At 36.8% G+C, this 71926-nt stretch overlaps 8 protein-coding genes across 10 annotated transcripts in view; 6 read left to right on the top strand and 2 right to left on the bottom strand.

The window, feature by feature from the left end:
• Positions 1 to 923: 923 nt before the first annotated feature.
• Positions 924 to 4144, top strand: LOC110450778. The gene is made up of 4 exons (XM_021498484.1): positions 924 to 999; positions 1423 to 1684; positions 2219 to 2493; positions 4079 to 4144. Exons 1-4 carry the CDS (start codon positions 940 to 942, stop codon positions 4142 to 4144), a joined length of 663 nt encoding a protein of 220 aa, XP_021354159.1. The 5' UTR covers positions 924 to 939.
• Positions 4145 to 5504: 1360 nt separating this feature from the next.
• LOC110450854 lies at positions 5505 to 7273 on the top strand. The gene is made up of 3 exons (XM_021498626.1): positions 5505 to 5617; positions 6016 to 6277; positions 6489 to 7273. The coding sequence occupies exons 1-3, from the start codon at positions 5561 to 5563 to the stop codon at positions 6965 to 6967; spliced, it is 798 nt and encodes a 265-aa protein (XP_021354301.1). The 5' UTR covers positions 5505 to 5560; the 3' UTR covers positions 6968 to 7273.
• A 4842-nt stretch (positions 7274 to 12115) lies between these two features.
• LOC110450855 lies at positions 12116 to 14276 on the top strand. The gene is made up of 2 exons (XM_021498627.1): positions 12116 to 12247; positions 13664 to 14276. Exons 1-2 carry the CDS (start codon positions 12190 to 12192, stop codon positions 14140 to 14142), a joined length of 537 nt encoding a protein of 178 aa, XP_021354302.1. The 5' UTR covers positions 12116 to 12189; the 3' UTR covers positions 14143 to 14276.
• Positions 14277 to 19297: 5021 nt separating this feature from the next.
• On the top strand, positions 19298 to 21041 carry LOC110450869. The gene is made up of 3 exons (XM_021498642.1): positions 19298 to 19410; positions 19809 to 20070; positions 20282 to 21041. The coding sequence occupies exons 1-3, from the start codon at positions 19354 to 19356 to the stop codon at positions 20758 to 20760; spliced, it is 798 nt and encodes a 265-aa protein (XP_021354317.1). The 5' UTR covers positions 19298 to 19353; the 3' UTR covers positions 20761 to 21041.
• A 2538-nt stretch (positions 21042 to 23579) lies between these two features.
• LOC110450857 lies at positions 23580 to 26235 on the top strand. 2 transcript variants are annotated; one of them, XM_021498628.1, is made up of 3 exons: positions 23580 to 23752; positions 24971 to 25229; positions 25462 to 26235. In XM_021498628.1, exons 1-3 carry the CDS (start codon positions 23696 to 23698, stop codon positions 25929 to 25931), a joined length of 786 nt encoding a protein of 261 aa, XP_021354303.1. In that variant the 5' UTR covers positions 23580 to 23695; the 3' UTR covers positions 25932 to 26235. The 2 variants fall into 2 exon arrangements, with proteins under 2 accessions (XP_021354303.1, XP_021354304.1); XM_021498629.1 differs by having other exon boundaries at positions 25442 to 26235.
• A 2390-nt stretch (positions 26236 to 28625) lies between these two features.
• Positions 28626 to 43332, bottom strand: LOC110450798 (magnesium-dependent phosphatase 1-like). The gene is made up of 6 exons (XM_021498507.1): positions 43187 to 43332; positions 39893 to 39953; positions 36741 to 36851; positions 35391 to 35498; positions 34044 to 34129; positions 28626 to 32221 (listed from the first exon to the last, which is right to left on the bottom strand). The coding sequence occupies exons 1-6, from the start codon at positions 43254 to 43256 to the stop codon at positions 32133 to 32135; spliced, it is 525 nt and encodes a 174-aa protein (XP_021354182.1). The 5' UTR covers positions 43257 to 43332; the 3' UTR covers positions 28626 to 32132.
• A 249-nt stretch (positions 43333 to 43581) lies between these two features.
• Positions 43582 to 60881, top strand: LOC110450797 (metallophosphoesterase 1-like). 2 transcript variants are annotated; one of them, XM_021498506.1, is made up of 9 exons: positions 43582 to 43642; positions 45789 to 46180; positions 49040 to 49110; positions 49461 to 49602; positions 50501 to 50687; positions 56745 to 56825; positions 57278 to 57400; positions 57788 to 57928; positions 58610 to 60881. In XM_021498506.1, exons 2-9 carry the CDS (start codon positions 45870 to 45872, stop codon positions 58778 to 58780), a joined length of 1227 nt encoding a protein of 408 aa, XP_021354181.1. In that variant the 5' UTR covers positions 43582 to 43642; positions 45789 to 45869; the 3' UTR covers positions 58781 to 60881. The 2 variants fall into 2 exon arrangements, with proteins under 2 accessions (XP_021354181.1, XP_021354180.1); XM_021498505.1 differs by having other exon boundaries at positions 45786 to 46180.
• A 6459-nt stretch (positions 60882 to 67340) lies between these two features.
• The window catches only part of LOC110450796, a 5076-nt gene continuing 490 nt past the window's right edge, over positions 67341 to 71926 (bottom strand). Inside the window, exons 2-6 of the mRNA XM_021498504.1 lie at positions 71450 to 71873; positions 70959 to 71068; positions 70393 to 70529; positions 69328 to 69499; positions 67341 to 68997 (exon numbers count right to left, since the gene is read on the bottom strand). Of these exons, the coding sequence (XP_021354179.1) occupies positions 67900 to 68997; positions 69328 to 69499; positions 70393 to 70529; positions 70959 to 71068; positions 71450 to 71855 (1923 nt within the window). The 5' untranslated portion in view covers positions 71856 to 71873 and the 3' untranslated portion in view covers positions 67341 to 67899. The remainder of the gene's footprint in view (positions 68998 to 69327; positions 69500 to 70392; positions 70530 to 70958; positions 71069 to 71449; positions 71874 to 71926) is intronic.

Here is a 71926-nt window from a genome sequence, read left to right as displayed (position 1 = left end):
AATCAGGAATGGCTCTGTTTAGATCCGTTCTCCGCAAAACTAGCAGTCGCTGACAAAGCGATAATCTAAATATAAATCTGACAACATGTATATAGACTTGCGTATACCGTGTATGCAGGCCGTTTCGTGGCCGAAGTTGGAATGTTGTTTAAGAAACTAAAATAGATCTAGACTAAACGTAACTATAGTTTAGAATCATTAATATGTATTAATTCACATTGATAAGATTAAAATGTGTACAAAATAACTTTTTTCGTGACGTTTGTTATTTCCTTTATAACGTAAATCATCTTGTAAACTTGCACGACAGATCATGACATATCAAATCCATGACGTCAGGCAGGTAAAGGCCGTCTCTTAGCCTGATCAATAAGCTCGTAAAGGTGAAAACTATACATTTTTTTGAATATTGAGTTAAGAAATAATAGAAATATAATGTCTATGATTTTAGATTTGGCTTTAAAAAAATCTAGATCTGAAGGGTTTACTCTAATAAAATCTTCAGAATTTCTTTACTATAATTCAGTCCTGCCGTACTGACTCGCGACTAACTATAAATCTATCATATGTGATGGGGTTCAAAGGTCACTTCGAAGCCTGATCGATAAGTTCGTACAGGTGACTAAGAAATAAAGAGTTTTCTTTATTGGGCTTATAAATAACATGTTCATACTTTCAGTGAGAACATCAAAATTTTCTTACATATATCCATTCAGTTAATTGTTGTAAGGGTTTCAGCCTTTTTCAATAAATTTGATCCTGGCCCACTTTGCAGGGTCTGAAACTAACAGCTGCTGACGAAGCGATAAACTAAATATAGATCTGACTATCGAAAAGGTATATTGATGTAATTATCACGTACTGAGTACGTATATAAACTGACTCACACAATCTTAATTCAAACAATACGAAGGTATCAAGATAGACGACAGTATCAACATGAAAATAACTATCATCCACTCTGATTCAAAGCGGCGAAGTCAAATACGGTTAAGTGAGGTACATATAGTTAAGTCATTTAACTGTTATGTTCATAATGTCAATAGCTATTAAATTACTGCTGATTGGCAAAGAGAGTGTATTATAAATTAAAAATGTTCATTTTTAATAAACACTGAGTCGTTGTAAATTGAAAATGAAGCGGCATATTATCCTGGCTTTGTGAATGCAGCTCTGTAATAAGTTTGTAAAATATTACAAGTAAGTAGTTTGAAAAGAAATAAAATCATGTATATCAAACGCTATTTCTACGGTATAGCTGTGATATATACACTGGGATAAGCATCGGATGGTTATACATGAAAACCAATCAATTGTTTTTAAAGCTGTTGTTTTACAATCAAATTATTGATGAATAGTTTTATCTCCTTCCACTCCTTCGGCAAATAATCTCAATTGTCATCCTACATTTAATCTTTACAGAGACAGACGACTGGGCTGTCGACATTGTTTAAACGATTTCCAAAGGGAACAGTTATAAAACGACGTGGCCGAACAATCGACGTCGGCAAGGAATGCCAGCTAAATAAGGTCTTTTCTGACGGCGACGTAGTCGAAGCTGTGTACACTCCCGTAGTCAGGACCAGGAGGCTATGGAATGGTGTAGACAAGTCAAGTAACTCGTGCATGATCACACTGGACACGGTTGAGCCAAGGGCCAAAATGGCGTGTGGACATGCTATAAGTAAGTACGGCAATCTCTCTCTCTCTCTCTCTCTCTCTCTCTCTCTCTCTCTCTCGCTCTCTCTCTCTCTCTCTGATAGGGACCATCATACATGTGTTGTCCCAGTTTCTCCGAGATGAATTATGTTTTAACTTCACCCTCGTGATGGTTTGGTTTGGTTTCATTTTGTTTAACGTCCTATTAACAGCTAAGGTCATTTAAGGACGTCCTCACCTGGGCGAACGCTTAATCTTCAAGCCAAACGTAAGGTGTTGCCTCATGAAACATGAATAATACAAAAGGAACAAAGAACTGTGTTTTCCTACCACAGGGGCAGTCACTATCGTATTGTGTCGAAATATAACAATAACAAAAGACCAACGATGATCAGTCGATGATAGTAAATATGATTGGCTGTTTTAATACATAGTCAGAGGTAACATAATCGGGGACTGAAGCCAGGCTCAAACAAAATATATGCGTATCTTATTGAGATAGTACAATATCATTGATCAGTGCATTCATTTGAATATCTGAATATTTGTTATATTGCAGCACCTCGGGCCCTTTATGACTATTGCTGGTATGAGCTAGAGAAAGGAAATTCCAAAATCACGTGTCCTTATGTCACAAACTTCAAGGGAGAAACATGCGGATACAAGTGGAATAGACAAGCTATCACACTTTCTGCTGCTATGTCCAAAACAGAAAAGATGTTATTTCAAACTAAGCTCGACAAAAATCGAATCAAGCAGCAAGAAACCGAGTCGAAAAATGTGTACCCTGATGACGTCATGATTTCGCTTCTCCATAATTCGCCAAAACTTTATGTACATGGACAAACGAACAGTTTAAAGCACCGGGCATGTCCTAAATGTTGGAGTATAATTGAACATGCGGACGGATGTTTGTCAATGACATGTCAGTACCCTTCTTGTGACTTCCGTTTCTGCTTTAGATGTCTAGATGAATACGGACCAGGGGTAGATCATCTTAAGTGCCTGCAGGCACCTTTACAATTTGCATCCGATTGAAAGAGGAGATTCGGTTCAAACAATTTCACATTCGGTGAACTAAATTTATCACATTACTTGATACCGGCTGATACTTGCGCACTTGTATCCTTAAAAGTGTCAGCTTTTCCTCTTTAACGCAATCAAATGTTTTGTAAACGATGTATATAACAGTCAAACGTTGGTAAACAAGTGTCTATCACAGACCATAGCGTCTGTTTCATGCCATTGTAGAACACTGTGTTGTGTTATATATTGAACATGCTTCTGTGTTGTTTCTTGTTGCCAATATAAGCATAAATGTCTTTATGAACAATTACTATTTCAATAATTCACTTAAATGTTTTTGCAGAACGTTATATACGTTGACCTTTACACTCATGAAACTGATTGTCACATGACATGATTTCGTACTTGGAGAATGTAGTCTCCTTCATTGATTATCTACAAACTTGCTTTAATATCATGGCTGACAACACGGTCATTCCATGCTAAATTAACTTCTTTTTGTTTGGATGTTTACACATTTTAAAGGTCCACTTACTGTTTAATTAAGTAGGCTTTTATGCTTTTCACAAATCTTTGCAAAATTACTTCCCCTTTTTATCTTTCATTTATTTTTAAGAAAGAAATTGGAAAGAAATAGCTCCCTGTCATGTATTTCCTCTTTTACTCATGATCATATGATCCACACAAGTATACAAATACACAGAATAAAACTGGTCATGTCCTTGTTTTTTGTTCTATTTAGTATGCCATCATGACAAAATAGCTGACACTATAAAGTGAGTCAACCTGTCGTGAGTTGTGATCAGTGTTCAGTATCATTAACAGTACGTAAAATGTCCTGGTTATATTGAAAGATATGACACTGAGGATCTTAGACCAAAATGATTTCCAAAAATGTTATAAACAGTTTGTTCAGTGCCCATGTACCTTAACATGTTTCCTAAACTTATAAACCATACTTATTGATGGCATAACATTTCATTTCAAATTATTTATACAATTCATATCTGTACTGAAATATTTTAAAATAAACTTGAAAAAAGTTGTTTGTAAAAATAAAATTTGAAAATGTATTCGTTTGTTTCTCTTATAAAATCAATTCATAACATTGTGAATCCGAATCAATATGCAGTGTGATGTATTTAGAAGAAACTTGAAGCCTAGTATTCATCTTAGACCTATCCAATCTGATTAAAATCATATGTTACATGGCTTCGTTAACTTCGTTCTACGCCTGAACCATGTAACAGATGATTTTAATCTGATTGAGACCTAACCGGCATTACTATCATAACAGTATCTTTTAAAAAACGTCAACAACTGCATCCGATGTCCAAACACTAACTCGGTCACCAAGAATATATTGTGACCTAATTTCTTTTTAATCCCTAAGCCATTGAATACTCCCAACAAGGCTCCAGAAAAAGAGATTGTCAAGCGAGAACCGTATGTGAGGTGAAGCCTGGATATTAAAATCAAGAAGTCTAGGTTAACATCAAGGTCACAGCAACAGGTTGTATCTGGACTAAGACCACAATTAATTTTACTATATGTTTCATTGTAACATTTAATTTCATAACAAATTCCCAATATCCGATAGCCAACTTTCCCTCTAACCTGGTCAAGAGCAACATCTTGGGAGTAAAATATCAAAATTTCAGCATAGCATGTTGGCCTTTTTCTTGAGCTAGTCGTCTGCATGTGTCACCAATGTCAAAAATAAACATCCGGGTCAGGGGTAGAGGTAAACACATGACTTTTCACACAGCACCCTGCACCAAAAAATAAATGCAAAATAAAAAAAAATGACATAGAAATTGTTAGATTGATATCTCCACAGTATTTTAACACCAAACTTTTACACAAACACCAAGTTCTAAGAGGCATAGTATAGTTTTTACTAAAGTACCTATATTTCTAAGGGACTTCATTCGTATGTACTGAACCCGAAAGCATTAAATTGTGACCTCAGTCCATCTAATGAATGGTTGTGATGAAGGTCAAACATATATGCCCATAGTTTGAAATGGGCCTTAGTTACCTTTTTTAAGTTGTTAGTAAAATAAAATTTTAGATAAATACGTTTGTCTCTTTCATTCTGTCATAAAACCAATTCACAACAAATCTGAACCCGAATCAATATGTAGTGTGATGTGTTAAAAACAAAGTTTACGCCTAGTTTTCATCATGAATTAAAGAAATTTTCAAATGGATACCCTGAAAAAACCTTCAAGGTGAATACGAACAGGTGTTCTGGAGTGTTAGGTATGTTCTGCTATATCAGTGCTGACCGCAATGTAAATATAGGTGAAATCAGTAATGGCGCGTCTACAAAGTCAAACCTGGGTAATATCAACAAAACCAAAACACAAATCGGGTGGTCGGATGGCGCAGTGGATTTTAATTACATAATTTATCATAATTTATCATAATTTATATGTTCCACTGTGGATCATTTACTGTACGTACTGCACTCATTTAATTTACTACAACTCACTAGATGTACTTAAATCCCCTTAATGAGATGTCATTATGAATTTTCCAAACAAAATCTTCTTTTCGTATATTTGGCAATGTAATATTAAAACTGAATGGAATATTACAGGAAGTTACTTATAAGACTGTAACTATAATCAGAACATATATAATTGCATTCCTCCATTCAAACACCGCCTACTATCCGTCTACTCGTATTGATAACGACTGAATTGCTAGGTTATACACAGACCTACCTGTTCGGACCAGTAAGCTAAAAAATGTTGACGAAGCGACAATCTAAATATAGGTCTGACTGAAACATTTAGCTGTATAAAAGCTGTCCACCGCTCACGTATTCACACAACACGTACGGTAAAGGAGAGAGAAAGTCATAAGCATGAAAATAACTGTCATCCACCCTGATTTAAAGCGCAGTCATATTCGATTTAGTGAGGTAAATATACCTGGTTTCGTTATTCAAATTTGGTGTTAACAATATCTACAGCTAGTTTGATAACTGTCGGTTGTCAAACAATATGCAATCATGCTGCAATAATTCAATACTTTTTTCCGATTAACTCATTTAATATGTTCAGAAAGAATACCGTTAAATATCTGAAAAGGATAGCAACTAGTCAATTCAACTTTTCAAATTATGCCCGAAAGAAAATAATATCTTTGTTTACACACCCCAATTATGCAGTAAATATGTGCGGTTTATAATTTGAATCATAGAAATGTTCATTGAGGTCCACAACAATGAATCTTTAGGATGTTACCATAAAAATACTGACAAAAGGTGGTATCTTTTCAACATATATCCTTATCTGTTTATATTTTGTGTTTTTATAGAGACAGAAGACCAAGTTGTCGGCCTTATTTAAGCAATTTCCACAAGGGACAGTTATAAAACGGCTTGGACGAACGGTCGACGCCGACAGAGAATGCTTGATAAGTAAGGTTTTCACTCACGGCGACGTTGCTGAAGCATTCTACACACAGCTGGTCGAAACAAGGAAGCTATGGAGGTGCATGAAAAAGTCAGCTGACCAGTGCATGATAACACTGGACACAGATGTGCAAAGGGCAGAAATGCCGTGCGGACATGCTATCAGTAAGTATTAAACCCCCGCCCAAAAAAACTATCATTTTACACTAACTGCAGTTGTTCACTTATGTTGGTGAGTTGTTTAAATATGGATAATTGATTTGTGTTGGCAGTTAAAAGCATGTATCCTTCATCAGCAAAAACAAAGTTTTACGTCATTTAAATGTTAGATGTGCTGAAACATATTTTAATTGTTGCAATATTTGTTATATTGCAGCACCTCAGGCCCTGTATGACTATTGCTGGTGTGAGCTGGAGAAAGGAAGTTCCAAAATCACGTGTCCTTATATCACAAACATTAAGGGAGAAACCTGCGGATACATGTGGAAAAGACAAGCTATCACACTTTCTGCTGCTATGTCCAAAACAGAAAAGATGTTATTTCAAACTAAGCTCGACAAAAATCGAATCAAGCAGCAAGAAACGGAATCGAAAAATGTGTACCCTGATGACATCATGATTTCGCTTCTCCATAATTCGCCAAAACTATTAGGATATGGACGTACGAACGCTTTAAAACACCGGGCATGTCCTAAGTGTTGGAGTATAATTGAACATGCGGACGGATGTTTGTCAATGACATGTCAGTACCCTTCTTGTGGCTTCCGTTTCTGCTTTAGATGTCTAGATGAATACGGACCAGGGATAGATCATTGTAAGTGCCTGCAAGCACCTTTACAATTTGCATCCGATTGAAAAAGGAGATTTGGTTCAAACCATTTCACATTCGGTGAACTAAATTTATCACATTACTTGATACCGACTGATACTTGCCCACGATGTATATAACAGTCAAATGTTGGTAAACAAGTGTCTCTCACAGATCTTAGCGTCTGTTTAATACCACTGTAGTACACTGTGTTGCGTTATACATTTGAACATGCTTCTGTGTTGTTAAGTGTTGTCCATATATGCATAAATGTTATAATGTACCATTATTATTTTGATAATAAACTGAAATGTTTTGACAGAGTGTTATATAATCATGATTGTGTGATTTATTAGATAACAAAATACCTTGACTAGCAAATATGAAATCCAAGGCCGGTCTTGTTTTCATTGTTTATATAATGGTGCTCTAACGTATTGTCAACATGACATGAGTATTATGTTTGTGTGGTTGTGAATGGAGGACACGCATTATCTCGTTTTCCGCAGTTATGACCTATAGAGAAAAGAGGTTATTTCAGACTAAACACCACATAAACAGAATCAATTAAGAAGCGAGAAATAGAATCGATAAATGTGTACTCGACGACGCCATGATCTCCCTTCTTCATAACTCACCAAACACACTATTTAGAACTGGGATATTTCTTACGCACCGGGCATGTCCTAAATGTTGAAGATTAAACATGCGGACTGATGTTTGTCAATGACTTGTCAGTACCCTTCTTGCGTCATATACATGTGCCATTAAATTCTTTGCCAAAGGCAAACCCTGATGTTAATATCGATTATTATTATTTTGTTGATACAGAAACCTATTCTGACAGAAAGTTTACATGTGTTGATTCACAGTCAGAATTTCTAAATTGCCCAGAGTGAGAAAGAATAACTTAATATATTCAGGAGCAAAAGCATAGTAATACTGTCTTAAAAGCCGGCTACACTCCCGTAGAAGCGCCAAACAACATTGAGGATATTACATTGTCGTCATTTTTTGTTGTTTAAAGAACACATTTGGAGATAATTAAATTTTAGTGACGATTTTCAACTGTTCAGTCAACGTGACAGCATGACAAACACGTGTAAAAATCACGACAGAAACACAAATGACGAAGGAGGACTATTTTTTGAATAGTACCCTGTCTAGCCTATAAATATCTGCAGCTTCTAACACTGCGACTGAGGGGCTGTGGAGAATTCTAGTCTAGGCAATTAGATGCCGTAGGTCGTGACTTCGAGACCCGGACAGAGTGAGATTGATAAATTTGCGTGTGTGGGAGGGGATAGGGGATAGGTTTATAATAACGATGGTCTTCGTAATCTGTATCAATCAAATTAGCCAGGAGTCTTTACCATAGGTAAGGCATTTTATTATATCTTAAATAATAATTCATTCGTTGCATGTGAATTAATTATTATTACAACGTTTCGTCTGTACCTGGTCTGATCCATAAAGGTGTAAAATCTTAACATGCTATTTTAATTTCCACTCCTCATCAAATTAAAGAATGACTCTCACATTGTAACATTTAGATAAATTAATAAGTCTCCGTGTTGGTCGGCACACCCTGACATTGTCACTAGATCAAGGAAGGGTCTTGCAAAACAAAACCCAAGTAAGTTCTGACTAATAGCTAGGTTTGACACCTTGGGACACAGGGTAGGCATGAAAATTGCTACCCAACTCCCTCCCTCCAACCTCCTCTTTTCCCCTTCCACAAGCAACTGATTCAGAGTAAACCATTGGGGGATGGCATCGGGCTCCTGTTTCTGCCAATGTCCGTTAATAACACGCTAAAATGATACTTGCAGTGTGAAATACTAACTATAATTTTATATATTACAAGTCAATAGTTCTGCAGGAATGAGTCAAAGGACCGACCCAAGTTTACGTAAGCTTTCAGAAATATGAAATATGAGGTATCCCATGTGTAGTGGAATAACATTTTAAAATGTGATTGGTAATGCAATATTTTTGATTATATAGTATTTTTCGTGATTTACTGGGGAAAAAGCTGCAAAAACATTCCATTTTGGGGACATATAATAGACAAGAGTTTAACATATTTAACCATTGAAAATCACAGACCACATCAATACAAAAATACAACATCAACTCTTAAATAATATATTTCAAGTTCAATTCCTTAACTGAAAAGTGTAAATTTTCATGTGATAAAACAGTACAAATGTGAAAATATCATCCCTGATGATGTGTGCGAGTTAATGTGGGTGTCTTTGTCCCCTTATCTGTAACTGCCATAAGTTGTAAAACTAGAGCAAATAAAGAACTGAAGTGATGTATTAGTATATATAATGTAGGTGATGGTAAAAATTTTACTGTCTCGTCACACACAGCTAGTACAGCCTATATGGTAACCTGGTACAACTGAGAAATCGGTAGCCGAGTCGGGCAGCCGCTGTATCTTTGTCGGCTTATCTTAAAAAAGTTATATACTAAACTACTTAACACGTCTGTGTAATGTATCAGAATATGACTGATAGTATGAATGCTGTAGAAAAGAAAATAGTACAAAAATGAAACATTTGCCTCCTTGCTTTCATAATAATGCAGCATTCGTATTTAAGCTGGAAACAGGTTTAAAAATAACCTAACATTCCTTTGATTTACACCGCTTTTTAAATCGTCACGTGGCGACTTTGAACACTGTTAAAAAATCTTTTTACAATAAACTTGAATATCTAATGATAATTTGTTTTTACAAAACTGCATATGTCCAATATGCATGCACTTAATGGAATTTGATAATGTCAATGTCAACTGGTTGACTTAAACAATTTGTTCGAAACATGTTTATACTCTTTTACTCTAGCAGAGTACAGACTCAATATCATGACATGACGCCATCTTTTCTTCCAATGAATATTTTGTCTTGTTTTCGTTTACTTTTTCGTTTCATCAGGTTAGGCTCTGCTCAGACTTGTTCAGACCTGACTAGCTGACGTAGCAGTGATCTAAATATAGATCTGACTGCTGCTTCAGTTTATATATAAAACATGGCTGGTGATGCCTTTATCGATACAACACGTAACGCTACAGTAACGAACAGCTGTAGACGAAAGCATCAACATGAAAATAACTATCGTCCACCCTGATTCAAAGCGGCGAAGTCAAATACGGTTAAGTGAGGTAAGTATGTTTGGTTTTGTTAATAGTATTGTTCATATTGTCTACGTCTATTTAATTACTGATTGATTGGCAAAACAAACATGATTTTTAATACGGACATTTTAATTAACAATGTGATTATCTCCTTTTGTATTTTAAACTAATGAAAATTTGTTTATGTTTACTTAGAAAAGGTTGTTATAACATTCTAAATAGTGTCTACAATAATTCTTTGTCCATCTGTATTTTGGTATTGTGTTATAATTGTATTGATACTTAACAAATCTTCCCGTACAAATATAATTGTATTGAGTGCACTATTTATTTGATATGTTCAAAGTATTAATTATTGGACTCATAAAGTATAAGGCAATGTAAAATGTGACTAGCAGGAGAGAACAGCAATCAATCCAAATGTTAAGAAATAACCTTTCCTAATTGGAAAACGTATGAAAAAAAAAGGTTTACGAATGAAGTTATGAAACAGATTTGAGTGATATTACAATATAAGTTGTTTCAAAGGACATACACATACATGTTTACACACTCTTCAGTTACTTAAATTATCATAATAAAAGGAAAAAAGATTTCAAAACAGCAAGGACTTTATTTATAGTATACCATACTCCTATAAATTATGTATATCAAACGTCCATTCTCGTTCCAATACAACACACTGATCAAATGGTACTTGTACAATTTATATCAAACACGCGTCTATTTCTGGTTAACTCCCTTTGCACTATATACAAGGTATCTTAGTATGTAAACTGGTATACAAGTAGATATCATATCAATATGACGCAAATCACGGTCGGGTGTTTGCCAAAAGGTACAAGAATAATTACAATATAGTAGTATTTATCACGTTTCTTTGATGTTGGAATGTCAAGTAAGATGTTGATAAATTAAGCTTATTTATCCATGGCCACAACCTACAGTTTGGCACATATTTGTAGTCATTGTGAATTATCAAGGCTTATTAAACGGTTCCTTGAAAAAACAATTCTTAAATTTTCGGTTATTCAGTCCTGCCGTACTGACTCGCGACTAACTATAAATCTATTATATGTGATGTGGTTCAAAGGTCACTTCGAAGCCTGATCGATAAGTTCGTACAGAAATAAAGAGTTTTCTTAATTGGGCTTATAAATAACATGTTCATACTTTCAGTGAGAACATCAAAATTTTCTTACATATATCCATTCAGTTAATTGTTGTTTATGTGTTTCAGCCTTTTTCAATAAAATTGATCTTGGCCCACTTTGCAGGGTCTGAAACTAACAGCCGCTGACGAAGAGATAAACTAAATATAGTTCTGACTATCGTAAATGTATATTGATTTAATTATCACGTACTGAGTACGTATATAAACTGACTCACACGATCTTAATTCAAACAATACGAAGCCATCAAGTTAGACGACAGTATCAACATGAAAATAACTATCATCCACCCTGATTCAAAGCGGCGAAGTCAAATACGGTTAAGTGAGGTACATATAGTTAAGTCATTTAACTGTTATGTTCATCATGTAAATTGCTATTTAATTACTGCTGATTGGCAAAGAGAGTGTATTATAACTTTAAAATGTTCATTTTTAATGAACACTGAGTCGTTGTAAATTGAAAATGAAGCGGCATATTATCCTGGCTTTGTGAATGCAGCTCTGTAATAAAGTAAAATATTACAATTAAGTAGTTTGAAAAGAAATAAAATCATGTATATCAAACGCTATTTCTACGGTATAGCTGTGATATATACACTGGGATAAGCATTGAATGGTTATACATGAAAATCAATCAATTGTTTTTAAAGCTGTTGTTTTACAATCAAATTACTGATGAATAGTTTTATCTCCTTCCACCCTTTCGGCAAATCATCTCCATTGTCATCCTACATTTAATCTTTACAGAGACAGACGACTGGGCTGTCGACATTGTTTAAACGATTTCCAAAGGGAACAGTTATAAAACGACGTGGCCGGATAATCGACGTCGGCAAGGAATGCCAGCTAAATAAGGTCTTTTCTGACGGCGACGTAGTCGAAGCAGTGTACACTCCCGTAGTCAGGACCAGGAGGCTATGGAATGGTGTAGTCAAGTCAAGTGACTCGTGCATGATCACACTGGACACGGTTGAGCCAAGGGCCAAAATGGCTTGTGGACATGCTATAAGTAAGTACGGCAATCTCTTTCATACTCTCTCTCTCTCTCTCTCTCTCTGGCTGGTTTCACCGTAAATATGGGGACATAGGTATCACACCCACATTATGGGGACATGCATATCTAGATAACACATCTTTGAAATAATTATGGCTTGTGCATACCATTCCATAGCAGAACGTTTTCTCTCCTAGATAATGAATAAAACTACTTCCGTTTCAAATTCGAGAGACGTAATTTCTAGGGACATATATATCTCTGTTATATGAGGACGCAAATGTTATGCCCCCACAAGAAATGAGACAGAATGTCCCCCCGTGGTGACTATCTCACCCCTGAAATCATAGGTTGTCCTCACAAAAATGAGATATTTCCCAACGGCGACTACATCGCCCGTGAGGTCATATAGTGCAGGCAATAATATCACACAACTCAATATATCCCAATATTTTCTAGTGACAACATATTGCATATATGAGTCACAAAAAATCGTTGAAACCTACATTCAATTTGTTTATGTTATAAATGTTCAGAAGTACATTTCGCTGGAATTATTGAGCTAGTGCTCACTTCTTTTCCGTTNGAAGTAAAATAATATAGGTATATCTTGAATCTTCCTAATATGAAAACCCAATCATGTGAAGGAGAGAGACTTTGTGGGGACAAACTACTCAGCCAATCAGCACAGAGCCTAGTGCAAAGTTATGCACAAGACTAAATTACGATTTGTGGCTACTTGTGAGATAAATGATCGATTCAAAAATTAGTGGGGACTTTTAAGAAAATATTTTTTCTATGCATTTTATGCAATTTCCTTGCGATTTAAGGGACCGTAATTGTAGGGACAGGCAAATGTCCCCACAGTGGAATGGGGGTCCCCACAACGTGGGTTTTAAACAGAAAAAATGTCCCCACACTTCCGGTATTTCACGACCTCTCTCTCTCTCTCTCTCTCTCTCTCTCTCTCTGATAGGGACCATCATACATGTGTTGTCCCAGTTTCTCCGAGATGAATTATGTTTTAACTTCACCCTCGTGATGGTTTGGTTTGGTTTAATTTTGTTTAACGTCCTATTAACAGCTAAGGTTATTTAAGGACGTCCTCACCTGGGCGAATGCTCAACCTTCAAGCCAAACGTAAGGTGTTGCCTCGTGAAACATGATTAATACAGAAGGAACAAAGAACTGTGTTTTCCTACCACAGGGGCAGTCGCTATCTTAGTGTGTCGAAATATAACAATAACACAAGACCAACGATGATCAGTAGATGATAATAAATATGATTGGCTGTTTTAATACATAGTCAGAGGTAACATAATCGGGGACTGAAGCCAGGCTCAAACAAAATATATGCGTATCTTATTGAGATAGTACAATATCATTGATCAGTGCATTCATTTGAATATCTGAATATTTGTTATATTGCAGCACCTCGGGCCCTTTATGACTATTGTTGGTGTGAGCTAGAGAAAGGAAGTTCCAAAATCACGTGTCCTTATGTCACAAACTTCAAGGGAGAAACATGCGGATACAAGTGGAATAGACAAGCTATCACACTTTCTGCTGCTATGTCCAAAACAGAAAAGATGATATTTCAAACTAAGCTCGACAAAAATCGAATCAAGCAGCAAGAAACAGAGTCGAAAAATGTGTACCCTGATGACATAATGATTTCGCTTCTCCATCATTCGCCAAAACTATATGTACATGGACAAACGAACGGTTTAAGGCACCGGGCATGTCCTAAGTGTTGGAGTATAATTGAACATGCGGACGGATGTTTGTCAATGACATGTCAGTACCCTTCTTGTGGCTTCCGTTTCTGCTTTAGATGTCTAGATGAATACGGACCAGGGGTAGATCATCGTAAGTGCCTGCAGGCACCTTTACAATTTGCATCCGATTGAAAGAGGAGATTTGGTTCAAACCATTTCACATTGGATGAACTAAATTTATTACAGTACTTGATACCGGCTGATACTAACCCACTTGTATACTTAAAAGTGTCAGCTTTTCCTCTTTAACGCAATCAAATGTTTTGTAAACGATGTATATAACAGTCAAACGTTGGTAAACAAGTGTCTCTCACAGACCTTAGCGTCTGTTTCATGCCATTGTAGTACACTGTGTTGTGTTATATATTGAACATGCTTCTGTGTTGTTTCTTGTTGCCAATATAAACATAAATGTCATTATGAACAATTACTATTTCAATATTACACTGAAATGTTTTGGCAGAACGTTATATAAGTTGACCTTAACACTCATGAAACTGATTGTCACATGACATGATTCCGTACGTGGAGAATGTAGTCTCCTTCATTGATTATCTGCAAACTTGCTTTAATATCATGGCTGACAACACGGTCATTTCATGCTAAATTAACTTCTTTTTGTTTGGATGTTTACACATTTTAAAGGTTCATTTACTGTTTAATTAAGTAGGCTTTTATGCTTTTCACAAATCTTTGCAAAATTACCTCCCCTTTTTATCTTTCTTTTTTCTAAGAAATAAATTGGAAAGAAATAGCTCCCTGTCATGTATTTCCTCTTTTACTCATGATCATATGATTCAACACAAGTATACAAATACACAGAATAAAACTGGTCATGTCCTCGTAGCTGACACTATGAAGTGAGTCAACCTGTCGTGAGTTGTGATCAGTGTTCAGTATCATTAACAGTACGTAAAATGTCCTGGTTATATTGAAAGATATGACACTGAGACTCTTAGACCAAAATGATTTCCAAAAATGTTATAAACAGTTTGTTCAGTGCCCATGTACCTTAACATGTTTCCCAAACTTATAAACCACACTTATTGATGGCATAACATTTCATTTCAAATTATTTATACAATTCATATCTGTACTGAAATATTTTAAAATAAACTTGAAAAAAGTTGTTTGTAAAAATAAAAATTTGAAAATGTATTCGTTTGTTTCTCTTATTCTCTCATAAAACCAATTCATAACATTGTGAATCCGAATCAATATGCAGTGTGATGTATTTAGAAGAAACCTGAAGCCTAGTATTCATCTTAGACCTATCCAATCTGATTAAAATCATATGTTACATGGCTTCGTTAACTTCGTTCTACGCCTGAACCATGTAACAGATGATTTTAATCAGATTGAGACCTATCCGGCATTATTATCATAACAATATCTTTTAAAAAACGTCAACAACTGCATCCGATGTCCAAACACTAACTCGGTCACCAAGAATATATTGTGACCTAATTTCTTTTTACTCCCTAAGCCATTGAATACTCCCAACAAGGCTCCAGAAAAAGAGATTGTCAAGCGAGAACCGTACGTGAGATGAAGCCTGGATATTGAAATCAAGAAGTGTAGGTTAACATCAAGGTCACATCAACAGGTTGTATCTGGACTAAGACCACAATTAATTTTACTATATGTTTCATTGTAACATTTAATTTCATAACAAATTCCCAATATCCGATAGCCAACTTTCCTTCTAACCTGGTCAAGACCAACATCTTGCGGGGCAGGGGTAGAGGTAAACACAGGACTTTTCACACAGCACCCTGCACCAAAAAAGAAATGTTCAATATAAAAATTTGACATAGAAATTGTTAGATTGATGTCTCCACAGTATTTTAACACCAAACTTTTACACAAACACCAAGTTCTAAGAGGCATAGTATAGTTTTTACTAAAGTACCTATATTTCTAAGGGACCTCATTCGTGGGTACTGAACCCGGAAGCATTTAATTGTGACCTCAGTCCTATTATAGGACTTTTTTATATTTTAAAGTAAAGTTTTCCTGTAACTGTAAGCAATTTTGAACTTGTTGGTGAAAACCGCATAATTTTAAGACATATAAAACAGAAGTTATGATGAATTTAAAAACCCCTATCCTACTGTGATTTTGTGCTGAGTTTGACAGACATTTTCTACATATATTTCTAACTACAAGGGTCAGGGAAAATATCATATCTTCTGAAAAAAATATGATATTTCAATTCTGTAAAGTGATTTATGAAGTAGAATAATATCTCCACTTACTCAAATAAAGTGTTTACATTATAATCTTCAAGTAAAGATTTTTTAAGAATTTAATTTAAATTTTTGCTTTAAATTTTTAATTATTTCATTAAATGAATATTTAAACAGTGCCATAACCATCATTCAGTCTCCATGTCTACACAAAATACTCTAGAGACAATTACAATTATCATAGATATAACTTGCACGCATGGACGCACCCACAGCCACCTGCATACACACACATAGACAGATAGCCAGTGCCAAAGACAGGGGGGGAAGGGACCTATCTCTTTGATGTTAAGGCTCTCCTGTTTTCTAAATCATCATCTTTAAAGTTGATAACAAACAAACTACATAAGAATGAGTAGACAAGTGGTCAGCGCAACTCTGATTTTGGATTCTCAACACAACCGACCACTGACCACCACTACTACTATTACTACTATGAAGGGAGATACTAAGAGGAGGAAAAATCACTTTCAACCTGGAAATATTCCCAAGAATAAGGACCAGACACTTATGCCTGTAGAAGATCAAGCTGGACACCCAAATGACCAGGCTGTATTTACCAGAAGGCTAACTACAGAGGAGTTCAAGCTGGTGATCAAGCCTAGGCATGATGGTCGATCACTTATAGCCTCGGACACTGAAGACAGACCATGTCCAGCTCGGATACTTCGTCCATCAACATTTTCTCATGAAGACTCAGACTCTGAACCGGACAATATCGAGGGAAACAGACATATTGATGTGCTCTTAATGGTAAAGATGTGGAATTCTGTATTCAGAATCCATACAGAAAAACACGAGACATGCAAAATTCCAGAGTTTGAACTTGACACCGAGAGGAAACGGGCACTGGGATGGAGTTGTTCCGTGCGGTGTGATAAGTGCAGCTACCGGTCTCCACTGTACAAGCTCTGCAGAGAAGCGGACACAAATAAGCCCGGACCAAAGACAGCACTTGTGAACAGGTACCTACCATCAGCTCTGTGTGGCCAATCTGTCAGCACCAAATGAGCCAGACTGCTTCTCGGACACCTCAACATACCTGCCGGAGCAAAAAGTTGGATGCAGCGACAAGCTAAGATGGTGTCCAAGGAGATAACAGCACTCAACAAAATAGACATGGCCGAGAAGACCAGACAGGTAGTGGAGGTTAATCACCTGAGAGGGGATGCTAATCCGAGCACTATCGGAATAGCACTGGACGGGCGATACAACAGCACATCATTTGGAAGTGCTAAGAAACCTGGCATGGATGCCTCACAGGGAATGAGTCTGGGCATTGAGACATCAACACCTAAGAAGTGGATAGTAGCACGCACACTTCAGACCAAGCTGTGCTGGACTGGTGCTTGGCTGAGGGGAAAAGGATATGATGTCAACTGTCCTGGAGGCCACCCTGACTGCACAGCCAACACTGACCGATACGACGGCCTGTCAGAGCAAGCCATGGGAAAAAACATTGGAGATCAGCTGACCAGTCAGGTATTTTGGTCAAGTACGCCACGACTGACGGGGACGGTACTGGAGCCAAAGGTATTGAGGAGGCCACACAAGCCCTAGATTCCATGTGGAAGGTCGAGAGACTGGCCGACCCAACACATTTAGGCAAGGCACAGTTCCGGAAGTCTAACAGTACCAAGTTCAGTGAGTCCATATTTCCTTGCCGAATCAGACTGATGAGAGCACATTCCCAGAAAATATTTTCTCAGGACCTGAAAGCCCGGAGCAGTCTGATCTTCAAGGACCTGATGAAACTACACAATGGAAACATGGACATTATATCAAAACGTGTATCAGCTGTGCTTGATGCGACTGTTTCATGCTACTCCGGTGACTGCTCCAAATGCAAACAACATTCTGTCGTGTGCTCTGGGGGTGACAGTAACAATTGGTGGACACGCTCAATGTTCCTGAGTGCCAACAAAGTTCACGGCCTACAGATGACATAAGATGATGAGATGTTAGTGCTGGAACTACTGAAGATGAAACTCAGCACCGAGACAGTCCAATCAATGCGACTCAACACATCTACCCAAAACAATGAGGGATGTCACCGAACGCTGAATGTTTCCTTGCCAAAGTACCAGAATTTCGGAAGAAATACTGAGGGTGTCTTTTTACTAAAGTACCTATATTTCTAAGGGACTTCATTCGTGGGTACTGAACTCGGAAGCATTAAATTGTGACCTCAGTCCATCTAATGGATGGTTGTGATGAGGGTCAAACATATGTGCCCATAATTTGAAATGGGCCTTAGTTATCTTTTTTAAGTTTTTTGTAAAATAAAATTTTAGATAAATACGTTTGTCTCTTTCATTCTGTCATAAAACCAATTCACAACAAATCTGAACCCGAATCAATATGTAGTGTGATGTGTTAAAACAAAGTTTACGCCTAGTTTTCATCATGAATTAAAGACATTTTCAAATGGATACCCTGAAAAAACCTTCAAGGTGAATACGAACAGGTGTTCTGGAGTGTTAGATATGTTCTGCTATATCAGTGCTGACCGCAATGTAAATATAGGTGAAATCAGTAATGGCGCGTCTACAAAGTCAAACCTGGGTAATATCAACAAAACCAAAACACAAATCGGGGGGTCGGATGGCGCAGTGGATTTTAATTACATAATTTATCATAATTTATCATAATTTATATGTTCCACTGTGGATCATTTACTGTACGTACTGCACTCATTTAATTTACTACAACTCACTAGATGTACTTAAATCCCCTTAATGAGATGTCATTATGAATTTTCCAAACAAAATCTTCTTTTCGTATACTTGGCAATGTAATATTAAAACTGAATGGAATATTACAGGAAGTTACTTATAAGACTGTAACTATAATCAGAACATATATAATTGCATTCCTCCATTCAAACACCGCCTACTATCCGTCTACTCGTATTGATAACGACTGAATTGCTAGGTTATACACAGACCTACCTGTTCGGACCAGTAAGCTAAAAAATGTTGACGAAGCGACAATCTAAATATAGGTCTGACTGAAACATTTAGCTGTATAAAAGCTGTCCACCGCTCACGTATTCACACAACACGTACGGTAAAGGAGAGAGAAAGTCATAAGCATGAAAATAACTGTCATCCACCCTGATTTAAAGCGCAGTCATATTCGATTTAGTGAGGTAAATATACCTGGTTTCGTTATTCAAATTTGGTGTTAACAATATCTACAGCTAGTTTGATAACTGTCGGTTGTCAAACAATATGCAATCATGCTGCAATAATTCAATACTTTTTTCCGATTAACTCATTTAATATGTTCAGAAAGAATACCGTTAAATATCTGAAAAGGATAGCAACTAGTCAATTCAACTTTTCAAATTATGCCCGAAAGAAAATAATATCTTTGTTTACACACCCCAATTATGCAGTAAATATGTGCGGTTTATAATTTGAATCATAGAAATGTTCATTGAGGTCCACAACAATGAATCTTTAGGATGTTACCATAAAAATACTGACAAAAGGTGGTATCTTTTCAACATATATCCTTATCTGTTTATATTTTGTGTTTTTATAGAGACAGAAGACCAAGTTGTCGGCCTTATTTAAGCAATTTCCACAAGGGACAGTTATAAAACGGCTTGGACGAACGGTCGACGCCGACAGAGAATGCTTGATAAGTAAGGTTTTCACTCACGGCGACGTTGCTGAAGCATTCTACACACAGCTGGTCGAAACAAGGAAGCTATGGAGGTGCATGAAAAAGTCAGCTGACCAGTGCATGATAACACTGGACACAGATGTGCAAAGGGCAGAAATGCCGTGCGGACATGCTATCAGTAAGTATTAAACCCCCGCCCAAAAAAACTATCATTTTACACTAACTGCAGTTGTTCACTTATGTTGGTGAGTTGTTTAAATATGGATAATTGATTTGTGTTGGCAGTTAAAAGCATGTATCCTTCATCAGCAAAAACAAAGTTTTACGTCATTTAAATGTTAGATGTGCTGAAACATATTTTAATTGTTGCAATATTTGTTATATTGCAGCACCTCAGGCCCTGTATGACTATTGCTGGTGTGAGCTGGAGAAAGGAAGTTCCAAAATCACGTGTCCTTATATCACAAACATTAAGGGAGAAACCTGCGGATACATGTGGAAAAGACAAGCTATCACACTTTCTGCTGCTATGTCCAAAACAGAAAAGATGTTATTTCAAACTAAGCTCGACAAAAATCGAATCAAGCAGCAAGAAACGGAATCGAAAAATGTGTACCCTGATGACATCATGATTTCGCTTCTCCATAATTCGCCAAAACTATTAGGATATGGACGTACGAACGCTTTAAAACACCGGGCATGTCCTAAGTGTTGGAGTATAATTGAACATGCGGACGGATGTTTGTCAATGACATGTCAGTACCCTTCTTGTGGCTTCCGTTTCTGCTTTAGATGTCTAGATGAATACGGACCAGGGATAGATCATTGTAAGTGCCTGCAAGCACCTTTACAATTTGCATCCGATTGAAAAAGGAGATTTGGTTCAAACCATTTCACATTCGGTGAACTAAATTTATCACATTACTTGATACCGACTGATACTTGCCCACGATGTATATAACAGTCAAACGTTGGTAAACAAGTGTCTCTCACAGACCATATTGTCTGTTTCATGCCATTGTAGTACACTGTGTTGCGTTATACATTTGAACATGCTTCTGTGTTGTTAAGTGTTGTCCATATATGCATAAATGTTATAATGTACCATTATTATTTTGATAATAAACTGAAATGTTTTGACAGAGTGTTATATAATCATGATTGTGTGATTTATTAGATAACAAAATACCTTGACTAGCAAATATGAAATCCAAGGCCGGTCTTGTTTTCATTGTTTATATAATGGTGTTCTAACGTATTGTCAACATGACATGAGTATTATGCTTGTGTGGTTGTGAATGGAGGACACGCATTATCTCGCTTTCCGCAGTTATGACCTATAGAGAAAAGAGGTTATTTCAGACTAAACACCACATAAACAGAATCAATTAAGAAGCGAGAAATAGAATCGATAAATGTGTACTCGACGACGCCATGATCTCCCTTCTTCATAACTCACCAAACACACTATTTAGAACTGGGATATTTCTTACGCACCGGGCATGTCCTAAATGTTGAAGATTAAACATGCGGACTGATGTTTGTCAATGACTTGTCAGTACCCTTCTTGTGGCTTCCGTTTCTGCTTTAGATGTCTTTTTGACTTTTTACTGCCAGAGTACAATCATGTGTCAGATGGCACCTTTACAATTATCAGCCAATTGATGAGGTAAAATCAAATCATGCTGTATTTGGAAATGACTAAATCTCGTCTACTCGTCATATACATGTGCTATTAAATTCTTTGCCAAAGGCAAACCCTGATGTTAATATCGATTATTATTATTTTGTTGATACAGAAACCTATTCTGACAGAAAGTTTACATGTGTTGATTCACAGTCAGAATTTCTAAATTGCCCAGAGTGAGAAAGAATAACGTAATATATTCAGGAGCAAAAGCATAGTAATATTATATTAAAAGCCGGCTACACAACGACTCCCGTAGAAGCGCCAAACAACGTTGAGGATATTACATTGTCGTCATTTTTGTTTGTTTAAAGAACACATTTGGAGATAATTAAATTTTAGTGACGATTTTCAACTGTTCAGTCAAAGTGACAGCATGACAAACACGTGTAAAAATCACGACAGAAACACAAATGACGAAGGAGGACTATTTTATGAATAGTACCCTGTCTAGCCTATAAATATCTGCAGCTTCTAACACTACGACTGAGGAGCTGTGGAGAGTTCTAGTCTAGGCAATTAGATGCCGTAGGTCGTGACTTCGAGACCCGGACAGAGTGAGATTGATAAATTTGCGTGTGTGGGAGGGGATAGGGGATAGGTTTATAATAACGATGGTCTTCGTAATCTGTATCAATCAAATTAACCAGGAGTCTGTACCTTAGGTTAGGCATTTTGTTATATCTTAAATAATTATTCATTCGTTGCATGTGAATTAATTATTATTACAACGTTTCGTCTGTACCTGGTCTGATCCATAAAGGTGTAAAATCTTAACATGCTATTTTAATTTCCACTCCTCATCAAATTAAAGAATGACTCTCACATTGTAACATTTAGATAAATTAATAAGTCTCCGTGTTGGTCGGCACACCCCGACATTGTCACTAGATCAAGGAATGGTCTTGCAAAACAAAACCCAAGTAAGTTCTGACTAATAACTAGGTTTGACACCTGGGGACACAGGGCAGGCATGGCAATTGCTACCCAACACCCTCCCTCCAACCTCCTCTTTTCCCCTTCCACAAGCAACTGATTCATTGGGGGATGGCATCGGGCTCCTGTTTCTGCCAATGTCCGTTAATAACACGCTAAAATGATACTTACAGTGTGAAATTCTAATTCTAATTTTACATATTACAAGTCAATAGTTCTGCAGGAGTGAGTCAAAGGACCGACCCAAGTTTACGTAAGCTTACAGAAATATGAAATATGAGGTTTCCCATGTGTAGTGAAATAACATTTTAAAATCTGATTGGTAATGCAATATTTTTGATTATATAGTATTTTTCGTGATTTACTGGGGAAAAAGCTGCAAAAACATTCCATTTTGGAGACATATAATAGACAAGAGTTGAACATATTAAACCATTGAAAATCACAGACCACATCAATACAAAAATACAACATCAACTCTTAAATAATATATTTCAAGTTCAATTCCTTAACTGAAAAGTGTAAATTTTCATGTGATAAAACAGTACAAATGTGAAAATATCATCCCTGATGATGTGTGCGAGTAAGTGTGGGTGTCTTTGTCCCCTTATATGTAACTGCCATAAGTTAAGAACTGAACTGATGTATTAGTATATATAATGTAGGTAATGGTAAAAGTTTTACTGTCTCGTCACACACAGCTAGCTAGTACAGCCTATAGTAACCTGGTGCAACTGAGATATCGGTAGCCGAGTCGGGCAGCCGCTGTATCTTTGTTGGCTTATCTTGATTAAGTTATACACTAAAATACTAAACACGTCTGTGTAATGTATCAAAATATGACTGATATTATGAATGCTGTATGTACAATATGCATGTACTTAATGGAAATTCATTAAGATAATGTCAATGTCAACAGGTTGACTTAAACAATTTGTTTGAAACATGTTTATACTTTTTTTTTCTTGTTTTCGTTTACTTGTATCTTGAATTGATAACGACTGAATCATCAGGTTAGGCTCTGCTCAGACTTGTTCAGACCTGACTAGCTGACGTAGCAGCGATCTAAATATAGATCTGACTGCTGCTTCAGTTTATATATAAAACATGGCTGGTGATGCCTTTATCCACACAATACGTAACGCTACAGTAACGAACAGCTGTAGACGACAGCATCAACATGAAAATAACTATCGTTCACCCTGATTCTGAGGAAAGTCACATTCGACTAAGTGAGGTAATATATATTTGGTTTTGTCTATTGTGTTGCTCATGATAGCCATAACTTGTGTATTGTTCATTGACAAAATGTTTGAATTAAGTCTATATCATACGAAATAAATGTGCATTATCGCTGAAATAGCAGAAATAATGTGAATTAATGTTTTATATAGACGTTGTTAATCAATCAAAAGTGTGTCGTTGTCAATTCGATAAAAGATGAATGTCCATTCTTATTTCAACTGGAAAAATATCCAACCTTCAATAATTTCTTTATGTTTGCTAGAAAAAGTCGACATCTTGATAGTTTAATTATTAATTGAAAATATTTTGTAAACTATGTTTCAATTCATCAATAATTTTACAGCAGCAGTGGAATGATATCAAATTTATATATTCCATATATGTTGAAAAGATGTCTGCAAAAACTTAATACATAAATAATATTTTCGATCATTTAACTGTCCCTTGCAATTTATCAGTTATTTGGAGTAAAGAATATCAGGGCCCGTATTTATGATACCGCTTTCACGCTCAAGCATGGAGTCTATGTTTTAAACCATCCTTCTGTAACTTGCTTAAGTCATGTGACATTGTCAAATGCTGAAAATAGTATTCGGCTTTAACTTTCTTCAAAATTCTTCCAAATTATTGATAAAATTAGAATTTCATTATTTCTTCCTTGGAACAAGAAATAGAGCTATAGCGCAGCATCTGAATTTGAGCATGAAAACAAAACAGTTTCACGAATACCAGCCCTGGAGAAACAAACAATCAAAAACATTTAATTAATCCCTTCAAAATGGGCTAAACACAATATCTTAAATAGTTAGTATTAATAATAGGTCTATCAAAATAAAGCTTTGTAATTGATGTCTTCATTATAACAAACCTGGGATAAATATAGCCAGTAAAACCTTATTTAAAGAGCAGTTAATAACTACATAAAATCATATAACAGTGTACGTTGATGTTGCCTTTTCTCACAAGATATACAAAAAGCCGATTCAATATCAGAATACAGTTGGACAAATAGTGGTTACCTCCCTTTAAACGATATGCAATTTTCTTTGTAAAAGTGAGATATATACATTTCTATACGCGTTAAATCGATAACTTTCATATGAATACTGTTTTACCTGTAATATGTTCAAAATACTAACAAAACGTTGTATTAGCCTCTTCAACCTCTTTTGAAAAACTTCTAAATTTCTTAATGTGTTTTGTTTTACAGAGAAAGAAAAATACGATGTCGGCCTTGTTTAAACGACTTCCCCCAGGGACAGTTATAAAACGGCTCGGCCGAACGGTGGACGTTGCCAAAGAATGCTTGATAAGTAAGGTTTTCACTGACGACGACGTTATTGAAGCAGTCTACACACTGGTTCGGATGAGGAGGCTATGGAATGGTGTGAAAAGGTCCACTCAACCGTGCATGATAACGCTGGACGCAGTGGAGAAAAGGGCCGAAATGCCATGTGGACACGCTATCAGTTAGTATAACAACTCGTTTTTACCAACCATAGTTGAAAGTTCTGTAAATATGATATTACGATAACCTTATTTTGGTCATTTGTAAACAACTATTAGCCCATATTCTGTATGGTTACCTATATCTTACAAAAACAAATCATTTAACGAAAAATTATGCTATTTTTTATTTTTTAATTCAAAGAAATGTTTCGAAATCGTTATTTTTTGACAGTCGCAATTTTTTAATTGTAGCCCCTCAGGCCCTGTATGACTACTGTTGGTACGAGCTAGAGAAAGGGAATTCTGCAATCACGTGTCCATATATCACAAACATCAAGGGAGACCAATGTGGCTGCGAGTGGAATGAACGCACTATCACACTTTCTGCTGTTCTGTCAGTAGAAGAAAAGAGTTTATTTCAAACTAAGCTCCACATAAACACTCTCAAGCAACAAGAAATAGAATCGACAAACGTGTACCCTGACGACGTCATCATCTCCCTTCTCCATGATTCACCAAAAACATATATGGAAATCCTAAAGCTCCGGGCATGTCCTAAGTGTTGGAGTATAATTGAACATATGGGCGGATGTTTGTCAATGACCTGTCAGTACCAATCGTGTGGCTTCCGTTTTTGCTTTAGATGTCTGGGCAAATACGAGCATTCATACAATCATGGTACATGTCCGCTTGCACCTTTTCAGTTTTCATCCGATTGTTAAGCATGTAACAACACGGTTATATATAATGGATCTGATAATGACCTTTTAGTTAGTTATATTCGTCTTGTTTATGTGCCAATAATTGCTTCTCAACGGTTATCATTTGTGAACGGAGAAAACTACTAGTCTTGTATTAGATAACTCAGTATTCCAGTACAGATCATAGCGTCTAACATACTGCATTTAATCATATATTGTTAATTGTATTAAGTTATAAGTTTATCATCCATAACGTTTGTTGTTTGTTAAGATTGTTAATTTTAATGTGAATTGTATTATTTGTTAATAAAATAAAACGATCGAACAGAAAGTATGTGTTGACATTTATAGAAAGTATGTGAGTCGGTTTGCTTTTATTTGGTTTAACGTCCTATTAATAGCGAAGGTCATTTAAGGACGTGCTTCTATGGGTGCAATGCATGCGTGCATGTCTACTGAATGCGGTACTTCGATGTAGTATCGACTCCATGCGATAACCACCCCTGCAGGTCGGGGATCGAGAAAAGAATGCACCTGCTGTTTACGCACTGCATGTATTGTAAGAGGCGACTGATTGGGATCCTGCAGAGTTGGAGATTTGGATTTGCACCCTTTACTTAGGGGGGGAAAGCGACCAAAATAAATCTGCTGCAACCTTTGGAACATTTGGGATGTTTGTCTTTCTTTTTAATTCTAACTAACCTCTATTTCCTAGTGCCTAGCTTGGCCATACCTCACTTCTGGATTTAATGTTGAGCGTTCGCCCAGGTGAGGAAGGCAATGGGTTATCTCCCCAGGACGGGTCATACCAAAGCCCTTTAAAATGGTAGTTGTTATTCCCTGCAAAACTTTCAGCATTGAGGGGTATGACAGCTGGTTCACCCGTTGTCAGTATAACGTGACCGGCCGGAATGCTGTCCTGAATGACTTCGGCATGGTGTTTCAGTGAGATAGCACTTTAAAGTCGGCATCCCATCCGCGCTATCATAAGGAAGCACACATACACACTTAAACGCTTACGCCACACACATGGAGGCACGTCCTTAAATGACCTGAGATGTTAATAGGACGTTAAACAAAATAAAACCAAACCAAACCATGCGATGGCGTTGACCTGATGCCGACTTTAGAGTGCTACCTCACCGAAATACCACGCAACAGGCTCCCAACACAATATACCACTCGGTCACATGATACTGACAACGAGTAGTGCTGAAGGCTAAGCAGGAAATAACAACTACCACTTTAAAAGACTTTGGTTTGTCAAAGGAGGCCTGGGGTCAGAAAACTTGGGCGAACGTTCTTCACGAAGGCTAAAAGTGAGGTTATTTGCAAACGAGTGGTGCTAGGAATCAAAAAGGTGTATATGAAGTAGAGAGAAAATGGAAAGCTTCCAAATGTTGCAATGGGTACAGCAGCTTCACTTTTGTTGCGTCGGTGTCCCCAAGTAGGGGGCATAAAAGTGAAACTGGTGGCTCTTATAATTACAACATCATGCAATGGTTAACAGCAGATATATTCTGTTATCTATCCCCGATCTGCTGGGGTGGTATGTCAGCTGTCTATTAACAGTAAAATAATAAGAAATCGTTATCGTATGATTTATCAGGATCAAAATGAATACTCTAAACTATCGATTATCAGAAATTATCATTCCAGACTGAAATTAAAGGTCAACTAAAATTGAACCTTCCATCAATGTGACGTAGCCGAGATGTTCTACCACAGAGGCGCTAATCTAGTTTTGTCATTTAATCATTGTTTCTATAATAACACAGAGTCTGTGATGATCTAACATCACAGACATAATATACAGACGAAACAAAGTTATTAAGAAAAACGTAATGAAAACTTCTGTGAACTATGAATGTATAAACTGCCAGCGAATTTACCAGCGTGAAGTTGGTTACTTTTTCAATATTGGGCTATCTCACTATTTGGCTAGTTTGATATTCGAATAACTCAATCGCAATTATCACTCGTGTGCCGCTTTTAAACACAAATATTACAAAATGTCATAGCCTAAGTTATTCACACGCAGAAAGGCATCATCGATATTACAGGCTAAAGGTGCCCATTTGGCACATTTTCGAACTTCATTTTAAAATCGTTACTTTTTTGTTTTGAACGTGGCAGGGCCCATTGTTAGAGGTCGTATGCCGCTCTTGTACACCTTCGCCTATCTTCCATGCAGATATGTTCTCATCGCCTATCTTCATATATAAATATGTTCTCTGAAAAGGAGACTTAACCGCATGGAAAAGGCAGAAACTCCTCATGTCATAATGATACTGTGCACCAAATTTGAAATGAATATAACAGTGCAAAGAGTCGATTTCACAAGTTTTTCTCAATAAAATACTAAAAGTGGTGTTAGTCCATGAAAAGGAGGGAAAAGAGCATAAAAATGCACATTCACATCGTTGGGTCATACCAATACAGTTTGCACTGGGATTGAAGTGAATCTGGATAATACTGTGGAAGGAATTATTTTCACAAAAGCAAAGGGGCGTAACTCCCTGAAAAGGAGAGAAAAATGCATAACAGAGGGAGGTGTACATCATCATGTCTCACTGATTCTGTGTACCAAATGTAGGTGAAATCTGTGAGAACTGGTAGGAGTATATTTTAAAAACCTGGGGCAGACAGAACTCGGTACCACTAGATCTACCAGACCGGTCAGCAGGGGAGATACAAAAATAAAACACCGTTTCTATAAATATTTATTTTATTAGCCGAATACCTCCAGAACAACAGTTTTCATTTTTCAACATACTTTTTGTTTATGTTGCAGCGAAAATCACAAGAAATGAAATTAAAATCTTATAAGATCACATTTTAAATCATCTAAAATACTGATAGCCAACATTCAACCTTTACGAAAACAAAGCAAAGATATATAAAGCAAATAGCATAGACTGTACAGACAAATTAAGTTAAAATTTGTTATATTACAACATGTAAAATAAATTCATTTAAGTATATTCTTGTAAAAGTGTTAGGATGGTTAAGGGCTACTAACTGAACACGTTGCAATTCCTTTCAATAAAATTAGTGAGTTTTACCTGTTGTTATGGTATAAACCAACCAATTCCCCCAAAAAAATATCTGCTACACATAAATCTGTAAATCATTGTTAATAATCACTATTTTTTCATCAAAATAATTTTGTACAACAAATTACCGATGTGTTAAAGGTATTGGTGGGGAGTAAGATGCAATATAGCCTAAAACTCTATCAGGGTGAAATGACCAAAGTTGAATAATATTTTATTACAATAAAAGCTAGGTAATGAAACTGGATAAAATTTCAGGATGTATCATATCTCGCATATTATTCCGAGTGATCTTCCATTAAACAACCACTCTATCATAACACAAATTTGTCTGATCTAAAATAATATACCATTTGTCTGAATCATGCATACAGGATGTTAAACTAGTTACTTAAGAGACAGAAAGTGTCACATGTATCCTTATGTATAAATGAAACTATTGACAAATAATGCTACAATTGTAAGATATTTTGATACTAATATACAACATTGACGTAGCATACAGTATTGCTCTAGATCTCCTGCCGTCTAAACAACAGTAAATAGGGTCTCATAACAAAGTCTACCTAACCTTGTTTCTGGATTTCTTTCAATTTAAGACACTTCTCACAAATAAACACAAACATGTAACTGGTACTTAACCCTTTCACTACTGTAGACCATGATGGACTAGTCCAGATCAATGCATGGTAGAGTCTACTAAAGTTACATAGGGGTGAAAGGGTTAAAAGACACTTCATATAAAAAAAAGCAATTTCCCTCAAAACTGCAAGTCAAGATAATAAAATAGTTAATGAAAAAGGGACTCTGTCAGGACATCCGAAGAAAAAAACATTTTTGTTTGTGACTAGAAAGACTATATATCCATGCATCATAATATCCTGTCTCTTGTCAGATATCCTACTAGATATCTAGATACACACATAATCTCCGACATAAAATCACATGTTCACCTATAACACCACCTCCAGGTGACCTTTGACCTAACATAATCCACTCTTTAAATGACATGTCGACTGATGCTTTATGTAAAAAATAGTCACCTCAAATTTTTTTCATTAATAACTGAAAAAATATCTCTGAATCATATAAAAATCTACAATGTATCACATTTTAGGTTTCTGACGTATACATCAGGATGGAGTTGATATCCTCTACAAGTGTTGATAGCTTTATACACATTTACAGGTTGTTCTACAGATTTGATGGTTCCAGTATCTTAAAACTTATACAAGGTATATTCTACATTTGATGTAAGCACAAGATAAGGCATGATCCATGTACATCTCTACAAGGAGGAAACAAAGAAAGTCTGTCTGTCTGTCTGTCTGTCATAGTATAGCATTATACACCCACAATACCAATATAATGGTGAAATAAAAGTAATTTGAAAAAAAAAATTAAGGGGTATCAGGATTTGTAAATGTAATCAGATTGTGAGGGGAGAAGGAAGTGAGGCAAATTTATATATAGACATTTTATGGTAAAAAAATCTTATGTATGAAAATAACTTAATACTGAAACAATGGGGAGTAATTCCCATAGTACATTATGTTGTGATGGAGTAATTCCCATAGTACAGTATGTTGTGATGGAGTAATTCCCATAGTACAGTATGTTGTGATACATTTGACCTGTCAGTCTGATAACAATGTTCCAGTGAGTGAAATGAACTGTTACAAGAACACTAAAATCTGTCTAATCTGACATCATTTGGTACACAATATATTGGTTATATAATGCACTGTCCTATCTGACACCAAGTGGGAAACATTAACTTGGTGATATTAATCGGACTAATCTGACATCCTATGGGGGCACAACATATTGGTCAGATTAACCTGTCTAATCTGACACCTTGTGGGACACAACATACTGGTTCGATTTACCTGTCTAATCTGACATCCTGTGTGGCACAACATTTTGGTTTGATTAACCTGTCTACCTTGACATACTGTGGGACACAACATATTGGTTCGATTTACCTGTCTAATCTGACACCCTGTGTGGCACAACATATTGGTCAGATTAACCTGTCTACCTTGACATACTGTGGGACACAACATACTGGTTTGATTTACCTGTCTAATCTGACACCCTGTGTGGCATAACATATTGGTTTGATTAACCTGTCTATCTTGACATACTGTGGGACACAACATATTGGTCAGATTAGTCACGATGTCAGAACAAACATATTTTTTTTGATAATTTTCACAAGTTAGATTATACAGAGGTTTGATTAGACAATTTCACAGTACATATGAATCCAAACAGCATTCAGGCACAAATATTTGTATAATATTTAAAAAGTTATTGAAGCAGCTTAATTATGCCCAGAGGATGGACAGAGCCTAGAAGCCATACCATTATAGACATCCAATCAAATCTCATAAAAAGAAAAAAAAAAAATGTTGATCTTGCTATTGTGTCACCGACTCGTCAAGTTAACAATATATTCAAAGCATTTGTTACAAAAATTAATTTACATTTCTATCCAATTTTATTGCATAGGATAAAAACTCACTTAAATCAAAGGTACAATGTAACTCACTTGTTCTTCCAATAACTTATTCACCATGATTTCATTTCATGTAAGGAAACATAAAAAAAAAAATATTCATTGTTTAAATTGTTCCAAGAAATAGTGCTGATTTAACAAACATAATGAGAGAGAAATTAAAATCTAAGTCAATATTGATGAAGGGAGCTAAACCCAGACAGGTACAAAAACAGAATTTCCTGTAAATAGTTGTATTTTTTGTATGTATCTTGGTCAATGTTAAAAAAAAAACATTTTATATCTTCTAGACCAATCTATTTTTTAGTAGTTGTTTAAATATTCAATAGGACTCACCCATATTACAATGAATTTGATGTGAATTGTGTACTATTTGGAATGTTATTCATATTTTCGAGATTGATTATACTATTGATGTCCTTACAATGGAAATAACTACAGAAATAGCGTAACATTTTATTTTAGAATTATGGTATATTAATCTCAAAGCCAAAACTATATTTTACCTGACAATGACCTTTGCTGTTCACTCTCATAACAAACCTAGAGTATTTCCACTGTCATATAAGTCAATGACTCCTGTTTATCAAGTACTACTAAAACAGAACACATGATTCATCATTTCCTTTAACAGTGCTGGCATTGTTAACTTCCTCTCTTGGAAGCGAATTCTTCCAGCCCTTCTTTCAAAGTCTCCTCATTCATTCCATGCTCGGCCAATACACAGACTACATCTGGAATACAATACATGCTACTATCAGAATAAGCATATTAACATCAAAGTTTCTTGATGAGTAAATTAAATCAATGGTCTGTTTAACTCCAAGCTTTCTGCTTATCCCTTCATTAGGACATGAATGGTCCTCACCCGTATATCACATCCATATTTTAAAACAGGAAGGAACAGTGAGGGCCAGTCACTCTCTGGTGATAGCTTAGCCTAAGAGCTAGGATCAAGAATGACCCTTGATATTTTTTTTTAAATATTTTCTGTATAAACACTGTTAATAGACGTTTGATTCCAAATGAGAGTTCTAACAATGATTGGATGGTCATTATCGTATTAAAATTCAGGTAAATCACAACCCACTGTCGACAGTCTGTGGGGAAAGTTTTTGTCCATTTTAGTGTAAGACATGTAAACGGTTTAACTGGCATATCAGTCAGGCAAAGTATTATGTGTTACAACCCGGTAACACAGATTACGTTTTCTTTTTAATTTAATTTCTCAGAAAGTTTTCTCAATTATTAGTTTTTGTATTTTAAGATCAGAAGGTTGAATCTCTATGCAACTATACATCTATACTATCTATACATCTATACTATCTATACATCTATACTATCTATACAACTATACTATCTATACAACTATACTATCTATACTATCTATACTATCTATACATCTATACTATCTATACATCTATACATCTATACTATTTATACATCTATACTATCTATACATCTATACTATCTATACATCTATACTATCTATACATCTATACTATCTATACAACTATACTATCTATAATATCTATACTATCTATACATCTATACATCTATACTATCTATACATCTATACTATCTATACATCTATACATCTATACTATCTATATATCTATACTATCTATACATCTGTACTATCTATACATCTATACTATCTATACATCTATACTATCTATACATCTATACAGTTATGAAAAAAAAAACTTCACTCTCAGTAACAAAACAAAATGTAGGTGTCCCTTATAAGAGGCATGAATCTTCTTTGGTCAAATATATTATCTTAATTAATCCTGAAAGACCAAGGCTTTATCAATTCATGTACTACTACATGAAGTACAGTAATCTTAGAATTCAGTATATTTTGAAACTGTGATTGATTAAATAACAGTCTAAAATACAACTCATAAAAGCCATGAGGGTAACATACCCCCTTAAGCGATTGTTAAGATATAGCATAAACCTTTAAGTGATTGTTAAATTAATATACACCCTTAAGCGACTATTAAGGTGGCATACACCTTTAAGTGATTGTTAAAGTAATATACACCCTTAAGCGACTATTAAGGTAGCATACACCCTTAAGTGATTGTTTAGGTGATCATGATTAGAACAACCAGAGCCTGATGCAGACCAAAACCTTAAAGGTGTGTTTGTTTTCCAGATTTAGAGAGTTTAATCAGGAAAAGAAGGTCAAACTCCTTATAAAAAATTACGTCCAATCTAGACTTCTGTGTAGATATTAAAAGCCTCATGGCAAAGACATTGGTCATGTTTTTACTGAGGTATCGCGTTTGAGTGTCCAAGGCTTTGACAACACTGGACATGTATGACCAGATATTTTGATTCTTTGTTTAGCAGAACATTTGTCCTGTCAGTTAAGGGGCGTTTAAAGTGGTAATTCTTAACGTATCAAAAAATATCAAAGTAGGTCTTGATCTTCAAATTTGAAGATCAGGAACTTTGTCTCTGCAGATATCAGGAACCAAATGTTTGGGTCAGAGACTTAACTATATTTGTCTATCTAAATTTTCTCACATCCACAGCTTCACATACCTAAAGACCCAACATCTTTTATGTTCCTGTACTCGTCATCAAAAAACAGCATTTCTTTGAAATTTATACCACTGTCAACTTGAAATCTGAAAAATAAGAACATTGTCGAACATTGTCAAAGTATTTTGCAAAGTACTGTGAGTGAGCCTCACAAATTGGTCAACTTGATAACTAATGAGGCCCATGTATATAAACGGTCACCTGAGTTATAGTAAAATCTATATTTGTTGTTGTGAAATGACAAAGCAAAATAGTTCATATAAAATAAGTATATAATTTTAAATGCAATCTGGGTCTAAAGAAGAAATTTTTTGAAATTTTACCATTTGATCATTTTGGGCCTTACCCCTCTGACCCTTAATTTGGGTCAGGGTCTTAATTTTTCATAGCATCAAACTTTCATACCATGGTAATAATTCCAACCAAGTTTGAATTATTTTCCACTGTGTTAAATACTGTAGTGCTCTGAAAGCTATTATACTACTTTTCTATATCTTTCAGATATTTAGAGGAAGTTGTTTGAAGATTTTTGCATACGGTACTTGATCTAAAAGTGTGTCATACAGGTAAGGTATTTGAACAAAACTGATAGACCTTCACTCCGTCAAGTTATGATACAAACATCACTTAGACCTGATGAACCTTTGAAAATGTTGTCAACAGATTTTAACAAATTCATCCCCTGTACTTTGATGGTGAGACTGAACAAAAATCCTGACCTGAAATTGACCAGAACTTCAGGTCAATTTGAGGTGAATTTTAGATCAAATTCAGGTCAATTCTTGAATCTTGCCTGAATTTACATCAAGAAATTTTGTCTGTGTATGGATTTTAAGAAGAAGATATTTGAATACAATTGACCCTTGTCACCTTGACAGTGGGTCACCGTTATTTATCAGAAGAGACTGATACATTCAAGCTATATATCTGTACGCTATAACTTAAAGTCATTGGATAGTTAAAGGGAAAAAATCAAATTTTAACATTTGATCCTTGTAGCCTCCACCTGCTGGCAAAATAAGGTTTGTAGAAGGAACCATTTGAAGGTTTTACTACATTTGACTCCAATAACTTCAAAAAAGGACCAAAGTTACTTTTTTTAACAAAATTGGTAGTGATTTACTTCTGCAAAGTTCAAGCTACAAAGCACTACTCTAGACGTTTTAACAAATGGCATTGAGCTAAGTTGAAACAGAAAGTAAGAAAAGGTCACTCATTTGAACATTGTGTAATGTTGGCTTCCAGCAAGATTCATTCCAGGAGCTAGAAACCAAAAACCATAATGTTCACCATAATGAAAATTGATCATTTGCAACGTTATTGTGGAGTAACAAAACTATTGATCACCTTTTAAAGTGAGCTATTTTGCATCCTGGGTAAATTTCTCTATACTGAAAGTACTGATCCCAGTTAAACAGGGTCACAAGGTCGTTTGCCTCATTAACAGTACTGGTCCTGAAATAGTAGAAACAAGGTTAGTACAAGGCTAAATAGGGTCATAAGGTCAATACAAGGTAAAACTGAGTCACAAGGACAGTCAGTGTTAATCAGGGTCACAAGGAAAATGCAATGTGTATCAGGGTCACATGGTCAAACAGTGTCATGATGTCCTTTCAATGTCAGAGGTCAAGGTCATGAGGTTCGTTAAAGGTTACATACTTTTTGTGAAAGGTCAAATAATCACAAGGTCACAAGATCATGCAAAGATAAACAGGTGGCTAAGTACAGTATGTGATCTCCTCATCATGAAACATTTAACACAAGGTCTGTTAAATTAAACAGAATTACAGATCAGTACAGGGTCACACAGAGTCACAAGATCAGTACAGGTTCAAACAGAGTCACAAGGTCATTACAGGTTCAAACAGAGTCACATGGTCAGTACAGGGTCACACAGAGTCACAAGGTCAGTACAGGTTCAAACAGAGTCACAAGGTCAGTACAGGTTCAAACAGAGTCACACGGTCAGGACAGGGTCAAACAGAGTCATTAGGTCAGTACAGGGTCAAACAGAGCCCCAATAGTTGTGGCATTTTTATTTCAATAAGAGTCAACACAATGTCAGTTATAGGAGAGAAGAAACCTATAAACCTGTTCCAGTTCATATTAACATATTTCAGGGAAAAAAACTACTCACGACATGATTTCATTACAGAATGAAGATTTATGCTGCCAAACAATGAAACCAGACTTTTTTGGTTCTACAACAGCAGTGTTTATCTTTAAATATTTCACTGGTGAAACATATAACATGTGTCTTCGAATGTTACACATTTTGAATGCGACTTTGACAAATGTATAATTATACCTTGCTCGAACTGTTTCATAGATCATTCAATTGAACATACCTAGCAGGTCTTTATCACAGCAATGTACAAACCAATACAAGAATAATTAAACTAGTACGTATTAGTCTTTAGAGAAAATTGTTTGAACATTTGAACACATCTTACCCTTGTGACCTTGAAAGCAGGTCATAGTCATTATAAGAACAGATACATCCTCTGAAGCAGTCACAGCCTATCTGGCTTATTACAACATCTACCAAGATTCTTACAGTGAGACATAAGACTTTAAGTCCGTTTTGAGGAGTTATTGCAGTAACTAGTAACACATACCTCTAAGTTAAGTATAAAAAGTATCAATCTGAAAATTCCATGCATTCCTCAAATGACAAATACACTGAAGTATGTTTACCTGGATGCTATGCCCAATTTGTACCCCTCCCCATGTAGTCTCTGTAGAATTGCTGGTACGTCTCTGTAGTGCTTGACATGCTTTCCGCGGCAATCCTCAACCTTACCATCACTGGAAAATGAAGACAGATATGTAGAGGAGTTCTCAAATAAAAAATTCTCAAGTAAGACCACTTTGCTAGAACCTCACAAGGAAACAACATTTGTACCAAGTCTGGAGTCAACTGTTCGGCTGCCATATTGGATTTCTGATTGACCCGACGGATAAAAACAGATTTCAATAGGTCACTTGAGCCTCGGGTCAGGTGATCTAAAAATCATTATGAAAAAAGCTACAGTGACAAAACCCAATGTTCAGAAGTTTGCAAAAAAGAGATCAGGACCTGTTCTATTTGATATACACATAGTCTAAGGAGTTTGTCACATGACCTGTTCTCTATGATTTTCACACAGTCTAAGGAGTTTGTCACAGGACCTGTTCTCTATGATATACACATAGTCTAAGGAGTTTGTCACAGGACCTGTTCTATTTGATATACACACAGTCTAAGGAGTTTGTCACAGGCCCTGTTCTATTTGATATACACATAGTCTAAGGAGTTTGTCACAGGACCTGTTCTCTATGATATACACACAGTCTAAGGAGTTTGTCACAGGCCCTGTTCTCTATGATATACACATAGTCTAAGGAGTTTGTCACAGGACCTGTTCTATTTGATATACACATAGTCTAAGGAGTTTGTCACAGGACCTGTTCTATTTGATATACACATAGTCTAAGGAGTTTGTCACAGGACCTGTTCTATTTGATATACACATAGTCTAAGGAGTTTGTCACAGGACCTGTTCTATTTGATATACACATAGTCTAAGGAGTTTGTCACAGGACCTGTTCTATTTGATATACACATAGTCTAAGGAGTTTGTCACAGGACCTGTTCTATTTGATATACACATAGTCTAAGGAGTTTGTCACAGGACCTGTTCTATTTGATATACACATAGTCTAAGGAGTTTGTCACAGGACCTGTTCTATTTGATATACACATAGTCTAAGGAGTTTGTCACAGGACCTGTTCTATTTGATATACACATAGTCTAAGGAGTTTGTCACAGGACCTGTTCTATTTGATATACACATAGTCTAAGGAGTTTGTCACAGGACCTGTTCTATTTGATATACACATAGTCTAAGGAGTTTGTCACAGGACCTGTTCTATTTGATATACACATAGTCTAAGGAGTTTGTCACAGGACCTGTTCTATTTGATATACACATAGTCTAAGGAGTTTGTCACAGGACCTGTTCTATTTGATATACACATAGTCTAAGGAGTTTGTCACAGGACCTGTTCTATTTGATATACACATAGTCTAAGGAGTTTGTCACAGGACCTGTTCTATTTGATATACACATAGTCTAAGGAGTTTGTCACAGGACCTGTTCTATTTGATATACACATAGTCTAAGGAGTTTGTCACAGGACCTGTTCTATTTGATATACACATAGTCTAAGGAGTTTGTCACAGGACCTGTTCTATTTGATATACACATAGTCTAAGGAGTTTGTCACAGGACCTGTTCTCTTTGATATACACATAGTCTAAGGAGTTTGTCACAGGACCTGTTCTATTTGATATACACATAGTCTAAGGAGTTTGTCACAGGACCTGTTCTCTTTGATATACACATAGTCTAAGGAGTTTGTCACAGGACCTGTTCTCTATGATATACACATAGTCTAAGGAGTTTGTCACAGGACCTGTTCTATTTGATATACACATAGTCTAAGGAGTTTGTCACAGGACCTGTTCTCTATGATATACACATAGTCTAAGGAGTTTGTCACAGGACCTGTTCTCTTTGATATACACATAGTCTAAGGAGTTTGTCACAGGACCTGTTCTCTATGATATACACATAGTCTAAGGAGTTTGTCACAGGACCTGTTCTCTATGATATACACATAGTCTAAGGAGTTTGTCACAGGACCTGTTCTCTATGATATACACATAGTCTAAGGAGTTTGTCACAGGACCTGTTCTCTATGATATACACATAGTCTAAGGAGTTTGTCACAGGACCTGTTCTCTATGATATACACATAGTCTAAGGAGTTTGTCACAGGACCTGTTCTCTATGATATACACATAGTCTAAGGAGTTTGTCACAGGACCTGTTCTCTATGATATACACATAGTCTAAGGAGTTTGTCACAGGACCTGTTCTCTATGATATACACATAGTCTAAGGAGTTTGTCACAGGACCTGTTCTCTATGATATACACATAGTCTAAGGAGTTTGTCACAGGACCTGTTCTCTATGATATACACATAGTCTAAGGAGTTTGTCACAGGACCTGTTCTCTATGATATACACATAGTCTAAGGAGTTTGTCACAGGACCTGTTCTCTATGATATACACATAGTCTAAGGAGTTTGTCACAGGACCTGTTCTCTATGATATACACATAGTCTAAGGAGTTTGTCACAGGACCTGTTCTCTATGATATACACATAGTCTAAGGAGTTTGTCACAGGACCTGTTCTCTATGATATACACATAGTCTAAGGAGTTTGTCACAGGACCTGTTCTCTATGATATACACATAGTCTAAGGAGTTTGTCACAGGACCTGTTCTCTATGATATACACATAGTCTAAGGAGTTTGTCACAGGACCTGTTCTCTATGATATACACATAGTCTAAGGAGTTTGTCACAGGACCTGTTCTCTATGATATACACATAGTCTAAGGAGTTTGTCACAGGACCTGTTCTCTATGATATACACATAGTCTAAGGAGTTTGTCACAGGACCTGTTCTATTTGATATACACATAGTCTTAGGAGTGTTTGTGGAAGCGTTGGGATCCTGTGGTATCATAAAAGGCCAGTTCTTGGTGGTTAGGGAAGGTAAATTGGTACACAGGGAGGAGCTATGGGATTCTTGGGGCAAGACTTCTCGGCAGGGGAGTAGTGTAACAGCCAATGACTAAGATGGGATGGTACTGCCTAAATTGCAAGTAGCTTTCCCAGCAATGCCATATAATTAACCCTGGTTTACACTCAATAGTTCAGCAATGTCAGTGTGGTCAGTGGCTGTCCACACATTCCAATGTACACAATAGTATAATGCTGACTTTGATTACCTGTTCTTTTTAAATGGAGGATCAACATGAGTGTCCACCCAGAACGGCCACAGTGTGTAATCTGAAACACAACATACAATATATTGTATAAGCAAGCTTTATAAAATACATCTGAAAAAAAAGTCAAAAGAATACTCCAACTTCATTTGGTGCCTGGGACCAACCCTTGTTTCAAGCACTGGGTGAATGCTTTTGACAAGGGGATTCTCGGACTTGGATTGTAAATAACGTTGTTTTCAGCATTTTCTGCTTCTGTTACTTAAGTATTTAAATAATTTTCAAGCTGATTTTGACTCAAATATCTCACTGCACGAGCGACATCACATACAGAGCTCAAAGCAGACAAAACAAAATATTTTGATACAGTCAGTATTAAGGCCTGTGTCCAGAAATCATCAACTGTGACTGTCATGAACCATCAGTATCGCTTATTCAGTGATACTAGCAGAGTCAAAGGTTAGACACTATATTTGCTTGATCTAGCTGAAAATATTACATGCTAACTCCTACAACAGATATGTTAATCGTCCCAAACATTGAAAAAAAAAAATTTGACTGTAGGTTACATAACAACTCCCTATTCCTGTTTCAATGGAAATATTGTGACATTTTCGGAAATGTTTATTATTCATTTGCAATTTTAAGGAGTATTTTTTAAACGATTTTTTGGTCACCTGAGCTTTGCTCAAGTGACCTATTCTGATCGCTTTCCGTCATTCACTGTCCGTCATGCGTCATCCGTTGCGCGTAAACTTTTTACATTTTCGACTTCTTCCTTGGTAGATGAGGCTACAAAATTGTAAAATTGGGATTCCTACCCCAACTCCAGGGGCCAGGACAGGGCCCGGGAAAATTGATCAATATTTCAAAACTCTTCTTCTCCAGACTCAGAGGTACAACAGTCAATTTCTCTGCATGGACTGAAAGATCATCACAGGCTTTGTAAATTGTAAAATTCAGTACCCCTGGGCCATCTGTTCTTCCTTGGGGAGGGGGTAAAGTTTACTAAAGTTTATATAGGGAAATAACACTTTTGGGTATATTTTGTCAATTTTCAATAGGAAATTATGCAAACTTGGTCACAATCATCTTTCGTGGAAGAGGGTATTACAATGTAAAATTGGCATTCCTTCCCTATCCCCAGGGGCTAGGGTGGGGCCTCCAAGGGAAAATTAATCAATATTTCAAAAATCTTATTCTTCAGATTCCAGATGTACTGCAATGAAGTTCTGTGCATGGATGAACATTCCATCAGTAGCTTTATCTATTTTCCAATTTCATTACCCCTGGGCCATCCATTCTTGTTTATGGAAGGGGTTAAGTTGAATTTAGTTTAAATAGGGAAATACCACTTTTTGGTATATTTTGTCCATTTTCAGCAGGAAGTTATTCAAACTTTGTTGGAATGATTATGATGCCAGATGACAATTAGATGGTATGAGAAAATAAGATCCTGCCTCATCCCCAGGGGCTGGGAGGGGTGGAGCCCAAATGGGGAAAATGGTTAAAAGTTCAAAAAAATCTTCTTCATCAGACTCAGATGTACTACAAACAAATACTCTTCATAGATAGAAAGGTCCTTAGGTGCATTACAAGAAATCATTCAAACTTAGTTGGAATGATTGTGATGAGTTACATCTAGACGGTATGAAAAAATAAGATCCGTCCTTGCCCCAGGGGCTGGAGGGGTGGGGCCAAAAAGGGGAAAATGGCTAATATTTAAAAAAATCTCTGCACTCAAATGTACAAGTTTAAGTTTCTTTTATGGATGGAAATGCCCTTAGTTGCATTATATAAATTGTTATAGTTTTATTACCCTTTGGTCATCTGTTCTCCTTGGTTTATAAAGCAATGTCTCAATAGTAAAATAATTTATTTGAATAGATTTTAAAGTTCTTATCCTTCGGTGTCATGACAAGTAATGTATTTCACTTTGTTTACATGTTGATTGCCACATCACATCTCAACAATGAAAGTGAGCTACCAGTACCTATAATATAACTCAGGTGACCGCTAAGGCCCTTTGGCCTCTTGTTTTTTTCATAACCTATCAATCAAATGATATTTTGATTACAATTTTTACAAGTCCAAAAGAACAATTAGGTCAGGTGAATTTATAACACTTCTACACCTATAAAACTATATGCTGATGACTGTTTATTATATACACAAATACACTCTATTGAAGACTGTGCTAAGTTGAACAATGACCTTAAGTCTTTAGAAAAATGGGAAGAAAAATGTTCTATTATTAACGTATCGAAAGGAAGGAACACCATTAATTATAATTATACCCTTCATAATCAGATTTTAGACAATGTAGATACTAACAAATATCTTGGTGTCACTCTCAGTTCAGACCTAACTTGGGGCAAACACATTCAATCAGTGACCAACAAGGCCAATAAGACCTTGGGCTTCCTATGTCGAAATACATCTTCATGTATTAGGAAAGTTAAATCACAGGCATACACTATTCTTGTAAGACCAGTTTTAGAATATGCCTCAACTTGTTGGGACCCCTATTCCATCAACCACATACAACAATTAGACAATGTACAACATAGAGCAGCGATATACACTTGTAATGAGTACAGGTCTAGAGATCCAGGTTGTATTACAAACATGATGAAATCATTAGATTGGGAATCTTTATCACAAAGAAGGGCTAAAGCTAGATTGTCAATGCTATACAAGATATTGCATAACATCGTTAAAATTAACCCATCATCATACTGGACATCAGGTGACAGACGAACAAGGGGGCACCTAAAATAAACACAATATCTACCACAAAAGACGCCTACAAATTCTCTTTCTTCCCAAGAACTATTATAACCTGGAACTTCTTACCAATGTCACTGGCCCTTTGTGAGGAATTACCTTCTTTCAAATCCTCACTTGAAGGTTACCACCCGTCTCTTTACTAATTTTACATCCTCGTTATGTACATGCATAGTTTTAATATTATGCCTAAAAATTACAAAAAAAATATTCTTTGAAATGCCACCTACTAGGGTCAATTGCACTCCAACCTTTGGGTTCTGATCCTTGTAATGGAAGAAGAAGGACCTGCTTTATAATATGTATTTCTCGATTTACAGTTAGAATTAGAAACACCTGTGTGGAATGAACTTCAAGATCCAGAGCATTTACCACTTCAATCACAGGTACGTATACTAGCCTCATCTATCGATACATCTATAATCAGCTGATAGTGGGCCTATGGGTGTATTAACCTGTTGACAGACGAGGTCATGCCTCAATCTTTCAAACTTTTGATATTAAACTCACCAAGATCAAAAATAATCAGTTTTGGTTTAGCCATCTTGTGAAATATGTGTTTAGTATGTTTATAACACATGCGATATCACCAATAATCCGTGTTGTCACTACCGGTTATGATTCAATCGGGGAAGGAAATGACAGCCGAGAAAAGAAAGAAGAAAGATAACTCTTTTTTAGTTTCGTTTTTAGTATACTTTGCATTGGTGAGCTATTTGAAATTTATTAAGCAATATGTGATGGTACCCTAGTCAATATCACTGTTTTAGTTTAAAGAATTTATAAAATAACAACAACACAGTGTCAATATTTAAAAAAACAAAATCTGAAATTAAACTAGTGAAAGATTAAACAATCTTATCCGGAACAAAACATGCCGATTTATTTTAAAATTAGATTGGAGTAGATGACTTCCTGTTTTCCGTATGTACGTACGCAGTCAACTGTTATCGCCTTTTACACAAAGTAAGCTACATTGTATAGTACGCATCGACTTTTCTGTATTTGAAAACATTTCGTAAAAAGCTATTCGAAATGTTTGCAAACTATAGCAGAAATATTGCGTTCCACGATTGTCATGGGTACACCAGTCTGAGCTACTTCAGTTCGCCGTCATGTGAGGAGGGTACCAGAATGTTAGTCTGCTAAAACTGACCATAATCGCAGGCTCAAAATTTCTGATCGGTCGCCTCTTACGAACAGGCGACCGATCATATTTTTTAAGTCTGCGATTATGGTCAGTTTTAGCGGACTACCAAATGTATTCTCGTGTTATGGGTTCCGCGCACCTAAGAAGCAGTCGCAATTTCGTACTCATATCGGTAGAAAACTGTTGAAATAATTGATGGCTGTCACAGACAAGTGTATCTCAAGATGGAAACAAGAAACTAAGCAACATAATTAAAACTGTATTTAAAAAAAAAATAAGAACAAACATTTTTCAACGAATTTCATCTGCCAGAAGTAGCCGTCATATGTTTCCGTGTTTGCATTTTGATTCAGTGTTCCAAGAAAGATAACTCGAATGCACTAAAAAGAAATCCTCCATAGTGGCCCGCATGAACAAATAAGTTGAGTTAAAATTAAATAGTTTCCAATACAGCTAGGAGCCGATAGAGGTCCTCTACACTGGACTCAAAAATTAAATAATTGTATAATTTAAAGTTAAAGTTCATTGTTAATTACATGTATCTATTCCCTTCTTAAAAGTATTGATACTTGGAGCAGATGCAACATCCTCCAGAAGATTGTTCAAGGTTTTGACTGTACAAAATGTGAAATAGTTTATCCTCAGAGATATTGCTGACTGATATGGGAATTTTTTTTTTGAGTTTCCTCTTCTACTATTTCTGATTGATTCCCCACTCCAAAGCTTTACGAAAAGTACATGCCTCTCTATCGTAAACTCTGTTTACATCTTGTACATTTCGATCATGTCCCCTCAAAGTCTCCTATATGCTAATGTTGGTAGATTCAGTTTCCTTAATCTTTCTGGATATTCTAGGCCCTTCATCCCCGATATATATTTCGAGCATGATGTCGTAAGCTTTCCAAGAACTCAATTGAAATAGTAAAAACATAAAATGAAAAAAAATCCCGGGAAACAGTACAGAGCGACAACATGGGAAAATATTGATCAAACAATCATTTTAATGAATAAATGACTGAAATTTGTCAGAAATTGTCAAAACTTTTTATCAAATAAAGAAAAATATTTTAAATGCTGTCAGTTATTTTCATAAACTGACTTATATGACATGGTGTTCCATTTTGGGTATTCAACTAGTTAAAACTTCCAAGTGAACCTGACTCAACTTAATTAGCTGTATAAATAGACACACCGCTGTTGATACCCAAGAAACACATAAAATGAAGGCTAAAAGAAAACAAAATTGGTGTTTAAACACAGTAAAAACAAATTGGTGTTTTAGAAACTTGAAAGGATTTTTTTTTTTTTTTAAGTGTTCCATTTTAGGTACCTCACCTTAGAGTAACAGAAAAGGAAAACACAAAAGGCCAAACCAGAACTTGTAACAGCCCTTCCGAACCATAGACAGACCTCTAACTAATTGAGCTTCCTGATTGCCAGCGATAATTCTAGTGCAATTCCGCAATATTTACAACCCAGGTTTGGTTATTCCCTTGTCAGACATCCATTCACACAGTTCTTGAAACAAGGTTGGCCACAGGCACCACAGTAACAGGAAAGGAAAAATGCTCTGCCTGAACCTATGACCTCTAAACAAGACATTGAGGCACCAACCTTCCTCTCAAACTATTCCCTGGCGAATATCGATGAGGAAAGATTCCTTTTTTTCCCAGACAATTAATGATTGGAATAAACTCCCTTGCAAATTTATTTAAGCATATACTCTATCCTCCTTGAAGACACAAATCCCTCCCTTAAAGTATCAAATTCTGTTCTCTTTCTTTCCGTGATACAACACACACATCCTATAGCCTTCAACCTGTCGAAGTAGGTCATTATCTGATAGAAGTACAATGTTCTGGTATAAATACCTCAGTCAAGTCTCATCTCATTCCTTCTTACATGTAGCTTGTATATAAACTTGTCATTATATGATCTCTTCTTACGATTTTATTTTAGCAGCAATTTGAACTGGGTGCAGTGATGAATGGCAGCACTTGGATCCAACACATTCCTATGTCAGGGGAGTAACACACAGTGCCAATGGTGGTGAGGAATAAAACAAAACTCGGTACAATGGTATGGATAATATGTCAGATACCCGGGCGTGTGTTCTTCTATATCAGATCTAGGAGATTGGTGAGGTTTTTCTTTATGGTGCTTGTACTATTTCTCTATTGTGAATTCCTCCATTATTTCTTCGTTCTACTGATGTGTAAATGGCCAAAATTACCCCAAAGTGAAGGGTTTATATATGGAAATGGTGATGTCAACAAGCCAGTAAAAGCCATGATAATAGCAGACACTCACATACTGGGATCTAAGACGGGACACTGGTTTGATAAATTGCGAAGGTATGTTAACTTTAATGGAAGGCCGAACATTGTCAGTTAAATAAACAGCTATGCTATCGTGTCATCTAGATGATATATAAAATTTGTTCTTTAATAGAAATTATTAATCATGCATAATATTTGATATGTTATATCTAATTTAGTCAAAATGTAATATTGCTTCAAATGGGGAAGAATTTACATTGTACTTCATTTCCTCACTTATTTACTGTGTCCCCCTTTTGTTTGTTAACAATGGTTAATCAATTGTCAGTATATTGTGACCTATTGAGATGTTTAATACCTCGTCCAACTTAGTTGTGATGTTTCATTGTGGTGCAACCTTAAAGTCGTCCTGAATACTGTTGTCATATGATCTAAGCTGTTAGGTGGCCCCCACCATCACTCAATACTGTTGTCATATGATCTAAGCTGTTAGGTGGCCCCAACCATCTCTCAATACTGTTGTCATATGATCTAAGCTGTTAGGTGGCCCCCACCATCACTCAATACTGTTGTCATATGATCTAAGCTGTTAGGTGGCCCCCACCATCACTCAATACTGTTGTCATATGATCTAAGCTGTTAGGTGGCCCCCACCATCACTCAATACTGTTGTCATATGATCTAAGCTGTTAGGTGGCCCCCACCATCACTCAATACTGTTGTCATATGATCTAAGCTGTTAGGTGGCCCCCACCATCACTCAATACTGTTGTCATATGATCTAAGCTGTTAGGTGGCCCCCACCATCACTCAATACTGTTGTCATATGATCTAAGCTGTTAGGTGGCCCCCACCATCACTCAATACTGTTGTCATATGATCTAAGCTGTTAGGTGGCCCCCACCATCACTCAATACTGTTGTCATATGATCTAAGCTGTTAGGTGGCCCCCACCATCACTCAATACTGTTGTCATATGATCTAAGCTGTTAGGTGGCCCCCACCATCACTCAATACTGTTGTCATATGATCTAAGCTGTTAGGTGGCCCCCACCATCACTCAATACTGTTGTCATATGATCTAAGCTGTTAGGTGGCCCCCACCATCACTCAATACTGTTGTCATATGATCTAAGCTGTTAGGTGGCCCCCACCATCACTCAATACTGTTGTCATATGATCTAAGCTGTTAGGTGGCCCCCACCATCACTCAATACTGTTGTCATATGATCTAAGCTGTTAGGTGGCCCCCACCATCACTCAATACTGTTGTCATATGATCTAAGCTGTTAGGTGGCCCCCACCATCACTCAATACTGTTGTCATATGATCTAAGCTGTTAGGTGGCCCCCACCATCACTCAATACTGTTGTCATATGATCTAAGCTGTTAGGTGGCCCCCACCATCACTCAATACTGTTGTCATATGATCTAAGCTGTTAGGTGGCCCCCACCATCACTCAATACTGTTGTCATATGATCTAAGCTGTTAGGTGGCCCCCACCATCACTCAATACTGTTGTCATATGATCTAAGCTGTTAGGTGGCCCCCACCATCACTCAATACTGTTGTCATATGATCTAAGCTGTTAGGTGGCCCCCACCATCACTCAATACTGTTGTCATATGATCTAAGCTGTTAGGTGGCCCCCACCATCACTCAATACTGTTGTCATATGATCTAAGCTGTTAGGTGGCCCCCACCATCACTCAATACTGTTGTCATATGATCTAAGCTGTTAGGTGGCCCCCACCATCACTCAATACTGTTGTCATATGATCTAAGCTGTTAGGTGGCCCCCACCATCACTCAATACTGTTGTCATATGATCTAAGCTGTTAGGTGGCCCCCACCATCACTCAATACTGTTGTCATATGATCTAAGCTGTTAGGTGGCCCCCACCATCACTCAATACTGTTGTCATATGATCTAAGCTGTTAGGTGGCCCCCACCATCACTCAATACTGTTGTCATATGATCTAAGCTGTTAGGTGGCCCCCACCATCACTCAATACTGTTGTCATATGATCTAAGCTGTTAGGTGGCCCCCACCATCACTCAATACTGTTGTCATATGATCTAAGCTGTTAGGTGGCCCCCACCATCACTCAATACTGTTGTCATATGATCTAAGCTGTTAGGTGGCCCCCACCATCACTCAATACTGTTGTCATATGATCTAAGCTGTTAGGTGGCCCCCACCATCACTCAATACTGTTGTCATATGATCTAAGCTGTTAGGTGGCCCCCACCATCACTCAATACTGTTGTCATATGACCTAAGCTGTTAGGTGGCCCCTACCATCATTGAATACTGTTGTCATATGACCTAAGTTGTTAGGTGGCCCCCACCATCTCTGAATACTGTTGTCATATAATCTAAGCTGTTAGGTGGCCCCACCATCTCTGAATACTGTTGTCATATAATCTAAGCTGTTAGGTGGCCCGCACCATCTCTCAATACTGTTGTCATATTACCTAAGCTGTTAGGTGGCCCCTACCATCATTCAATACTGTTGTCATATGATTTAAGCTGTTAGGTGACCCCCTCCATCGCTCAATACTGTTGTCATATTACCTAAGCTGTTAGGTGGCCCCACCATCTCTGAATACGGTTGTCATATGATCTAAGCTCTTAGGTGGCCCCCACCATCACTGAATACTGTTGTCATAAGATCTAAGCTGTTAGGTGGCCCGCACCATCTCTCAATACTGTTGTCATATTACCTAAGCTGTTAGGTGGCCCCACCATCTCTGAATACTGTTGTCATATGATCTAAGCTATTAGGTGGCCCCCACCATCACTCAATACTGTTGTCATATGATCTAAGCTGTTAGGTGGCCCCACCATCTCTGAATACTGATGTTATATAACCTTGATGTTACAAAGATTTAAAACTCCAATCAAAGTGAATAATGTTTATATTTCCAGAGAATGGCAGATGGAAAGGTCCTTTCAGACTAGTATGCTGATCCATAGCCCTGATGTGGTTTTTATTCTAGGTAAAACAGTCAAATCATGTTGGATTGAACTTCCTGATTTTCATCCTTTTGTAATTTAAAGTTATTGTGTATGTAAGTCTGAAGCACAAACATGAAAAGAAATGGTTTATATGCTGAGATGAAATTATAGATACATTTTTCTAGTTTATTTGTAATTGAGTCAAAGAGATATTTTATTATTCCTTTCTAAAAATACACTTAAAATATAAATTAACCACAGTAAATCACTAGTTGTGTAAGGTACAATTGTAAAAGAAATCTTCTTAAAATTTTATATATGTACGGAACTCTTGTGCTACCATTCTGAGCTAATATCTTAAAACTAAACAACACAAGCATTCCACACACAGGTGATTTGCTAGATGAGGGCAAGTGGGCCAATGATGCAGAGTTCAAAAAGGATGTTGCCAGATTCCAAAAAATGTTTGCAACACCAAAAGGTACAGCTACCAAAGTTCTGGTAGGCAATCATGACATTGGATTTCACTATATGTAAGTACAACAACGAAAGGCACTGGCATGTTTTGTTCTCAGGAGTTGTCTTTAAGTCTCTCCTATTCTGCTACAGACATTGTTCTATCTGTCTATCTATATGTTATACTCCACTGAGACCAGAATGGCTTTCATGTGGAGGAGGTTACGTACGCATGTGATACTTAATCTCAGACTGTTTCTGATCTACTACGGAAATTGTTTAGTCTCGGGTTCCGTTACAGACATATTTAGTGTAGAATCGGCATTGTCACAGATTTTTTCCCAAAATAAACAGTTTTTAAAATGCCAGCATACAAATTATCATCATGCCAAAGTCTGTCAAAGTCAGATAAATACCAGTATCATACGCAAGATTTTAACTAGTATAATTTGTATCACTGTTTTCTTTATGGTTAATACTTTTAAGACATGTTAATGCAATGTACTAGTAATTATTAAAAGGCAAATAGTTTAATTGTTTAAATGCAGTACTACTGATTTTGACCTGCATTTTGACAATGATAGTCATTTCATTGTTGAGATTTTTGCAGTTTAACAAAACAGAATGTTTTATTGAGTCCCTGTTGAGAATTATGAATTTTCACAGAGTTTCTAGTAGGTTAAAGGTGCACTGTCTCAAAACCAGTTTCATCTTGGGACATAGAACTCCTAATTTCTCCTCTGCAGAAGTAACTGATTTTCAGCAGTGCAAAATACAATCCTGACAACATTTGAACCACATCATATACACATTAATACTACACCTCTTTGTCTGCAAATATAGGGTTAAGAAATAATTTAAGTTTTCATTAGAATGATGACAGAGGGGAACATTTATTTTAGTACAACATTGGTCTGTCAGACATAATTAAATTAAGGTAAGGATGGTATTGGTGCAACTTTTTTCTTTTTACAGGATGGATGAACATAAACATAGACGTTTTGAGAAAGCGTTTTCCTCGCCTCTCGTCCAGCTGTTTGAGTTCAATGGAAACCTGTTTGTGTTGATGAATAGCATGGCGATGGAGGGGGATGGATGTAAGTTGTGTGCCAAGGCAGTCACCTCATTGGAAGAAATCTCATGGCAGCTCAAGTGTGCAGAGGTGAATAACACGCACATATAACCCGCATATAACCCACTGCTTAATTGGTTAGAGGTGAAAAGGTAATACCCACAATAGGCTTATCAAACAATCCTAATTGTAATTTCTGTAATAGAGGAAGGGAGACAATAGTGCATATGTTATGGGAATGTGGTGAGGTTCAGGATTTTCTGGCAAGTTTTGAAAGGTTGTTAAATGCACTAACAATTACATTACATATTAATAAAGAAACATTGTTATTTGGTTTGGTAAATAACACAGGCATTTACAATCGCATTGATAATGAAGTTCTTCTTCTAATCAAATCTTATATCTACAGAACCAGAACTATACATGGTACTCTCTCTGTTATGGCTCTAGCTAATGTAATAAAAGAAAACCATGTGGTTCAAAAATGTATTTCATATAGTAAAAGTGATCCTTGTCTCCTTTTGTTTTAAATGAATGGAAGAAATGGATGAAATTAGTGGATTTTGCCTAAAACCTGACATGATTTAGGCTGATATCTTAATTATTCAGTAACAATTCTGTTACATACTGTACTTAACTTTAATTAGTATCTAGCTCTGGTTTGACTTCCTTCCATGACATGCTTGTTCTGATATCTGTCTTTATCTTTTCTTCTTTCTCTTTTTTGTTTCTTACCAGCTTCTCTTTCTTTCCTTTTATCCTTCCTTTTTCCTTATAGCAATACAGTGTGATATTAAATGAAATAATACCTATCCATATGCAGTCTTTAGTGATACAAATTTCTTTTGGCATGATCTGTATGGTATGAATGGTGATATGAAAGATGATTGGTGACAAATAGGTTATTATATGATCTGAATGAATTACTGATCCATTATTATTGTCACTGTATTGAAAAAATTCTTTTGAAAATAAAACAAATATATATAAAAAAAAAAGGTAATACCAACATATAACCCACTGCTTAATTAGTTACAGGTGAAGAAGTAATACCCACATATAACCCACTGCTTAATTGTGTAGAGGTGAATAAGTGATACCCACATATAACCCACTGCTTAATTGTGTAGAGGTGAATAAGTGATACCCACATATAACCCACTGCTTCATTGGTTAGAGGTGAATAAATACTACCCACATATAACCCACTGCTTAATTGTTAAGCGGTGAATAAATAATACCCACCTAAAACCCACTGCTTGATTAGTTAGAGTTGAATAAATAATAACCGCATATAACCCACTGCTTAATTGTGTAAAGATGAATAAATAGTACCCGCATATAACCCACTGCTTAATTGGTTAGAGGTGAACAAATACTACCCACATATAACCCACTGCTTTATTGGTAAGTGGTGATTAAATACTACCCACATATAACCCACTGCTTAATTGTTTAGAGGTGAATAAATAAAATTCACATATGACCCACTGCTTTATTGGTAAGTGGTGAATGAATACTACCCACATATAACCCACTGCTTAATTGTTTAGAGGTGAATAAATAAAATCCACCTATAACCCACTGCTTAATTGTGTAGAGGTGAATAAATAAAACCTACATATAACCCACTGCTCAATTGTGTAAAGATGAATAAATACTACCCACATATAACCCACTGCTTAATTGGTTAGAGGTGAATAAATACTACCCACATATAACCCACTGCTTTATTGGTAAGTGGTGAATAAATAATACCCACATATAAGTCACTGCTTAATTGTTTAGAGGTGAATAAATAATACCCACATATGACCCACTGCTTAATTGGTAAGCGGTGAATAAATAATACCCACATATAACCCACTGCTTTATTGGTAAGCGGTGAATAAATAATACCCGCATATAACCCACTGCTTAATTGTTTAGAGGTGAATAAATACTACCCACATATAACCCACTGCTTTATTGGTAAGCGGTGAATAAATAATACCCGCATATAACCCACTGCTTGATTGGTTAGAGGTGAATAAATACTACCCACATATAACCCACTGCTTGATTGGTTAGAGGTGAATAAATAATACCCACATATAAATTACCCTTTCTCTCCCTGCCAGCCCTAAGCCCAGTCCCTTTATTTGAACAATTGGCCATATTGCTTTACAGCAACTTCTTCTCTGGAATTTGGTTGGAAGCAATCTCAGATAGTGTGGATTCAGAATTGTACAAATTGAAGGGCTGTCCCCTGTGGGGCTGAGGAGTGGGGCCAAAAAAGGGTAATTTGGCAATATTGTTTTAATCAATTTCTTCTCTAGAACGAAATGATGGGTATCAACATATATTTTGTTGGGAGCATTCTTAGTTTGGTGGGGATTCCTTCATGTAATTTTAACCAGTGACGGGTTGACCCCTCAGTCTGAGTGGCAGGAGTGGGTTATTTCAAAAGGAATTTCTAGCTTTGACATTATCGAGATCCCCACCTGGCAATCTTATATACAATGCTTGAGCATAAAGAGACAATTAATACACATTACTACAGGATGGCTCCCCGGTCTGGGCCCCCTCCCCTTGAAGACTTGGTCCCTAGGTCATAACTTTGAAACTGTGAAAATCCCCACCCTATAACCATATATATAATTGATGGGCATAAAGAGATAAACAGAGTCATGATATTAGAATTGACTCTGGGTTCTGGCCCCACCCCTAGTGACTTGATTCCCCGGCCATAACTTTGACACTGGTGATGTTGTAACACTTGTGAAATAAATATCAGTGAGTTGTAGACGTCTCTCTCCTAGGGATAAACTTCCCAAAACATACACCACAGGTAGATACTGATATTGATAGCTTCTTCTCTCTCCTAGGGACGAACTTCCCAAAACATGTACCACATATAAAAACTGATATTAATAGCTTCTTCTCTCTCCTAGGGACAAACTTCCCAAAACATATACCACAGGTAGATACTGATATTGATAGCTTCTTCTCTCTCCTAGGGACAAACTTCCCAAAACATGTACCACATGTAGATACTGATATTGATTGCTTCTTCTCTCTCCTAGGGACAAACTTCCCGAAACATATACCACAGGTAGATACTGATATTGATAGCTTCTCTCTCCTAGGGACAAACTTCCCAAAACATATACCACAGGTAGATACTGATATTGATAGCTTCTTCTCTCTCCTAGGGACAAACTTCCCAAAACATATACCACAGGTAGATACTGATATTGATAGCTTCTTCTCTCTCCTAGGGACAAACTTCCCAAAACATATACCACAGGTAGATACTGATATTGATAGCTTCTTCTCTCTCCTAGGGACAAACTTCCCAAAACATATACCACAGGTAGATACTGATATTGATAGCTTCTTCTCTCTCCTAGGGACAAACTTCCCAAAACATATACCACAGGTAGATACTGATATTGATAGCTTCTTCTCTCTCCTAGGGACAAACTTCCCAAAACATATACCACAGGTAGATACTGATATTGATAGCTTCTTCTCTCTCCTAGGGACAAACTTCCCAAAACATATACCACAGGTAGATACTGATATTGATAGCTTCTTCTCTCTCCTAGGGACAAACTTCCCAAAACATATACCACAGGTAGATACTGATATTGATAGCTTCTTCTCTCTCCTAGGGACAAACTTCCCAAAACATATACCACAGGTAGATACTGATATTGATAGCTTCTTCTCTCTCCTAGGGACAAACTTCCCAAAACATATACCACAGGTAGATACTGATATTGATAGCTTCTTCTCTCTCCTAGGGACAAACTTCCCAAAACATATACCACAGGTAGATACTGATATTGATAGCTTCTTCTCTCTACTAGAGACAAACTTCCCAAAACATATACCACAGGTAGATACTGACATTGATAGCTTCTTCTCTCTCCTAGAGACAAACTTCCCAAAAAATATACCACAGGTAGATACTGATATTGATAGCTTCATCTCTCTCCTAGGGACAAACTTCCCAAAACACATACCACAGGTACATACTGATATTGATAGCTTCATCTCTCTTCTAGGGACAAACTTCCCAAAACATATACCACAGGCAGATACTGATATTGATAGCTTCTTCTCTCTACTAGAGACAAACTTTCCACAAAATATACCACAGGTAGATACTGATATTGATAGCTTCTCTCTCCTAGGGACAAACTTCCCAAAACATGTACCACAGGTAGATACTGATATTGATAGCTTCTTCTCTCTACTAGAGACAAACTTTCCACAAAATATACCACAGGTAGATACTGATATTGATAGGTTCTTCTCTCTACTAGAGACAAACTTCCCAAAACATATACCACAGGTACATACTGATATTGATAGCTTCATCTCTCTTCTAGGGACAAACTTCCCAAAACATATACCACATGTAGATACTGATGTTGATAGCTTTTTCTCTCTCCTAGGGACAAACTTCCCAAAACACATACCACAGGTACATACTGATATTGATAGCTTCATCTCTCTTCTAGGGACAAACTTCCCAAAACATATACCACATGTAGATACTGATGTTGATAGCTTTTTCTCTCTCCTAGGGACAAACTTCCCAAAACACATACCACAGGTACATACTGATATTGATAGCTTCATCTCTCTTCTAGGGACAAACTTCCCAAAACATATACCACATGTAGATACTGATATTGATAGCTTCTCTCTCCTAGGGACAAACTTCCCAAAACACATACCACAGGTACATACTGATATTGATAGCTTCATCTCTCTCCTAGGGACAAACTTCCCAAAACACATACCACAGGTACATACTGATATTGATAGCTTCATCTCTCTTCTAGGGACAAACTTCCCAAAACATATACCACATGTAGATACTGATGTTGATAGCTTTTTCTCTCTCCTAGGGACAAACTTCCCAAAACATATTCCACATGTAGATACTGATATTGATAGCTTTTTCTCTCTCCTAGGGACAAACTTCCCAAAACATACACCACAGGTAGATACTGATATTGATAGCTTCTTCTCTCTACTAGAGACAAACTTCCCAAAAAATATACCACAGGTAGATACTGATATTGATAGGTTCTTCTCTCTACTAGAGACAAACTTCCCAAAAAATATACCACAGGTAGATACTGATATTGATAGGTTCTTCTCTCTACTAGAGACAAACTTCCCAAAAAATATACCACAGGTAGATACTGATATTGATAGGTTCTTCTCTCTACTAGAGACAAACTTCCCAAAACATATACCACAGGTACATACTGATATTGATAGCTTCATCTCTCTCCTAGAGACAAACTTCCCTAAACATACCACAGGTAGATACTGATATTGATAGCTTCTTCTCTTTCCTAGGGACAAACTTCCCAAAACATGTACCACAGGTAGATACTGATATTGATAGCTTCTCTCTCCTAGGGACAAACTTCCCAAAACACATACCACAGGTACATACTGATATTGATAGCTTCATCTCTCTTCTAGGGACAAACTTCCCAAAACATATACCACATGTAGATACTGATGTTGATAGCTTTTTCTCTCTCCTAGGGACAAACTTCCCAAAACATACACCACAGGTAGATACTGATATTGATAGCTTCTCTCTCCTAGGGACAAACTTCCCAAAACACATACCACAGGTACATACTGATATTGATAGCTTCATCTCTCTTCTAGGGACAAACTTCCCAAAACATATACCACATGTAGATACTGATGTTGATAGCTTTTTCTCTCTCCTAGGGACAAACTTCCCAAAACACATACCACAGGTACATACTGATATTGATAGCTTCATCTCTCTTCTAGGGACAAACTTCCCAAAACATATACCACATGTAGATACTGATGTTGATAGCTTTTTCTCTCTCCTAGGGACAAACTTCCCAAAACATGTACCACAGGTAGATACTGATATTGATAGCTTCTCTCTCCTAGGGACAAACTTCCCAAAACATATACCACATGTAGATACTGATATTGATAGCTTTTTCTCTCTCCTAGGGACAAACTTCCCAAAACATATACCACAGATAGATACTGATATTGATAGCTTCTTCTCTCTCCTAGGGACAAACTTCCCAAAACATATACCACAGGTAGATACTGATATTGATAGCTTCTTCTCTTTCCTAGGGACAAACTTCCCAAAAAAGCTCACCACCCATATGTGATGCCATGGATAAACTATCGTACTCTCCACCAATATTACTACAGGTAAGTAAAAAAACATTTGTGATATTAGTTATTACAAGTGTGAATTGGACACAGGACTGTCCCTGTCCTCATGTATGTTAACCTGTTTATTTACTTTGACATGCATGTTCTCGGCCAAGCCGCTCCACACGAGATAAAAATTGTAAATTATTATAAATTTCAAAACTAATGACTCATATGAAAAGTAAATAGGAATGTGACAGATAGCATTCTTTACAGTGTCTAAGTATTTGTTAGTTATAAGTATGTGTAACTAATGTCAATTAAGTAGTTTTAAGAGAGAAAAACCTTTAACAAATCAGTTAAAATGTTCAAGGTAGCATATTACCTTAAATAGTTAAAAATTATACTTTGAAAATGAAATGATTTGTAAACATTGAATTTCTTAGGAATTTCTGCTAAAATCTATAATAATAGAGAAGTGTTTATTTTTAATTTTGTTTCTTTTTTAGCATTTTCCTATGTACCGGCCTTCAGATGCAAACTGTAGTTTACCAGATTCTGCACCCCCTGATGAAAAGGATATTCCTTTCAAGGAGAAATGGGACTGCCTGTCTGAAGAATCTAGCCATCAGGTATTTGATATACTGTCCTCAGTGTTATAAAGCCTGATGCACTGTTATATTTACAGTATGTATATTTGGTTTGAATTAAGCAGTTGTCATAATACTGTATATTAATATCACAGATATTTTTCTAGCCACACATTACTTAAATCATCTTTTCTTTTACTTCAAAATACAATTGTCACATTTTAAAACAAATGTCACTTAAGTTTTTCTGATTTTAATGAGTTGAGCATACCAGAGGTCCCAAATTTGAACCCTAGCAAAGGCATTGAAAAAAATATAAACCTCTATTATGGGTTTTTTCAACTGCCAGAATTTAATTATCAAACTTGGTGAATATCAGATTACTACAATGAATGTTTATAATAATAATAATCTTTCTGTTTAACAAAGGTTTTTGATTGGATCAGACCTCGCCTTATCTTAAGTGCTCACACACACCATGGATGCTATCATCTCCATGACAACGCTGTTCCAGAGTGGACAGTTGCCTCCTTTAGTTGGCGCAACAAAAACAATCCTACATTTTTACAGGTTAGTTACCAAAGAAACCTTAATCCACTGCATATTGTGCTATTCCAGTTTCTATGATGACTTCTTTCAAGGCTCAAATGCTTGCAGGTCTTATTTCTTTTTTCTATTTTTTATTACAGTTCCCAATTTGTGAACATCACAGATCCTGTTTACATATATAAGACAATTACTCTGACAGTTGGTCATAGAGTTAGTGTAAATGTGATATTATAATCCTAACATTGGTGATCAGCATTAATTCTGATGTTCGGATGTTCCTTGTACTGTATTGCTACCTAAAACAGCTAATATAACACTTACGTATCAAACGATTTTTCTAAATTTATGAGAAATACTTAAATATATATAAATATAAATTTATTTATTTTTACTCCAATTATGAAACAACTTATTTCAACTTATATTAACCACTCCTATTGGCTTGGATGTAAGCGCGGGGGATCTAAGTGTGGGAGGAAACCAGATTACCTGGAGAAAACCCCCCGTGGTCGGGTAGGTGACCCCATACCTTGTCACATCCAATCAGGGAAACAAACCCTGTCTGCCTTGGTGAAAGGCCACCCAGATATATATACTGGAGTGTAAATCACTGACTCACTGGATGCTTTAGAAATAAGTTAGGCCGAGTATCTTATTCTTATGAAAACAGTTTGTTTATCCATATACGTTGTACACTTGCAGGTGGTGCTGTCCCCAGATGAGTTTGCTGTGGAGCAGTGCTACCTTCCCAGAGAAACAACTGTGATTACTATTTATATAACCGGGGGACTCATAGCTTTGCTGCTTCTGCTTTTTCCTCACAGACCTACTAGCCCAGTGACAGATTCAGGATGGGTCAATAAATCACACTGACCAACACGGTGGTCAGTACATAAGCCATGCTGACCAATAGAAAATGAAGGGCTAATATTTTCAATATACAGTGACACAGTGATCCATTCGGAATCCCCAGTAAGTCATGCTGATTGAAGGAGAATATAAAACAAACCAATCACTGGTCAATATTTTAATCACACTGACCAAAACAAATGGCCAGTTAGTCATAATAGAAATTGAAAGTCAAAATATCTGGATACTTAAAAACTTTACTGTGATCAAAAGCAATTAACACAAATAGTCATACAAACACGTAAGGAGATAAATATGTTTTATGATAATTACTCATGTGAGCCAGTAAATAACACTGACCACAACAGTAGGGTACTAAGTCATGATAAAGTCAGTGTTCAGAAATGTCAGTTTTGCAGCATATTGCCAGATCCTTGTGTTTTGCATAAAACATGCCTCATTATCATTCAGAAGCAGAAATTGTGAACTGTTACCAAAGACATATACATGTGATGGTAATTTACCTGTGTTTGTAATTTACCTCTGTAATGGTAATTGACCTGTAAAGTAATTTTACCTGTGTTGGTAATTTACCTGTATTGGTAATTTTACCTGTGCAGGTAATTTACCTGTAATGAGAATTTACATGTGATGGTGATTACCTGCATTGGTAATTTTACCTGTTAAGGTTTATTTACCAGTAATGGTAATTTACATTTGGTGTAGTTTACTTGTGTTAGTAATTTTTAGAATTTACACACACCTTACATCATCAACATGTATACAGGAATGCTCTATACTCTGTTTGTCAAATACACTGTTCTGATAAACACTCTAATACAAGTTAATGAGTAAATATTCATCAGTCTGGACAGATACAACGCTTATTTAACCTTTGACCCCTTACAATAACCTTGACATAGGGACACAGACCTTTAAACAGCACTTTACACTCGTTTCTAGTCAGAATTTACACATCCATCCATTTTGATGGAAATATACTCAAAAGTTAAAATCTAGACCAGCATTAGAATGGTTGACCTTTGACCTCATGTTGTGACCTTGTCCTATGGGACATGCATCTGTAAATGCCACACAATACAACATCTAGTTCTGTATATATGCATGTATCCATTTTTACATTTATGATCCGATTAAACTTAATCCATGTTGATTGCCATACCGTACTGTGTCAAATTTAATAAGTAGGACACCATTTTAATGGACATGTCAAGAGGATCTATTTAAACAATCTTTTATACTTGAGAATGATTCGGTGAAGTAATGTCCAATTGTAAGAAAATTTGTTATATTTGTAATTATATTTAATGGTGTTATTTTTGTGGGCTGCACATTAATGTACAAGTATCATGTATCATCATATGCTGCATTGGTCGAATGCAATTTATATAATGTTGTATTTGAAAGAAAATATTATAAAGAGCACCTTTAGTCAGTCTATTGTGTTGTATACAAATGAAATGACATTATTGGTGCTTCTTTACTGTGTTGGCTACCAGGAAATCGGTCTAAACACATTTTATTCCACCGGTGTTAAGTATTCCCACCGCTGCCACCAAATGTAGTGTGTTGGCATGCACCCAGCCACTGACAACGCTCAACGTTGCTTAACTATAGAATTCATCCCTGGGTTATTCTGCATAGATGGAATAGTTAGATTGCCAATTAGGCACTCCCTCTTATTCTTAAGCTATTACACTATTCAGCATGTATGTTGTTACATAAAGTTACTTATGCTCAATTTTTGTCTTTTGCCTTGCATAATTATATTTGGGATGCATTCAAAAGGAGATTTAGACATTTTTCTTCAATTTCATGAATTTATTTTCAAATGTTTCCAAGAAAGCACATTCCATTTTCTTAATTCTATTATAAATACTATGAAACAAAAGCGGGCTTCACATTATCTTTACAAAAAGTAAAGAAAAACAGAGAAAAAAATCCAGGATGGTGCTTTACTCATAATACTGGAGGAGGGACCCTGGGGGCTTTGGACCCTTAAAACTGGAATTAGCCCTTCCTGATTTCCACTTTGTTTTCATTTTGTTTGTAAGAGCCCCTCTAATTATCTCACCTGGTCTGAAGGACCAAGGTGAGCTTATGCCATACCGTGGCGTCCGTCGTCCGTCGGTCATCCGTCTGTACGTCAACAATTTCTTTAAACGACTTCTTCTCCTTAACCACTGGTTGGAATTAAACTAAATTTGACTGGAAGCATCTCTAGGTGGTGGAGATTCAAAATTGTACAAATGATGGGGCTGACCCCCCAGGGGGAGTAGGGGCGGGGCCAAAAAGGGGATTTTGGTATACTGCTTTAAGTGACTTCTCTGGAACTAAGAATGGTATATCAACCATATTTGACTGGAAGCATCTCTAGGTGGTGGAGATTCAAAATTGTACAAATGATGGGGCTGACCCCCCAGGGGGAGTAGGGGCGGGGCCAAAAAGCGTATTTGGCTATACTGCTTAAAGTGACTTCTTCTCTGGAACTAAGAAGTGGATATCAACCATATTTAACTGCAAGCATCCCTAGGTGTCAGGGATTCAAAATTGTACAAATGATGGGGCTGACCCCCCAGGGGGCTTAGGGGCGGGGCCGCAAAGGGGATTTGGCTATACTGCTTAAAGTGACTTCTTCTCTGGAACTAAGAAGAGGATATCAACCATATTTAACTGCAAGCATCCCTAGGAGATGGTGATTAAAAATTGTACAAATGGTGGGGCTGAGGGCGTGCCAAAATGGGGCAATTTGGCTATATTGCTTTAAGCGACTTCTTCTCTGGAACTAAGAAGTGGATATCAACCATATTTGACTGCAAGCATCCCTAGGTGATGGTGATTAAAAATTGTACAAATTATGGGGCTGACTCCCCAGGGGGCTTAGGGGCGGGGCCAAAAAGGGGATTTGGCTATACTGCTTTAAGTGACTTCTTCTCTGGAACTAAGAAGTGGATATCAACCATATTTGACTGGAAGCATCCCTAGGTGATGGTGATTAAAAATTGTACAAACGAAGGGGCTGACTCCCCAGGGGGCTAAGGGGCTGGGCCAAAAGGGGGCCATTTGGCTATATTGCTACAAACGACTTCTTCTGTAGAACTGTGCACTGGATATCAATCATATTTGATCAAAAGCATTCCTGGGAGGCAGGGATTTAAAATTGTACAAATGGTGTGGCTGACCCCCCAGGGGGCTGAGGGGCAGGGCCAAAAAGGGTATTTGGCTATACTGCTTTAAGTGACTTCTTCTCTGGAACTAAGTGATGGATATCAACCTTATTTGACTGGAAGCATCTCTAGGTGGTGGAGATTCAAAATTGTACAAACGGTTGGGCTGACCCCCCAGGGGGCTGAGGGGCGGGGCCAAAAGGGGGCAATTTGGTTATATTGCTATAAATGACTTCTTCTGCAGAACTATGCCATGGATATTGATCATATTTGGTCGGAAGTATTCATGGGAGGCAGGGATTCAAAATTGTACAAATGGTGGGGCTGACCCCCCGGGCTAAGGGGTGGGGCCAATAAAATGTATTACTTGGAAATGGTTGAGATCCCCACCATATAACCATATATACAATTGCTGAGTATAAAGAGAAGAATGCACATTTGCTTCCAGGATGTCCCTAGGGTCTGGCCCCACCCTTGGAGACATAGTCCCTGGGCCATAACTTTAAAACGGTTGAGATCCCCACCCCAAAACTATATATACAAATGCTGGGCATAAAGAGACGAATGCAATCATGATATCAGAATAGACCCTGGGGTCTGACCGAACCCCTAGGGACCTAGTTTCTTAGTCACAGCTTGGAAACAGTTGAGAGCCCCACCCTATAACCGTATATATACAATTGCTGAGTATAAAGAGATGATTGCACATATGCTTCCAGGTTGGCCTTGGGGACTGCCCCACCCTTGGAGACTTAACCCCTGGGTCATAACTTTGAAATGGTTAATATCCCCACCCCAAAACTATATATACAATTGTTGGGCATAAAGAGACGAATGCAGTCATGACATTAGAATTGATCCCAGGGTCTGCCCCACCCTTGCAGACTTGGCCCCTGGGTCATAACTTTGAAACGGTTGAGATCCCCACCCCAAAACTATATATACAAATGCTTGGCAAAAAGAGACAAATGCAGTCACGATATTAGAATCGATCCTGGGGTCTGGCCACAACTCTAGGGACCTAGTTTCTGAGTCAAAGCTTGGAAACAGTTGAGATCCCCACCCCATAACCATACATAAAATTGCTGGGCATGAAAAATCTAATATAGCTATGCTACAAGGATTGGCCTTGGGGTCGTCTGGCATATTCCCTTGATCTCATTTGGAGAATAGTTTGCCATGATTGCTTAGGTATCCAGGTGAGCGATACAGGCCCTCTGGGCCTCTTGTTTTTTATATTGAATTAAATTTCTAAATTTTGCAACAATACAACATGTCACAATCTATATTATATACATTATTTACACATTCATAGATTATATCACATTATATTACTTATACATATCTTATCATGTACCACTTACTTTTCAAACATTCTTTTAATTCATTGTTGAATTGCCCGTTAATTTCAATAGTCCTCAGGGATAACTAGTAATGGGAACAGTTGTCTGTGAACCAAGAGTTTGACAGCTGTTTCATTTTTACCACATCCATCATACCGTAGAAATTATCTCTGTAATTGGTTCATTGCTCACGGAATGGGAGAATATTTAATAACACTATACTCAATATAATATTTATGTTAATTATCTGGTGAATCAGGAGGGAATTGTTCAGTTGTATCTTTATGATGATGTTTCCATGATTAATTAGTTGTATTAATTGTGTGAATTTGTGTCAGTGTATGGAAGTTGTTTTAGTAATTATGTAAATTATGTATCATAGAAGTGCTAAGTATGTATGGGGATACAGAGTCTACACCTGTATGTCATATAAGTGCAATTGTTACTGAAAAGTTCGCAATAAACGGATTATCACATGATTTCCTTTGTGTTATTGTAGTAGCTTCCTTACCCCTGTTGTATACCTTTTAGCATTGAATTTCATCCTATAGCAATGCTCTTGTGGTTAAACATGTCCAAAAATATGATCCTATGGAGATCAGAGCTGAACGACATTTTAGCAGACATTGCACAAAGAGGGGCAACAGGGATGTTGTTAATTGAGTGAGTTTTCAAATAAAACATGGAAATAGGATAAGCTACTGATATTATTTGTTGGGCAGGGAACTATGGGTCTGAATCCTCCTGTGGTCGAAGTTCTGTGAATTCAATACTGATCTGATAGCCTTATCCACACCACGGACTTAGATAACAATCTAATTCCGTGTCCACACAGAGTGCTTAAGGTGATACATCCCGTGCTTGTTTAAGGAGTATTAGTTAGTATCCCCCTTCATCATCGTGATAAGAAAGTGGGATTCCTTGTAGAATTTGAGCTTTTCTTTTGGAGATATCCAAGTGACCTCTGATCTGCTGTACACAATCCAACACTTGTACCTTTGATGACTTGCTGAATTGTGGGACATGTGGCATCATCTGTGACACCGCCACCCTCGCGCTGCACAGGGACCTGAGAATTTGTTACAGCTATATTTGGACCTTAACTAAGGTGTTCAGAGTAATTTTACACGTTTTAGGGGTTTAGATCGACTTTTGGTAAAAATGACACCCCAATGATTTTACCGAAAGTCGATCTTAACCCCTAAAACCTTAGTTTAGGTCCAAATATAGCTGTAACAAATTCTCAGGTCCATGTGTCACGCTGGTTATACGTGTAATATGGCAATATATTTTGCGGCTTAAAGTTGTTGAGCGGGACGATTGAGAAGTGATACATAATCGTATTTTTCTTCTTACATATCTCGATACTTTCTTACAAAGTTGCATAAGTTTAATACTACTCTATACGTTTGCATATACATTGTAAACACGTGTATTTGTTTACACCTCGGTTCAGTTTCGTGTAATGTGTCCTGATTTTGTCAGTTTCTTCGTCTATTGTCACAAAGTTGTAGCCGAGGGAGAGCCTCGGGTTAGACAACCAAAAAGCATCACCCCTCGGGTTGGAGATTTCTCTGGCACACCCTCAAGGTAGGGGAAGATTCTATTAGTCATAAATTGACAGTTCCAGTTATATAACAATAAAATCTGCAGAATCAATACATTGTGTTGTAAAGAGTGGAATACAATAATGTTTGAAGTTCCAACATGTATTACTCTCTGCGTCAAATACAAATTATTTACGCCAGGACGGAAGAAGTTTTGATTGGTACTGTAACTTCCCTGTTGTTTCGTCCAATATTGAACAGCAATGTCCGGATGATGTGTGGTTGCCTCATCATTAACTTCCGTTAATGCACCAAACTTCCCTATGCAGTGATAACACCAGAACTGTCTTAGTTCAGTCATGTATCGCCTGAAAATGAATATGGATGATATGTTTTTCATCGAACATAGCCCAGTAAGTGTTTCCCAAAACGTCATATTCTCCGAATTTATCATTCCCATAACGGGTATACAATACGAGGAGCAGAGCATGCTTAACCCAACAGTATATCTGATTCCATCTCCAGCATTTGCAGAGATTAATGTCTATCCAGTTATGTACACTTGTTATAGTAAAGTGATCTAATTTCGCTGTGTCAACGTTTTGCGTTTTCATATTGCAGAATTCGCGCTACAGGATCCACTGTGTCAGAATTCATACACGACAGACAACTACTGATTAAGTTTCCTAACTGCATGTGTTTGGTGTTGCCTGACATTGAGATAAGTAAGGTATTGTTTTCACTAATAAGATGTTAATAGAACTATTATCCCTTTAAATGGAACCGAACATACTACTTAGAACACCGCTAGTAGCATTACTCAAAGATCGAAAACACCGCATTTAGACCGCTTAATACTTTCCTCAACAGCTGTCAATAATTTAAATACATATTTTTTTATATACAGCACTCTCTAGTTTGAAGTATAGTTATCATCTCTATTTTACATCTTCAAGTAATTTCTGCTTCGTTGACTTTTAAAAATAGAAAGATTAGCAACACGTCAACAATATTCGATCAATATGGCAAGCTAGGCGCTAGGAAATAAAAGGTAGTTAGAAGTAGAAAGAAAGATAAATATCTCAAATGTTGCAATGGGTGCAGCAGATTTATTTTGGTCGCTTTTGATCCCCAAGTAGAAGGCGCAAAAGCAAATCCCCAATTCTACAGGCGGTTCCCACATTAGTCGCCTCTTACGGTATATGCCATGTGTAACAGCAGGTGTATTGTTTCCCGATCCCCCACCTGCAGGGATGTAGTGCTTATGGAAAGCGGTCCCTGTTAAGGTCTTGGCTTATCAGACGCAATTTTTACTAATGCAGAATAATTGATCTTGTCGTATGCTGTCTTTTTTCAAAACTACCATTCAAAAGTTCATGACCCTGGATTTTATTAGTAAAATCAATGTCTAGCTAGTTTGTATTACAAAGAATTAACAGAGAATCATGTTTAGGAAGCAGTAATATCAGCGGATATGTACTTTGATGTTTCACAGTTAAGATAGGAAAAGGAGAATACTTGAAATGGGTTAATATGATACCAAGGGTCGTAAATGGTTCGTTTGAACTTCCCCAGAACAGTACTAATCAGAGAAGTCAGATTCTACGCCAACTAAGATAACAGCAAGATTTGTGGTCATTGTAGCTAGAAACGTTCTAGTTGATTTTCGAAATTAACCAACTTTGTACTTGAATACGTGTGTCTATCTTTCAGTCTGTAGTCTCTCAGCTTTACTCTTCTTTCGCTGTTACTCGGACATTCAAACCCATCGGATGTAGTTGTACACGTGCGTTAGGAAATCCGAATACTGATGTGATTGTACGTAGTTTTCGAGTCATTGCTGGTCACCTAGTTTGATCCGAATTTCCTGTAATCCTTGTAGACATATGATGGTTTATATCGCACCAAGATATTGAAACTATGGTGTAGATATACCATGCGTAGAAATACACCAGTAGGTTTGGTTTGGTTTGGTTTAGTATTTTTTAATGGCCTATCAACAGCTATGGTCATTTAAGGACGGAAATACATCAGTAACTTGGTTTATAACGTCAGAGCTTTGGCCATTATTTTATTTTTTAAATTCATGCATGCCATTTTCTAAAGGTAAGCGAAACAGACCCCATTGTCCATTGTGATCTTTCGTAAGAGCAGGAGTCAAACAATTAAATATAAAACCTAGAATATTTCTAGGATATATATTGTAATGTTTGCTGCCCTGCAATTTTAGCGATATTATGGAAAGACTTCAATCTGATAGTTTAAAACTCGTGAAAAGTTTTGAGTATGAACTATCTTAAACCAAAATCGCTAATTCAATGCACAACGCGAGATACGTCTGCAAGCCCACGAAAATTATACAGTCTTAGCAATATTTTTTGTTCAAAGACAAGGTATGTGGTATACATATCTGTTGTCTACTGAAACATTAATAAATGAAGAGGTTATCAATGGTGTAAATCATTTTGTATTGAACTAATTGTAAACAATTAAAAAAAACATGTCTACAAAAATTAAAGGCTTTAATATAACAAATATAACAGTTTAATTCTGAAGTGTGTAGGTAAAATAATGTAACGTGAAAGAATCACAGATATTAAGTAGATCATCCTATCTGGCAACAGATAAAACACCTGTTAAGTTGACAAAATAGATTTCATTATTTTCATTCAATTCTCTGCTTTTGTGATGTATGACATTTTTGGACATTTAATAGAAATATTATTTAAACACATAATACCAATTATGATCATTTTAATGTTGGTAAAATTAATTGATAGTTTTAAATGTACGTCAGACTTGTGGCTTCTCACATAAATATTGATCTTCATCAAACAAATGCAAGCTTCGGATTACCACGAATGTAGTTTTCAAACATTATTCAAACTACTGCATACTCCCATACACTTTATATTATGCCTAGTAATTGCTACCATACCACTCATCAGAAGCATTGGTAAGGCCAAATGTTCAATTAATATTGAAAGATGGTACGACTAGATGGTCATATGTTAAGATTCGAATGTCTCTATCGAGAGTTTGCGAAATTATTTAAAGTGACAATTCTACAGGATGACACATCGAGGGCTGTAGAGAAACCGATCGTTGGTGTTGGTGCTCTGCTGTGGTGTCCTTTCGAACGTGAAGGTCTCAATTCGAATCCTATGCGGGAGATCCTCTGTGGACAGATACAGGAAAGGCACTGTTCTGGTGAAGCTTACCTCAGCGTCGTCCTTTTTTCCGTCATTCACCGTCGCACCATCTTTCTCTCCTCCTAATCCATTATGATTTAGCTTGACGTCGTTCCCCACTACGTCCTCCTCTATCACCATCAGTTCGTGTTCTCCATACAAAAGTGTAGGCCTGTGCTTGACGCTGTGAAACTCCTCCTCGCCATCGACGTCAAAATCGAGTTTCCTCTTTCGAATAGCACCGTGCATCAAATCAATCGCCACGTCTTCGTCATCCCCAATGCTCTGACTGTGTCCATACCACAATGTCATACGAGGCGGCGAGGGGATATCCTCTTCCAATTCCTCGCCATCGTCACTTTCTTCATTGTCATATCCATCTATAGGGCCGTCCATTTCTTCATCTTTACGGTTTGTACTGTTTGAGTTGCTACTACTACAGCCAGCTATAATTCCGTGATGTTTTCCTTTTTCATACTGTTGTAGCTTCCTGTAGTTCTCGTGTCCATACCACAGTGTCATTCGTTGGCCTTCATTTGCCTTTGTCGTGTCTAGGTCTGTTCCTATACGATTTGTCCCCCATCCATGATTGCTGTAGGAATTATGAGCTAGAACACTTTCTCTCTCTTTTTTGTAAGCATCGTATACATAGTTGACACCAGCACTGGGTCGAGGCTTGGGCTCGTGGATGACAACACCCAAGTCCCTCTCTAAAGCAGATTCTGTCTTCTGGAAAATTTGATTTGTGATTTTTCTAGCCTCGTTGGTGATGGTATCTTCGTTGGGGATCGTGAAATCAAAATCCATGTTTCCGTGATCTGTTTCACTTTTCTTGGTGTGGTTATACCCTGGATGTGAAACCTTCATGGTTTTGAGGTAAACTTTGCATTTGATGTCCATTGCCATTTCTCTTATGTCATTTGTATCTGGAGGTTTACCCAAGTCCCTCTCTCTGTACACTCGCCTCATTATCTGGAAATATAGTTAATCTTGAACATTATAATCAACAAAAATATAATATCGGATCCCATTAAATCTGCACCGGTTAATTTGGTTTCCGGAATTCTGATATCATATATATACAAGATATCGTACCGATTTTCCTATTTTCTGACATTTTGATGCAAATATTCGAATCAACCTTGATAAGTTCAACAAAACTATCATTCTAGTGTAACATGAAAACCTCTTCTATTGATGAGCTTCTATCGTCCAAAAGTCATCTTCCTCCTATGTTAAAGTAGGCGATTCTCGTTAACTTTACAGTGTCACTAGAAATAATGTCGAGTTATTTACACTAACCTCCATGTTCGTTTTCTTCCTTTCGTTGTATTTTGCCGTCTTTTCCAGGTTTTCCTCAATGTCGACAATACTCTCGGCCTCGTTTTTTATATCCAACTTCTCCCTGTGTGTTCTACGACGTCCGGACACTGTGTGTAGCAGTTGTTTTTCTGCTTTCTTGATCTTTTTTATTCTGTATTGAATATATCATGGAAATTATAAACTTTTGTTCATAAATACTCAAACAGATTTAGGGGAAATACGGACCCGCTGTACCTCAATGAACTTTCATGAGAAGTTAATTTGGATTCCTCAACAAAATGTTTTCCCCTGTGTCCTCTGTTGAGGGGATATCTAACACTGATCTGCGGTTCCTAATGCATCACTTAGGATCAAATACATGTAACAGGGTCAATTTTATTGTCATATATAGTAAATGTTATAATTGTGTATAAATATCCATTTTTATGTGCCCAGGGTGTTTTGTGTATTTGTTTGTCCATTTGTTGGCGTTACATGTTACAGGGTGTGGTGTTCTATGTATTTTGTGTAATGTGTTGCTATTTTCAGTGTAACAGTTTACGCCCAGTGATTTAAGTCCAGGGTCCATGTTCTTGTCTTGCTTTTTATTGGTCGCTATTTTTATAATCCCTTGTTGGTCAGTCTTGGCGGGAATATCATTGTTAGGTCAGTTAGACTCCTGCCTGCCAAGCTGATCACAAGCTCTATCTACTTGTCTTTAAAGTATTCCAGGCAGTTACAAAAATTATTCGAAACTTGTACAGAGGTGGCAGGAACAGAAGCATGTAGGATGGCTCTGTGCCATACACAGAGTGTCTACAGAATACATTAAATATATGGTATGTAAATACATGCTATCTATGCCACCTGCCCTGCCTCTGTGAATTGTACTGTACCAAGCATTGAAGAATAAAGAACTCATTATTTCTTTAACAACACCCGTGTTCTCTATTTGTGTGGAACATAACGGCTACATACATGTACAAGATATTCAATTGCAAGTTACACAACTTATACAAGCGAGCAGTACTGCTAATCTATGTGTATTTCTGTTCTGTTCCTTACCGAGCCATTTCAACATCCGGGTTGTAGTCGAAGTCTAGTTTCCAAGGTTCCATTTCGGACCTCATTTTGGGTGGAGATTGCAGGTAGAACGTATTCTCAAAGACATGACAAGGTGGTTTTGATTTCGGAGGGTCAATCTTATAGATGCAGAGGCGAAGAGGCGAAAAGAAGTCAGGAAAGAATTAAGAAGGAGAAATGTTGAAAAAAAGGAATGGTGACGCATAGATCAGAGAGAAATGTTTAAATTGAAACAGTTTAGGCAGAAATAGGTCAAGTTTACTATAGAAACGTAAATTGGTCCATGTGGTACCGAATGATAATACGTCACATAGTGTCACATAGATAATAGAGCTAACTACCGCTGGGGTTGACAGCTATATGTGGAAACTTCACTAATGGTTAAGACGGGAAGGTTGGGTTACTGGAAACACATTTGTTTCGTATGTCACGAGCCAACATTTATGTAACATATAAAAAGTGGGATAGTGAAGTATATAACGGGGGGACACTGCACATTACATCACAGTGAAGTCGTAACGGTAGTTCTAGATTACACGTGGTCTTACCCTCAATGCTGACGTATTGGCGGGCACTAGTGGGGTGTCGGGTTTAGGGAGCCATTCCTTGGGCCAATCGTATACATCCGGGTCAGGTCTGAGACGAGTTCTGTTCTTTCCTGTATGATGGTAGAGAGAAGACGGTATCAATATAATACAGAAAAAGATATTTCGATTGATAGTTGTGGCAATAATGCGGAACGAGTTGTTTTGTTGTTGTTTATAATTGAATTCTTCAGAATATTTTTATTTTATTTTTTCTTTAGAAACAAATTCTTCATATGCAATTTCTATTTTTTCGACATTATCAAGATTGTCACAAAGGTAGAATCACTGTTAATGAGGAAGACATAATCTACGTTATTGAGGATTACCCAGAAAATGTCATAAATGGAAACAATATCAGGAAGACTAATACATAATGTATTCCTGTTTAGGATTTAAATTTTTAAATCTAAATATAATGCGAAACCTTGTAAAACAGATTTGGAAAAACTCACGGAAACTTTCGATAAAGTCAGGGGAAGTGCGGTTATCATCAAAATAACTTTTCCGTTCTGGTAAGGATTTCTCCTCGTCGTTAGCTTTACTTGATACGTTGAAGTCTGTCTTCTTGGTTCTTGGGTACTTTTGTGTGTAACATATATTTCTGGCCTTCTGTTGACTGTTCATTTCAATGAAAGGATTTCCTGCAATCTTACGGTGTTGTTGTGTTGTCTCATTTGTTTCCATCTGTCTTTTTCTGCATTGCTTTATCACTTGTTTATGCTTGACCTTGGGTTCCTTTGAAGGTTGCTGACCTTCAACATCCAAGCTCTGGTTGTTATGGAAGAAATTCCCCTGTGTGATATACTTGACAACAGTCGCCGGCCTGGAATCATTTCCGTGGCCTGTGTTTCTGGGCATATCTTTGTGTGAAATATACTGTAAACGAATTTGTGTTGATGTTAACAAAATCGAAATGTTTCTCATTTGAA

This window comes from Mizuhopecten yessoensis, unplaced genomic scaffold (assembly GCF_002113885.1).
Source record: "Mizuhopecten yessoensis strain PY_sf001 unplaced genomic scaffold, ASM211388v2 scaffold5519, whole genome shotgun sequence".
NCBI classification, from domain to species: Eukaryota; Metazoa; Mollusca; class Bivalvia; order Pectinida; family Pectinidae; genus Mizuhopecten; species Mizuhopecten yessoensis.
This window is presented reverse-complemented; position numbering and strand designations above follow the sequence as displayed.

Bases quoted from the DNA above. Each gene is read 5' to 3' on its own strand.
- LOC110450778 (XM_021498484.1), top strand. From the start codon at position 940: ATGAAAATAACTATCATCCACTCTGATTCAAAGCGGCGAAGTCAAATA. The intron at 1,000-1,422 runs GTACATATAGTT...TAATCTTTACAG, and splicing joins GTCAAATACGGTTAAGTGAG to AGACAGACGACTGGGCTGTC. The intron at 2,494-4,078 runs GTACATGGACAA...TTAATCCCTAAG, and splicing joins ATAATTCGCCAAAACTTTAT to CCATTGAATACTCCCAACAA.
- LOC110450798 (XM_021498507.1), bottom strand. From the start codon at position 43,256: ATGTGTTATAAACATACTAAACACATATTTCACAAGATGGCTAAACCA. The intron at 36,852-39,892 runs GTAATCAAAGTC...TTCATTTTCCAG, and splicing joins CCTCCATTTAAAAAGAACAG to TGATGGTAAGGTTGAGGATT. The intron at 34,130-35,390 runs GTGATCAATAGT...CTTATTTTTCAG, and splicing joins AAAATAGCTCACTTTAAAAG to ATTTCAAGTTGACAGTGGTA.
- LOC110450869 (XM_021498642.1), top strand. From the start codon at position 19,354: ATGAAAATAACTGTCATCCACCCTGATTTAAAGCGCAGTCATATTCGA. The intron at 19,411-19,808 runs GTAAATATACCT...GTGTTTTTATAG, and splicing joins GTCATATTCGATTTAGTGAG to AGACAGAAGACCAAGTTGTC. The intron at 20,071-20,281 runs GTAAGTATTAAA...GTTATATTGCAG, and splicing joins GCCGTGCGGACATGCTATCA to CACCTCAGGCCCTGTATGAC.
- LOC110450797 (XM_021498506.1), top strand. From the start codon at position 45,870: ATGGTGGTGAGGAATAAAACAAAACTCGGTACAATGGTATGGATAATA. The intron at 49,111-49,460 runs GTAAAACAGTCA...TTCCACACACAG, and splicing joins TGATGTGGTTTTTATTCTAG to GTGATTTGCTAGATGAGGGC. The intron at 56,826-57,277 runs GTAAGTAAAAAA...TTTCTTTTTTAG, and splicing joins CTCCACCAATATTACTACAG to CATTTTCCTATGTACCGGCC.
- LOC110450854 (XM_021498626.1), top strand. From the start codon at position 5,561: ATGAAAATAACTGTCATCCACCCTGATTTAAAGCGCAGTCATATTCGA. The intron at 5,618-6,015 runs GTAAATATACCT...GTGTTTTTATAG, and splicing joins GTCATATTCGATTTAGTGAG to AGACAGAAGACCAAGTTGTC. The intron at 6,278-6,488 runs GTAAGTATTAAA...GTTATATTGCAG, and splicing joins GCCGTGCGGACATGCTATCA to CACCTCAGGCCCTGTATGAC.
- LOC110450855 (XM_021498627.1), top strand. From the start codon at position 12,190: ATGATCACACTGGACACGGTTGAGCCAAGGGCCAAAATGGCTTGTGGA. The intron at 12,248-13,663 runs GTAAGTACGGCA...GTTATATTGCAG, and splicing joins GGCTTGTGGACATGCTATAA to CACCTCGGGCCCTTTATGAC.
- LOC110450857 (XM_021498628.1), top strand. From the start codon at position 23,696: ATGAAAATAACTATCGTTCACCCTGATTCTGAGGAAAGTCACATTCGA. The intron at 23,753-24,970 runs GTAATATATATT...TTTGTTTTACAG, and splicing joins GTCACATTCGACTAAGTGAG to AGAAAGAAAAATACGATGTC. The intron at 25,230-25,461 runs GTTAGTATAACA...TTTTAATTGTAG, and splicing joins GCCATGTGGACACGCTATCA to CCCCTCAGGCCCTGTATGAC.